Source organism: Loxodonta africana, chromosome 16 (genome assembly GCF_030014295.1).
Source record: "Loxodonta africana isolate mLoxAfr1 chromosome 16, mLoxAfr1.hap2, whole genome shotgun sequence".
Lineage (NCBI taxonomy): Eukaryota > Metazoa > Chordata > Mammalia > Proboscidea > Elephantidae > Loxodonta > Loxodonta africana.
Genome location: NC_087357.1, coordinates 45,502,394 through 45,566,885, shown reverse-complemented (window position 1 = coordinate 45,566,885; position 64,492 = coordinate 45,502,394). Strand labels below are relative to the sequence as shown.

General features: G+C 40.3%; 1 protein-coding gene and 1 non-coding gene across 3 annotated transcripts; both read left to right on the top strand.

Moving 5' to 3' along the window:
• Nucleotides 1-4,963: 4,963 nt before the first annotated feature.
• LOC100655724 (interferon-induced protein with tetratricopeptide repeats 1) lies at nucleotides 4,964-45,445 on the top strand. 2 transcript variants are annotated; one of them, XM_023546938.2, is made up of 2 exons: nucleotides 4,964-5,072; nucleotides 43,393-45,445. In XM_023546938.2, the coding sequence occupies exons 1-2, from the start codon at nucleotides 5,068-5,070 to the stop codon at nucleotides 44,810-44,812; spliced, it is 1,425 nt and encodes a 474-aa protein (XP_023402706.2). In that variant the 5' UTR covers nucleotides 4,964-5,067; the 3' UTR covers nucleotides 44,813-45,445. The 2 variants fall into 2 exon arrangements, with proteins under 2 accessions (XP_023402706.2, XP_010587426.3); XM_010589124.3 differs by lacking the exon at nucleotides 4,964-5,072 and adding an exon at nucleotides 37,474-37,597.
• On the top strand, nucleotides 28,579-28,705 carry LOC111750385 (small nucleolar RNA SNORA70). The gene has a single exon (XR_002785527.1). It is a non-coding gene; the product is annotated as a small nucleolar RNA SNORA70 (small nucleolar RNA).
• Nucleotides 45,446-64,492: the final 19,047 nt, after the last annotated feature.

Here is a 64,492-nt window from a genome sequence, read left to right as displayed (position 1 = left end):
AACAGAAGCAGACTGCCACATCTTTCTCCTGTGGAGCTGCATTTGGGAATGAAACTCTGACCTTTCAGTTAGCAGCCAAGCATTTAACCACTGTGCCACCAGGGCTCCTTCCCTGAAGATTACATCCTTGGAAACTGTGTGGGGCAGTTCTACTCTGTCCTATAGGAGTTGAAATTGGCTCAATGGCAACTGGATGTTAAAGTAAAAATAATCAAAGGAAAAATAAAATTTTATAACAGTTAGCTGGGGGGAGTCGGGAAAAGAAAGAAAGCACCGAAATATACTTTTTTGTATTTATTATTGGAACCATGTAAATGTGTTACCTAATTACAAAACCAAATGTACATTTTAAAAAGAAATCTACACAGAATATAAAATAGTGCAGCCAAAAGTAAAATGATGCAGTTCTGCAATTTCTCAAAAAGTTAAAAATTAGAATACCATACTACCCAGTAATTCCACTCCTAGGTTTGTACCAAAAAGAACTGAAAGCAGCAACTCAAACAGACATGTGTACACCACTGTTCACTGCAGCATTATTCACAATAGCCAAAAGGTGGAAACACCCAAGTGCTCGTCAGCAGATGAATGGATAAACAAATTTTGGTATATGCATACAGTGGAGTATTATTCATTCATAAAGAGAAATGAAGTTCTGATACATGTTATGAGATAGATGAGTCTTGGAAAAAAACAAAAAAGCAATCCCTACCAGGGGTGGGAAGTAGGGAGAGAGGGAGAGTCATGGCTTGGAGACAATGATTTTCTGTTAAGGTTGACAAACTTAGAAAAGGATAGTAGTAATGGTAATGGTTGCACAACAGGATGAACATAATTAATGTCACTGAATATAAAAAATGTTGAAATGGCAAATGTTTTGTTATGTATTTTTCTACTGCAATAAAAAAAAGCAATCCATATGTACATGCTGAAATGTTTAGGCATTAATTGCACTAATGTCTGCAACTTGCCTTGTTACGCAAAAAACAACAAATGTAATTTGATGAATGAAAGGACGAATAGATAAATGATAAAGCAAATATAGTAAAAATATACTATCTAGGTGGTGGACATATGAGTGCTTCTTATACGATTCTTACAACAGTTCTCTACATTTCAAATATTCATAATAAAATGTTGAGATGAAAAGTGCAAAAAGCAATTCCTAAAAAGTAAATCAAAATATGCATCGCACAGAGGAAAAACATATGGAGAAGATCTATTCCAAGTGATTTTAACATACTGTAATTTGACTCTGCGTACACATCCCTTAGTGGCTCTATCCCATGGCAAAAAAAAAAAACAAAAAACTGGGGGGGGGGGTGGGTTAAAACTGTACTTGGTAACTATTTGGTAGATTTTTGTTGTTATTTTTCATTAATGTTGTTATTCTCAGACAGTGGTTTGTGTATTGTGGAATAGAGCACATGAATAGTTATGTTGGTAAACAAAAAAAAACCAAACCCAGTGCCATCGAGTCAATTCCAACCCATAGCGACCCTATAGGACAGAGTAGAACTGCCCCACAGAGTTTCCAAGGAGCACCTGGCAGATTCGAACTGTGGACCTCTTGGTTAGCAGCCGTAGCACTTCACCACTACGCCACCAAGGTTTCCTAATTATGTTGGTACCACTGAGAAAAGAAATACTCAATTTGGGAGTGTCAAAGAGTAATAAAAACTCTGTTAAATTAAAGCAAGGTGATTTAGTGAAGATTCGACAGAAGTCTAGATTGGGAAAAGGTCTAATTTTACAGTGAATAAAGCTTTCAAAACGGTGAAGCTGCGGAGATCTTTTAAAGAGTGAGAACAAAGAACTCGAGGTGTACTATTTTGATTGAACATGACAAACTTGGATTACACAAGGCAGTCTTACTGGATATGGGAGATAGGAGGAGGGAAGTTTACAGCAACATTTCTCTCTTAGAAACAGCTTTCTTAAGTGAAATTTTTCTTGTCAGTAGTTGCCTAGGAGACCTAGATACAAGTCAGCATCAAGGCCTTCTTCCTGAGACAGTGTTTTAGGAATGGTCTTGAGAGCTCCTGGGAAACAGTTTGTTATTCTCTCAGCTTAACCACAGAGAAGGAGAAAACTTCCTTTTAGTTTACATTTAGTTACAGGCTTTAAAGAAGAAGTCAGGTGTTTGCATATATTAAAAGAAAGGCAAGATGGAGTTGGGCCCTGAACTCTAAAGCAGCCATTTTTATTTTAGTCGGGTACCTCAGTTTAGTTGCTCTTACACAGGAGAAAAGAGATAACAGATGTAAGATCTGTCAAAAACCTAAAGGTGCAGAGAAACACCAAAAACTAGTGTGACAGAATACATTTATTGTGAGCAGATATGACTGGTATCAGGCAGGGTCCACCTGAGCATACCTGGGAGGTGATCCGATCTGAAGAGGAGACAGAAAAAGGGGTTACATAGATCATTGCCACATTAATTTCTCAGGAGATAGTATCAGAACACATGTAGAGTTCCAGGGTGGGTGGTTGGAGAAACAGAGCCACTAAGGACATGCTATACCTTTCCCAGTCAGACCTTGGGGTTCCTGCTGCTGGAAACTGGCTGCACATTGATAATTCTCTAAAAAAGCACAATGTCTAAGGCAAAACTTTCTCCTCTAAGCTGTCTGCTAGGCTATTGTTTGACTTGAAGGAGACTTTAGGAAAACAGTTTCTTAGAGGCTCAAGGTTCAGAAGGACACAGACAGGCAGATGGCCTGAGTAGGTCATGCCCATCCCATGAATCCAGGTATCTGAATTCCAGGAAAATTAAAATGGTTTGTCAGATCAAAGAGGTTAAGTAAACATTCTACAGACCTGAATTTGTAGGATGAACTCATGACATATTTTATCTTTAACATACACACCAACATCAACTTGCTGGTTTTAACATTCTGCTAGAGTTAGATACGATGTTACCATTGAGGGAAGTTGAGTGAAGGGTACACCCTTCTATGGACACTATGTATTATTTTTTCAGGTTTTTTAAGTCCACAATTATTTGAAGTGAAAAAAAAAAAAAAACCTTTTTTACATTTTACATTTACATAAATTTGAAATTTAGAAACTGAAGTCTTATTTGTGTTGCAGTAAGGCAAACTGTCAATCACAGTGGATTGAGTAGATTCTTGCAGACCCACGAGCAGATGCACAAATCAGTGGCCCATTCACACCAATGGACTTCTGGTGTCTGAATCCTTTCTCCATGAACATGATTGGAAGAAGTTGAGAAATAATCTCAGAAAACAAGAGCACGATTTTTATATAGTGGTCAAAACATTTGGAAGTACATTCACTTTCTATGTCATTCTGTGAATTAGTAAAAGACTTGGGAGTTAATTCCCTGCTGGGTCAGTGGGGAAACAAGGAAAAAGGAAATGAAGATACTGAGTTTGGGCCTCACAGAAAGGAAAGTGCTTCCTGGAATGGAGTCCCAGATGACTCAGAGAACAGACACAATCGACACCAGGGACCAACTAGGTCAGTTTAGCCCAGGTGTATATTAAAATCAGCTGAGGATTTCTTTTTACTACAGAGCCTGGGGCCCTTTCCCAGAAAAGTATTTAATTGGTCTGGGATGAGGTTAGTTAGCATTATTTTGTTATACCTCCCTAGTTGTTTTAATGTGCAGTGAGGGTTGAGATCCACTAATCTATTCCAATTCACTTGTTTATCTGCTGAGGGAACCGTGACATCTAGAGTTGAAGTGGCTTATGACAGCTGATCAGTCACTCCAAGGGCTTGTCCTAGATTCTGGAAATGGACTCATAGGCTACTGCTGAAGCTTCATTTTCTAAATGTTGTTTTCTCCTAGTTTCCATTTTTCTTCCTATTTGTAACCACATTCCCCCCCGCCCCCACACACGTGGTTGGCTGTTTCCTCCTTAATGCTGCTCTATTCTGTATGGCTTGTGGGTTGTTTATGCCAAGGACACATTGGGCAAGGTTCTGAACACCTAATCAGCCTGAGCCAGAGCCCCACAGAACCAGAAAAAGATCCAGAAGCACTGCCAAATTCACAGCAACAACAAGATTCCCCATTTGTCTGCTTCTCTGCCTGCTGTCTAGTGCACTGGAAAATTGCAAATCCACTTGTTTCTTTCCACAAAAATTCCAAAGTCAGCTTTCTCCCCCGCCAAAAAGAAAGAGATTTCTAGCTGGTTTATTTCAGCTTTTGCTTATAGCCTGAACATTTATCTGAAAACACAGATAAACCTGTATTATTCATTGAAAAATTTTTATTTGTGTTGAATCTTCTGACTTGCTCATGTCTCTGTGGGAAAACACGGCTAACAATAGAATAACATATTTTGTATAAAGGACACCAGATGTTAGCACATGCATTTTCTCTGTTCCAGTGATTAAGAAAAAGGTTACCAGCCTCTTATTGTCAGTGCTCATTCTCTGGAAAAAGATGCAAAAGCACAGAATAATTAGCGAGACACAACCTCTCATAGAATAGGAGCAAACTTAGGTTAAGTCTCCAGCTTCGAAATTTACAGAATTTTATATCATCAAAGGAACAAGTCCTGTTTTCAGATGAGGAAACACAGGCCCAAATGCTGGTCAAAATTTTCCTCAGGTTTACACAGCCCATTCTCACAGGTCTCCCTGGTTCTAGATACACGTAGGAGATGCACTAAAAGGTATCTCCTAGCTCCCAAGTCTCTGCAAGGCCAGAAAGACCCCCTCAGAGGAATTAATACCTCCATAAAACTGCTTTTCACCAGCTTCCTCCCAAACAGTTTTGAAAAGCGTAGGATATATCTCAAAGTAGACAAAGAAAGACCCAAAACCCACTGCCGTCGAGTTGATTCCGACTCATAGCGATCCTATATCACTGTTTAAATTTCATTTCCGACTTTAACTTTCCACTCTCCGTAAACCTCTTATCTGTACGACACCACGCCTTCAGGTTACATCATTAGTTTCTATTTATCTCCTTTATATGTCCTTATACTGGGGCCTAAATTTGTCTGAAAACTCACAAGAGAGACCAGATCTCAGAGGAATTCAGCAGGCTGAATTAAACACTGCAGAACTGCTGCCTAATTCATAGCAACCATGGGGTAAGTGTTTCTCTGCTTCTCTCTCATCATCTCTAGAGTTTTTTGGAGAGAAAATGTTAATCAACACTGTCTCAACAGACTTGGTCTCAGCCAGTTCAAGTTTCCTAACTTCTATTTCAGCATTTGCTTTTGGATAGAATGTGTGTTAAAATGTTTTACTAATTCAAGGATTTTAATTTTTGTTAGCATCACCCTGAAGAAGCTTACCTCCTGCTATAGCCCCAAAAAGGGGATAGAAATAGGAAAAGAGTTTGGCAGAAAGTGAGAAAATTATCCTAATCTCCAAAATCCTTTTCCATCACACCTCAGTCTGTCTGACTGAGGGAGGGAGTGGGCAGTTGGTCTGGGCAGAGACATTGCTTTCCACTGGTTGCTCACCATGTTGAAAAAGTAGGACCCACTGGGCTCTGCAAGCTGCAGTCCTGGGGTCTCCCAGAAGTCTTGAAAGAAAATATTGTGGGGATGTGGTGGGAGGAGCTCTAGCCTAGAGAACAGGGCCTTCCTCTGTAGGCCTCTGGTGTCACTCTCCGCACTGCAGGCCTCCTATGTCCCTCCTTAGTCTATGTCCCTCCTCAGTCAGCTGGATTTAAGATTAGTTGCATCTGCACACACCTCTTCCCCCAGAGAAGCCGGGCTGTCTTCAGAGCCTGATATCCTCCTGTCCAGGGGGCTTGGCGGGATTCAGTGCTCGGGACATCAGCATCTTCCTTACTGAACAGCCTCCTGTGGGAATTTCTAGATTGTCCAAATTGAATCTTGATGCAAATAACCCCTTATATCAGCAGATAAGAATCCATTGATTAATAGTGACCTACACATTTCCCCTCAGTGCTCCAGTGGGAAAAATTCTGAAGGGGGCAAAAGTTCAGGCCTATGATGAACTCCCTCCTCTCTTTGGCCATAGACTGCTGAAGTGGATTGTCAAAGGTCATTAAAATAATAATAACAGTAATTATCACTTCCTGAGTGCCTATTAAGTGCCAGCCTATCTTCTAAAAGTATTATATAAATTACTATATTGAATCCTCGCAACAAATCTGTGAGTGAGTTATCTCAATTTTGCAATAAGGAATCTCAGATTTAGAAAGTTAACATCACACAGGTAATAAAAGTGGTAAAGCTGATACATGAGCTAATTTCAACGACAGTATATTTAATCTGTAAACCAATGTTTCTCAAAAGATACAAGTGGGTACACATGATGTTATTTCAGACGGCACATAATTAGCTTTTATGTTTGAATGCTTTTTTATTTATTTTAAAATGTATTAGAAAAATATACCTATAATTTGTAGAATTTCTATTCAGGCATTTACTCAAATTTTTTTATTGTCATAAAATACATATAAGATAAAGCTTACCATTTGAACTCATTTTAAGTGTATAATTCAGTGGCATTTGGTATATTCACAATGTTGTATAACCATCACCACTGTCTAGTTCCAGAACATTTTTCTTCACCCCAAAAGGAAACTCTGTACCCCTTAAGCAGTCACTCACAGTTCTCTCCTCCCTGGCAATTATTAACCTGTTTTTTGTCTCTCTGGATTTGCCTATTCTGGATATTTCTTGCAAAAGTAAATATACAATATGTGGCCTATCATGTCTGGCTTCTTCTTCTACTAACCTCTAATTCATGTCTGTAGCATGTATTAGTACTTTGTTTGCTTCTATGGCTGAATAATATTCCATTGCATGGATATACTTACCACATTTTGTTTACCAGTTCAACAGTTGATGGACATATGGGTTGTTTTCACCTTTTTTGCCATTGTGAATAGTCTTGCTATGAGCATTCATATATGTTTTTTTTTTTTTTAATACATGTTTTAATTCAGGTATATACCCAGGCATGGAACTGCTCGGTCATATGCAAATTCTAGATTTAACTTAATTGAGGAACTGCCAAACTGTTTTCCAGAGCAGCTGCGCCATTTTACATTCCTACCAGCTATGAGTCGGAATTGACTTGACGGCACTGGGTTTTGACCAGTAAAGTATGAGGGTTACTTGTTATACTTCTCAGCTCCAGGATTTCTATTTTAATCCTTTTTATAATTTTGTCTTTTTTAAGATACTCTCCATTTGGTGAGACATACAGAGATTCTCTCAGTGTCCCATGCACTTTATCACTCCCAGTTTGCTTCACAACTTTGATTGCTAAATTCTTAGTTTCCATCTTTAAGTACCAAATTTTGTTTTTCTTGTCCCTCATCTTTTCTCCCTGCCCCCCCCCCCCACTTTCTCCTCTCTCTGGCCTCCTCCCCTGACTGAGGTAGCTGTATTAGTTTTCTGTTGCCATGAGGAGTTACTGCACTACAAACTTAGAGGCTTAAAACAATACAAATGCTTCATCTTACAGTTATATACGTGAGATGTCTGACGCAAGTCTCACTGGGCTAAAATCAAAGTGTCAGCGTGGCTGCATTCCTTAGTGGAGGCTCTAGGGGAAAATTAGTTTCCTTTCTTAACTTGGTGGTTGGCCTTATTCACTTCCTTGCAGTTTTAGGGCTGAGGTTCCCATTTCTTTGCTGGCTGTCAGCTAAAGCTTCGAATCTCTTCTGCCTCTTGTTCCGTTATTTGATTTGCACAATCACAGCTTGGATAGTTCTCTGCTTTTAAAGGCACATATGATTAGATGGGGCCGACTTGAATAATCTCACCCCAAGGTTCATTACCTTAATCACTTCTCAAAATCTGTTTCACCACATGATGGAGTATGTACATGTTCTGGAGATTAGCATGAGGACATCTTCGAGGGGCTATTATTCTGCCTACCATGATAACCAATGCTAACAACCTGGCTTGTGTCCTTAGATCTATTTCTTCATGTTCAGATAATCATAAACAAATATATATATATACATGAAACCCTGGTGGCATAGTGATTAAGAACTATGGCTGCTAACCAAAAGGTCAGCAGTTCAAATCCACCAGGCACGGCACGGTGGGGGCAGTTGTACTCTGTCCTATAGGGTCGCTATGAGTTGGAATCGACTCAACGGTTTTTTTGGTTTATATATATATATATACACACACACACATATGTAAGGGTTTGCATCTTTATGTAATAAAAATGGGGTCGTGTTTGAATACTTCTCTGTAGCTAGACTTAATTGTATATTATGAAAGTCCCTCAAACTCAACTGGTTTTGACCTAACTCCCATAATCTAATGGCTGTGTAATATTCCACGGTATGGACGTACCATAATTTAACCATTCTCCACTGGTATTTCCAATGTGTTGGTATTATATAAAATGCTGCAATGAATATCCTTGAACATACATCCTTATGTACTCGTGTTTTTATCTGGAAGATAAGGTTCCTAGAGATGGAATTACTTTGTCCATGGAAATGTGTATTTTTTATTTTAATGACTATTACTATATTGCTCTTCAAAAAGGCCACAACGATTCATGATTGCAGTAACTGGTATCCTCATTCATTTAAACTTTTGGCAATCTGACTAGAATAAAGTTATAAATTGCTTGTATTTTAATCTGGATTTCCCTAATGGCTGGGAGGCTTAGAGCATCTTTTTTTCATGTCTATTGACTATTTAATGAGAGCTGGTGGCGCAGTGGTTAAGCTCTGAGCTGCTAATTGAAAGGTCGGCAGTTGGAATCCACCAGCTGCTCTAAGGGAGAATGGTATGGTATTCTGCTTCCATAAAGATTACCACCAATACCAGTTGTCACACCAGTTGCCGCTGAGCTGATTCTGATTCATAGTGACCCTACAGGACAGAATACAATTGGCCCATAGGGTTTCCAAGGCTGTAATCTTTATAGAAGCAGATTGCCACATCTTTCTACAGGTGAGCGGCTGGTGGATTTGAAATGCCGACCTTTCAGTTAGCAGCTGAGAGCTTAGCCACTGCACTACCAGGGCTCCTTTCTGTGAAGATTACAGCCTTAGAAACCCAATGGGGGCAATTCTAGCCTGTCCTATAGGGTCACTATGAGTCAAACTCAACTCAACAACAACCAGTTTTTTTCGGGTTTCATTTCTGGTGTTATCAGCTATTATATTTGCTCTTCCATAGATTAACTATTCATATAGATTTCTCTTGGTCTGTTGAGTTTTTATTGCCAATTTGCAGAAACACTTCATAATATCACAGAATGGAAAACATCATCATCTATATTATAAATATTTCCCACAGTCTTAGAATTTTTCTGTTTAACTTCCTTAGAGCATTTTTTCCATAAATAAGTTTTTAAAATTTTATGATTATACACCTATTTCTCCTAGATCATCTTCTAATATTTTCATTCTTTTATTTTGCATTTACCATTTACTTTGGGTCAAAGTAGAGGTAGTTATTCATTGAGATTGTTTTCATCCCTCTTACCCTCTCTTTTCCATACAAATGACTACTGTAATTGAGATGGTAGCAGGGAACTGCCATCCATGGGGCAGATTTTTACTCATTATAAAGGTAACTCTCTGGCTCTCTTGAACATGTAGAGTGTTGTCTTCTTTTTGAGTTTCATTCTCCAGTGCAGAATGCCTATTGGGGCAGGGCCTCCCTTTCCTGAGGGAAATGCACTATTCTTCAGTATCTCCCCAAAGATAAGCTAGATAAATTAAAGATGAATAGGCATATCGAATGCATTGCCACATTCCTCAATTCAGCTCTATCATCTGAAACCTGAGTTAAGCTTGGCTCTGCATCTGGAAATCAGTACCAGCAGTGAGAAATAGGAAGTGCTCTTCCCCTTAAGTAACAAAACAAAATTGCCTCACCTACAAACCAAGTTGAGAAACACGAAAAAAAGAAACCGCCATTTTCCCGCACTAACACACACACACACACACACACACACACATGCATCTTCAAGTAGCGCTGTTATTACCATTTCTCTTGACATCATTTTAGCAATAGGAGTGGGATGAATTATATTGATCCTTTTTTTTTTTTTTGGTAAAGGACTTCCACACCTAGAAAAATGGAAGAGACATATTTTTTCCTATTCCTTCTAATAAGTACACCTAAAACCCCATACATTAAATATAATATTCTGTACATTAAACATAAGAATATTATGAATGGTGGAGGAGAGAAGGCAAATCAGCTAGGAGCCTTGGAATTGATGGGGGTGACACGACAGTAAGCTTTGTGGCCTTTCTTTTTGCCTCATATATCTTAGACTGAGTGCTAGAAACGGAGCACCTGGAAACACCGCCAGGCAGAAACAGAAAAGTCCAGAAAAAGCCTGTTCTTTCTAGACAAAGGACAAGAAAAGGGGCAGTCTATCAAGACAGAAAACTTTAAATCAATAGCCACTCTAATCCAGCCAAACATCAAAGAAACAAAACCGTGGCCCCATCCCAAACCCCACCAGCAATGGTTGAGTGGGGAGCCTAGACTTCCACCCTTGCCAGTCTGTAAGGAGGCGTCCCAACTCCTCCCTCTTGCCACACAGGTTGGTGTCAGAGAAGACTACGTAGGGAGCCAGCACTTTCATCCCTGCCAATAGCATGAGGTTCCCCCTTACTGCCAGGTCAGTGGAGACCACCCAGGGCACTGGACATCAACCCCCACGTGGGGGTAATGAGGTATGCCTTCTCCTCTCCAACCAAGTGATATCAAAGAAGACTAGTGGAGAATAAGGACTGTCATCACTGTGCAGTGATAATGAGGCCACCCTGCCACCACCAGTCAGTGCAGATCACATGGGGAGGAATAAAAAGGCACCACTGCCCCTCCTAGCCAAGATGGTATCAGCCAAAGCCTATTGGGGACCCTGAACTCCAAACCTCCCTCCAACATTACTGAGGAGCAACTCCCCTCCCATGCGTTAATGATAGCCAAGTGTATAACCTGAACTTTCACTCCCACCTAGCAGTAAGGAGATCATCAGGCCTTTCTTCCATGACACCACTGGGTGGAAGCAAACAACCAAACCTTTTGCTTAGTAGCCCAGCACAAACCATTTGCACCACACTTAACATACAATCTACCAATTGCACTCCTGGCCATTTATCCCAGAGAATGGAAAATTTCTGTCCACACAAAAATGTGTACACAATTATTCATATTAGCTTTACTTATAACAGGCCAAAACTGGAAACAACCAAAATGTCCTGCAGTAAGTGAATGGTTAAACTGTGGTACCTCCACCTATACTGCTGGGTAGTACTTCGCAAAAAAAAGGAATGAACTGTTGATAAACTCAGTAACTTGGATGGATCTCAAGGACATTATGATCAGTGAAAAAATAATAATCTCAAAAGATCACATCTTCTATGATTCCGTTATATATATTCTCAAAATGACAAAAATTTTACAGATGAAAAATTTAATGGCTCATAAAATCCACTGGGGGAAGGGGAGGAATGGGTATGACTATAAAGAGATAGCACAAGGGAGATGTTTACGGTGATGGAGTAGTTCTGTATTTTGATTGAGGTGATGGTTCCATGGACCTACACAGGTGATAAAATGACACAGAAGAACGCATACACACCTATGTATTCTAATTAAGAATACATCTAAATGAAGACCATCTGATTAAGATGGTTTTAGTGGTTAAGAGTTTGGCTGCTAACCAAAAGGTCTGCAGTTTGAATCCACCAGCCATTCCCTGGAAACCCTATGGGGCAATAATACTCTATCCTATAGGGTTGCTATGATCAGAATCAAGTTGACGGCAATGGGTTTTTGTGGGTTTTAACATCTAATGAAGGCCATCTAGAAAAGATAATATTTCATCATATATTTTAAACTTTTTATTTTGAAATTATTATAGATTTATAGGACATTGCAAAGATAATACAGAGGTCCAAGTGTACCCTTAAATTTGCTTCTATTAATGGTCTTAATTTGTTGCGTAATCAGCAGGCTAAGGCCTTGAAGTTAATAAGGTCTCCAGGTTCTACTTTTCTAACTGGCCTCTGTCCCAATTATATTAATAATAAAATAGTAAACACTTACATAGCACATAATATGCTCTAGTGCTTTACACAGATAATTCTATTGGTCCTCATCAAACCCTGTGGGGTGAGTATTATTGTTATCCCCATTTCACAGATGTTTCTCTGAATTACAGAGATGTTACTTGGCTAGAAAGTGCAGGAGCCAGTCCATGAAATCAAGTGGACTGCATTCAAAGTCCATGCAGATCTTAGAAAGAGAGGACTCTAACAAATATTGAAGCAGGTGTGCTCCTTGTAAGGACTAGAATATGAAACATTTTATGTGACTTCTATTAGCTCTTCTTCACCTAACAAAGAAAACCTGCTTTTGTTTTCACTTTAAGAATGCTAATAAGAATCCTATCAAGGAGAGGCTGGAGCATTTGAGATACCACTTTACATGAGGGTTGCTAATTGTAGACACTTGAATGCCTGATTTAGAAAACAGGATCTTGGAGAAGATTGAGTTCCTAGATACCAAATACAATGTGGGAATTCACAACCTATTGGCCTATGTGAAATACCTGAAAGGCCACAATGAGGAAGCCCTGGAGAGCTTGAAAAAGGCTGAAGAATTAATCCAGCAAGAACATGCCAACAAATCTGATATGAGAAGTCTGGTTACCTGGGGCAACAATGCATGGGAAGCACATGGGAAGACTGGCAGAAACTCAGACTTACCTGGACAAGGAGAACACCAGCAAGAAATGTGTAAATCCTTCAAGAACCAGAGAAAAGCAGCACTGAATCAGCAAAAGGTAAGTACATGCGTCTAACCTACTGTGCAGATCAAAATACATCCCTTTGGTAAAAACCTCTCTCCCATTTACCTGCTCCCTCCAAGCTCTGCACCGGGTCCCAGGCAGGCTTCAGCCATTGCTGATTACTACCTCCCTTGGGCTGGAAGTAGGACCTGTCACTCATCCTGAGCCATTTTCCCCGCCTTGGAGAGGGAAAAAATTAACAAACAGGAAAAAATAACCTGTCAGCTCCCCTAAGCCAGGGACTCAGTGCAGGCACAGTTCCTTTGCCTAGGCACAGGCATAAGGGGTCCATGCACTTTGAATACCTTGCACCCCTGCGTAGACCTGTGTGGGCCCATTTCAACAGCGTAGGCCCTCGTTAGCATGGTACAACAGGGTATATATCCAAAGTCTAACTTCAACTATATCAGCTATATGGTGGAGTTAGGCTTCAGGTTCCTGACATTTGACACCACTCTGCCTACTAAGCAGGGTCTTCACCTACCCACATTAGGGAGGGGTGTGAGGACCAGTGGCTCCACCCAAGCCGCCTTGCTACCTTCGACAGGGTTCCAAGAATAAGTAAGGCTTCCCAGTCCTTATAGCCAACAGCACTGGATACCCATAGTTTGGCTACAAAACCCACCCACCTATGCATTCTAGGGAATAAGAACATGCTTTCCTCCCAGACACTCTGTCAGGCCCCTGCCTTGCTTAGCATGTGATCCCCTACTGCAGCCAGATACCTGTACCTACACCAATCACCCTGCACATCTAGGCCTGTAGGCAAGAGCCCACACCACACACTTGGGGACAAACTACCTGGACACCTGAGCAGAATCCATACAAGAAAAGTAAATGGACCCCTGGGGCTCACTTACCTAGTAACAGATCTAACCACTTGGTGGCAGGACATGAGAGCTTCAAAGGTGCCAATAATCAAACTAGCTCACACAAGCAGCCTATTTGGGCATATCAAAACAAAACAAGAAACCAGGACACAGTAAGCAAACATAAAATAAATACATACAACTTAATGATGGCTCAGAGACAACAGTCAATATCAAATCACATAAAGAGGGAGACCATGAGGCTTCAGCAAGATCCCAAAATGAAGAATCAAGAAATCTTCTAGAGGAAGAGAATTTCGTGGAATTACTGGAAGTAGAATACAAAAGATTAATGTACCGAACTCTTCGAGATCAGGAAAGAGAACTGGCAAAATGCAGAACAAGCCAAGGAACACATAGACAAAGCAACAGAGGAATTTGAAAAGACTATAGAAGAGCATAATGACAAATTTAACAGGCTGCAAGAATCCACAGAGAGACAGCAGACAGAAATCCAGAAGGTTAACAATAAAATTGCAGAATTAGACTCAATGGAAAGTCACAGGTGCAGAATTGAGGCAGTGGAAGTCAGAATTAGTGAGATTGAACATAAAGCACTTGACCCCAACTTATTTAAGGAAAAATCAGATAAAAAGAATTTAAAAAACTGAGGAAACCCTAAGAATTATGTGGGACTCTATCAAGAGGAATAGACTACGAGTGGCTGGAGTACCAGAACCGGGGGGATAACAGAAAATACAGAGGGAATTTTGAAGATTTCTTGGCAGAAATCTTCCCTGATATTATGAAAGATGAGAAGATATCTATCCCAGATGCTCATCGAAACCCACACAAGGTAGGCCCCAAAAGAAAGTCACCAAGATAAACGAAAAGTCATCTACAAAGGAAAGTCAGTAAGACTAAGCTCAGACTACTCAGCAGAAATCATGCAGGCAAGAAGGCAATGGGATGACATATATATAGTCTTGAAGGAAAAAAATTGCCAGTGAAGAATATATATCCAGCAAAACTGTCTCTCAAATATGATGGCAAAATTAGGGAATTTCCAGGTAAACAAAAGTTTAGGGAATTTGCAAAACCCAAACCAAAATTACAAAAAATACTAAAGGGAGTCCCCTGGTTAGAAAATCAATAACATCAGATAACAATCCAAGACTAGCACATAGGACAGAGCAAACAGATACCAACCCAGATATGGAAGTCACAAAAATAAATCAAAGCTAAAACACTGAAAATAGGGAAACAGAGATGTCAATATGTAAAAGATGAGAACATTAAAACAAAAACAGAGGGACTAAAAATGTAGTAAAAGGTCTCTCATATGGAGAGGAAGTCAAGGCAATATAAAGAAACAAAAGATTGGTTTAAACTTAGAAAAAGAGGGGCAGATAGTAAGGTAACCACAAAGGAAACTAACGATCCTACACATCAAATAAAAAACAAGAAAAACAAAGACTCGGCAAATACAAAATCTACAATGGAAAAGATGAACATAGATGCAAAAAGCCTTAACAAAATTCTAACCAAAAAAATTCAACAACATATCAAAAAAATAATTCACCTTGACCAAGTGAGATTCATACCAGGAATGCGGGATGCTTCAATATTAGAAAAAGAATCAATGTAATCCATCATATAAATAAAACAAAAGATAAGAACCACATGATCTTATCAACTGATGCAGAAAAGGCATTTGACAAAGTCCAACGCCCATTCATGATAAAAATTCTCAGCAAAACAGGAATAGGCAGAAAATTCCTCAACATAATAAAGGGCATTTATACAAAGCCAAAAGCCAACATCATCTTAAATGGAGAGAGTCTGAAATCATTCCCCTCGAGAAGGGGAACCAGACAAAGATGCCCTTTATCACCACTCTTATTCAACATTGTGCTGGAGGTCCTAGCCAGAGCAATTAGGCTAGAAAAAGAAATAAAGGGCATCCAAATTGGTCAGGAAGCAGTAAAAGTATCTCTATTTGCAGATGATATGATCTTATACATAGAGAATGCTAAAGAATCCACAAGAAAACTACTGGAACTAATAGTAGATTTCAGCAAAGTATCAAGATATAAGATAAACATACAAAAATCAGTTGGATTCCTCTACACCAACGAAGAGAGCTTCAAAGAGGAAATCACCAAATCAATAACACTTACAATAGCCCCCAAGAAGATAATACACTTAGGAATAAATCTAACCAGAGACATAAAAGACCTATACAAGGAAAACTACAAGACACTACTGCAAGTAATCAAGAGACTTACATAAATGGAAAAACATACCTTGCTCATGGATAGGAAGACTCAACATTGTGAAAATGCCAATGCTATCCAAAGGGATATACAGAATCAATGCAATCACGATCCAAATTCCAGTGGCATTTTTTAATGAGATAGAGAAACAAATCACCAACTTCATATGGAAAGGGAAGAGGCCCCACAGAAGTAAAGCATTACTGAAGAAGAAGAACAAAGTGGGAGGCCTCGCACTACCTGATTTCAGAACCTATTATACCACCATGGTAGTTAAAACAGCCTGGTACTGGTACAACAATAGATACATAGACCAATGGAACAGAATTGAGAATCCAGACATAAATTCATCCACCTATGAGCAGCTGATATTTGACAAAGGCCCAAAATTCATTAAATGGGGAAAAGATAGTATCTTCAATAAATGGTGCTGGCATAACTGGATATCCATCTGCAAAAAAATTAAAGAAGATCCATACCTCATACCATGCACAAAAACTAACTCAAAATGGATTGAAAACCTAAATACAAAATCTAAAACAATAAAGATCATGGAAGAAAAATAAGGACAACTCTAGGAGCCCTAATACATGGAATAAATAGAATATGAACCATAACTAACTATGCACAAACACCAGAAGAGAATCTAGATAACTGAGAGCTCCTAAAAATCCAACACTTACGTTCATCCAAAGACTTTACCAGAAGAGTAAAAAGACAATCTACAGACCAGGAAAAAATCTTTGGCTACAACAAACCTGATCAGAGTCTAATCTCTAAAATCTACCAGATACTACAAAACCTCAACAACAAAAAGACAAATTACCCAGTTAAAAAATGGGCAAAGGATATGAACGGGCACTTCACCAAAGAAGACATTCAGGTGGCTAACAGATATATGAGGAAATACTCATGATCAATAGCCATTAGAGAAATGCAAGTCAAAACTACAATGAGGGAGGGGGCCAAGATGGCTGACTAGGTAGACGCTACCTCGGATCCCTCTTGCAACAAAGACTTGGAAAAACAAGTGAATCGATCACATACATGACAATCTACGAACCCTGACCAACAAACACAGATTTAAAGAGTTGACTTGAGTGACAGAGATGGAGAACGAACAACTACGGGGAAGCAGAGACTGTTTTCGGAGCCTGTAGCCAGCGTCCCAGTCAGGTAACCTTGGCGCCGGGCTTAGGACTGGGCTTAGGACTGGGCGCAGGGCTGGGCGCAGGAGAGCTGAACACAACATCCTGTGACAGCGCAAACACAGGGCGCAGCCCTACCCCCCTGAACTGACCTCGGGAGGGGGCCCAGCTGGTCAGCGTGGGCAGTGCCGCCACACGGCTTGTGGGAGGAGAAGTCGCCAGGAGGTAGCAACTGGTTTTGGAGCCGGGAGTGCAGCGTCCCAGCCGGGGAACCTTGGCGCGGGGCTTTGGACTGGGCACAGGGGAGCTGAGAAGGACATCCTGTGAAAGTGCAAACATGGGGCACAGCCCTACCTCCCCGAACTGATCCCGGGAGGGGGCCCAGCCGGTCCGCGTGGGTGGCGTGGCAACGCGGCTGGCGGGAGAAGTCCCCGGGAGGCAGCGACTGGTTTTGGAGCCGGGAGTGCAGTGTCCCAGCCGGGGAACCTTGACGCTGGGCTTTGGACTGGCAGTGAAGGAACTGACCGCGGCTTCTGCGGGCCTGACCCTCAGGGGCAATCTCTACCCAGCCAGCACACATAGGCAACACACCCCTTGGGAATCTCAGATAAAATAGTCATCCCAAGCAAGATAAGTAACTTTGTCTATATTCCGGGGTGTACTCTCTCCTGTTTTTCTGAACCCTCCTCTCCCCTTCCCTGGCGGCTTCATTAACACTGGAATTTCCTGAGCCAGAGGGAGAACTGCTCCGAGGCTTTTCTTTTCCTTTTTTTTTTTTTTTTGGTCTTTTCCTAACCCATTCTTCTGGCCTGAGAGAAGCAACCACAAAAAACCCAGGGACCAAAAATCCTTCCCTAATTGGACTAAAAACACAGAACCAGCTCCAGCCAAGCACATGTGATCCATATCTCGGGCTTTCATCCCTACAGGGAACAGGGTGGCTAGTATAATGCAAAGGCATTTCTGATAGGGATCTGACTGCATTTTTTTTTAGCGGATTTATTGGAAAAACAAGTTTCCCAGGTCTGATATCTCTGCGTATTCAACAGAGCCCTCACTGACCCACAACAGGGAACTGAGGGCTAAAGCTCCCCCCAGACCACCCAGCCTCCTGCCTTAGGGGTCTAAGGAGGGTGACACCTACCAATCAGTAGAGGTACTTGCATTGGGGGCCTAAGGTACAGCTGCAGAGCCCTCCCACCAAGGTGCTTTAGGAATAGAGACACACCTACCTCACTGACACTTGGGGGAAGCCTGTCAGAATCCTGCCCCCCCTGGAGGGTGAACCCCAGCTGCTAATAGAATCTGGAGCACACAACTATCACCACTACTTCTCAAGGTGGATAGGTGTTAGGGGGCATCACACACTTGATGACCCAAAATCAGATTCTACTCAAGAATAGGGAATGGACTCAGGCATATATATCCGGTAACAGCCCAGACCAGCTGGTAATAGGTCATAAGTAAGTCAAGGGCTACAACAATCAAGACAGCACAATCTAGTAGCCCATCCATGTATATTGAAAGAAAACAAAACAAGATAAGACTCAGTGAGCAAATATAGAATAAATCACTACAATATCTTAGTGATGGCTCGGAGACAGCAGTCGATATCAAACCACATAAAGACACAGACCATGACAGCTTCTACAACCCCCCAAACAAAAGAATCAAAATCTTTCCCAAATGAAGATACAATCCTGGAATTATCAGATACAGAATATAAAAAACTAATTTACAGAATGCTTCAAGACATCAGGGATGACCTCAGAAATGAAATAAGGCAAGCTACAGAAAAAGCCAAGGAACACACTGACAAAGCAGTTAAAGAACTCAAAAAGATTATTCAAGAACATAGTGGAAAAATTAATAAGTTGCAAGAATCCATAGAGAGACAGCATTCAGAAATCCAAAAGATTAACAATGAAATTATAGAATTAGACAACGCAATAGGGAGTCAGAGGAGCATACTCGAGCAATTAGAATGCAGACTGGGAAATCTGGAGGACCAGGGAATTAACACCAACATAGCTGAAAAAAAAATCAGATAAAAGAATTAAAAAAAAAATGAAGAAACCCTAAGAATCATGTGGGACTCTATCAAGAAGGATAACTTGTGTGTGATTGGAGTCCCAGAACAGGGAGGGAGGACAGAAAACACAGAGAGAATAGTTGAAGATCTGCTGACACAACACTTCCCTGACATCATGAAAGACGAAAGGATATCTATCCAAGATGCTCATCGAACCCCATTTAAGAGTGATCCAAAAAGAAAAACACCAAGACATATTATCATCAAACTTGCCAAAACCAAAGATAAAGAGTAATTTTAAAAGCAGCCAGGGATAAAAGAAAGGTCTTCTACAAGGGAGAACCAATAAGAATAAGTCCAGACTACTCAGCAGAAACCATGCAGGCAAGAAGGGAATGGGATAACATATACAGAGCACTGAAGGAGAAAAACTGCCAGCCAAGGATCATATATCCAGCAAAAATCTCTCTGAAATATGAAGGCAAAATTAAGATATTTACAGATAAACACAAGCTTAGAGAATTTGCAAGAACCAAACCAAAGCTACAAGAAATACTAAAGGAAATTGTTTGGTCAGAAAACCAATAATATCAGATACCAGCACAACACAAGGTCACAGAACAGAACATCCTGATATCAACTCAAATAGGGAAATCACAAAAACAAATTAAGATTAATTAAAAAGAAAAATGCTCAAAACAGGGAATCATTGAAGTCAATATGCAAAAGATCACAGCAATCAAAAAGAGGGACTAAATACAGGTGGCATAGAACTGCCATATGGAGAGGGATACAAGGCGATATAGGACAATACAAGTTAGGTTTTTACTTAGAAAAATAGGGGTAAATATTAAGGTAACCACAAAGAGGTATAACAACTCCATAACTCAAAATAAAAACCAAGAAAAACATAACAACTCAGCAAACATAAAGTCAAATACTATGAAAATGAGAATCACACAATCTACAAAGAAAAAGTCTCAGCACAAAAAAGCAAGTGGAAAAATGAAATCGTCAACACACATAAAAAGGAATCAAAATGACAACAATAAACACTTATCTATAATTACGCTGAATGTAAATGGACTAAATGCACCAATAAAGAGACAGAGAGTCTCAGACTGCATAAAGAAACACGATCTGTCTATATGCTTCCTACAAGAGACACACCTTAGACTTAGAGACACAAACAAACTAAAACTCAAAGGATGGAAAAAAATATATCAAGCAAACAATAAGCAAAAAAGAAGAGGAGTAGCAATATTAATTTCTGACAAAATAGACTTTAAACTTAAATCCACCACAAAGGATAAAGAAGGACAGTACATAAAGATAAAAGGGACAATTGACCAGGAAGATATAACCATATTAAATATTTACGCACCCAATGACAGGGCTGCAAGATACATAAATCAAATTTTAACAGAACTGAAAAGTGAGATAGACACCTCCACAATTATAGTAGGAGACTTCAACACGCCACTTTCAGAGAAGGACAGGACATCCAGTAAGAAGCTCAATAGCGACACAGAAGACCTAAATACAACAATCACCAACTTGACCTCATGGACTTATACAGAACTCTCCACCTAACTGCTGCAAAGTATACCTTTTTTCTAGCGCACATGGAACATTCTCTAGAATAGACCACATATTAGGTCATAAAACAAACCTTTGCAGAATCCAAAACATTGAAATATTACAAAGCATCTTCTCAGACCACAAGGCCATAAAAGTGGAAATCAATAACAGAAAAATTAGGGAAAAGAAATCAAATACTTGGAAACTGAACAATATCCTCCTCAAAAAAGACTGGGTTATAGAAGACATCAAGGAGGGAATAAGGAAATTCATAGAATGCAACAAGAATGAAAATACTTCCTATCAAAACCTCTGGGACACAGCAAAAGCAGTGCTCAGAGGCCAATTTATATCGATAAATGCACACATACAAAAAGAAGAAAGAGCCAAAATCAGAGAACTGTCCCTACAACTTGAACAAATAGAAAGTGAGCAACAAAAGAATCCATCAGGCACCAGAAGAAAACAAATAATAAAAACTAGAGCTGAACTAAATGAATTAGAGAACAGAAAAACAATTGAAAGAATTAACAAAGCCAAAAGCTGGTTCTTGGAAAAAATTAACAAAATTGATAAACCATTGGCCAGACTGACTAAAGAAATACAGGAAAGGAAACAAATAACCTGAATAAGAAACGAGAAGGGCCACATCACAACAGACCCAACTGAAATTAACAGAATCATATCAGATTATTACAAAAAATTGTACTCTAACAAATTTGCAAACCTGGAAGAAATGGAGGAATTCCTGGAAAAACACTACCTACCTAAACTAACACAATCAGAAGTAGAACAACTAAATAGACCCATAACAAAACAAGAGATTGAAACGGTAATCAAAAAACTCCCAACAAAGAAAGCCCTGGCCCGGATGGCTTTACTGCAGAGTTCTACCAAACTTTCAGAGAAGAGTTAACACCACTACTACTAAAGGTATTTCAAAGCATAGAAAATCACGGAATACTGCCTAACTCATTCTATGAAGCCGCCATCTCCCTGATACCAAAACCAGGTAAAGACATCACAAATAAAGAAAATTACAGACCTATATCCCTCATGAACATAGATGCAAAAATCCTCAACAAAATTCTAGCCAATAGAATTCAACAACATATCAAAAAATTAATCCACCACGACCAAGTGGGATTTATACCAGGTATGCAAGGCTGGTATAATATTAGAAAAACCATTAATGTAATCCACCATATAAATAAAACAAGACAAAAACCACATGATCTTATCAATTGATGCAGAAAAGGCATTTGACAAAGTCCAACACCCATTTATGATAAAAACTCTCAACAAAATAGGAATTCAAGGAAAATTCCTCAACATAATAAAGAGCATCTATACAAAACCAACAGCCAACATCACTCTAAATGGAGACAGGCTGAAAGCATTTCCCTTGACAATGGGAACCAGACAAGGATGCCCTTTATCACCGCTCTTATTCAACATTGTGCTAGAAGTCCTAGCCAGAGCAATTAGGCTAGACAAAGAAATAAAGGGCATCCGGATTGGCAAGGAAGAAGTAAAATTATCTCTATGTGCAGATGACATGATCTTCTACACAGAAAACCCTAAGGAATCCTCCAGAAAACTACTGAAACTAATAGAAGAGTTTGGCAGAGTCTCAGGTTATAAGACAAACATACAAAAATCACTTGGATTCCTCTACATCAACAAAAAGAACATCGAAGAGGAAATAACCAAATCAATACCATTCACAGTAGCCACCAAGAAGATAAAATACTTAGGAATAAATCTTACCAAAGATGTAAAAGACCTACACAAAGAAAACTACAAAGCTCTACTACAAGAAATTAAAAAGGACATACTTAAGTGGAAAAACATATCTTGCTCATGGATAGGAAGATTTAACATAGTAAAAATGTGTATTCTACCAAAAGCCATCTATACATACAATGCACTTCCGATCGAAATTCCAATGTCATTTTTTAAGGTGATAGAGAAACAAATCACCAACTTCATATGGAAGGGAAAGAAGCCTCGGATAAGCAAAGCATTACTGAAAAAGGAGAAGAAAGTGGGAGGCCTCACTCTACCTGATTTCAGAAGCTATTATACAGCCACAGTAGTCAAAACAGCCTGGTACTGGTACAACAACAGACACATAGACCAACGGAACAGAATTGAGAACCTAGATATAAATCCATCCACATATGAGCAGCTGATATTTGACAAAGGCCCAGTGTCAGTTAATTGGGGAAAAGATAGTCTTTTTAACAAATGGTCCTGGCATAACTGGATATCCATTTGCAAAAAAATGAAACAGGACCCATACCTCACACCATGCACAAAAACTAACTCCAAGTGGATCAAAGACCTAAACATAAAGACTAAAACGATAAAGATCATGGAAGAAAAAATAGGGACAACCCTAGGAGCCCTAATACAAGGCATAAACAGAATACAAAACATTACCAAAAATGACAAAGAGAAAGCCGATAACTGGGAGCTCCTAAAAATCAAACACCTATGCTCATCTAAAGACTTCACCAAAAGAGTAAAAAGACCACCTACAGACTGGGAAAGAATTTTCACCTATGACATCTCCGACCAGCGCCTGATCTCTAAAATCTACATGATTCTGTCAAAACTCAACCACAAAAAGACAAACAACCCAGTCAAGAAGTGGGCAAAGGATATGAACACACACTTCACTAAAGAAGATGATCAGGTAGCTAACAGATACATGAGGAAATGCTGTCGATCATTAGCTATTAGAGAAATGCAAATTAAAACTACGATGAGATTCCATCTCACTCCAACAAGGCTGGCATTAATCCAAAAAACACAAAATAATAAATGTTGGAGAGGCTGCGGAGAGATTGGAACTCTTATACACTGCTGGTGAGAATGTAAAATGGTACAACCACTTTGGAAATCTATCTGGCGTTATCTTAAACAGTTAGAAATAGAACTACCATACAACCCAGAAATCCCACTCCTTGGAATATACCCTAGAGAAACAAGAGCCTTCACACAAACAGATATATGCACACCCATGTTTACTGCAGCTCTGTTTAGAATAGCAAAAAGCTGGAAGCAACCCAGGTGTCCATCAACAGATGAACGGGTAAATAAATTGTGGTATATTTACACAACGGAATACTACGCATCAATAAAGAACAGTGAGGAATCTGTGAAACATTTCATAACATGGAGGAACCTGGAAGGCATTATGCTGAGCGAAATGAGTCAGAGGCAAGAAGGACAAATATTGTATAAGACCAGTATTATAAGATCTTGAGATACAGTATAAACTGAGAAGAACACATACTTTTGTGGTTACGAGGCGGGGAGGGAGGGAGGGTGGGAGAGGGTTATTTACTGATTAGTTAGCAGATAAGAACTGCTTTAGGTAAAGGGAAGGACAATACTCAAAACATGAAGGTCAGCTCAACTGGACTGGACTGGACCAAAAGCAAAGAAGTTTCCGGGATAAACTGAATGCTTCAAAGGTCAGCGGAGCAAGGGCAGGGGTTTGGGGACCATGGTTTAAGGGGACTTCTAAGTCAATTGGCAAAATAATTCTATTATGAAAACATTCTGCATCCCACTTTGAAATGTGGCGTCTGGGGTCTTAAATGCTAACAAGTGGCCATCTAAGCTGCATCAATTGGTCTCAACCCACCTGGAGCAAAGGAGAATGAAGAACACCAAGGTCACACGATAACTAAGAGCCCAAGAGACAGAAAGGGCCACATGAACCAGAGACCTACATCATCCTGAGACCAGAAGAACTAGTTGGTGCCCGGCCACAACCGATGACTGCCCTGACAGGGAGCACAACAGAGAACCCTTGAGGGAGCAGGAGATTAGTGGGATGCAGACCCCAAATTCTCACAAAAGACCAAACTTAATGGTCTGACTGAGACTAGAGGAATCCCGGCAGTCATGGTCCCCAAACCTTCTGTTGGCCCAGGACAGGAACCATTCCCGAAGACAACTCATCAGACATGAAAGGGACTGGACAGTGGGTAGGAGAGAGATGCTGATGAAGAGTGAGCTATTTGTATCAGGTGGACACTTGAGACTGTGTTGGCATCTCCTGTCTGGAGGGGGAATGGGAGGATAGAGAGAGTTGGAAGCTGGCAATAATGTCATGAAAGGAGAGACTGGAAGGGCTGACTCATTAGGGGGAGAGCAAGTGGGAGTATGGAGTAAGGTGTATATAAACTTATATGTGACAGTTTGACTTGATTTGTAAATGTTCACTTGAAGCTCAATAAAAGTTAAAAACAATAAAAAAAAAAAAAACTACAATGAGATACCATCTAGCCCCAACAAGGATAACATTAATCCAAAAATAAATGTTAGAGAGGTTGTAAAGAGACTGGAACACTTATACACTGCCATTGGGGACGTAAAATGGTACAACCACTTTGGAAATTGATTTGGCACTACCTTAAAAAGCTTTTAACTACCATACGATCCAGCAATCCCACTCCTTGGAATACATCCTGGAGAAATAACAGCCCTCACGTGAATAGATATATGCATATCCATGTTCATTGCAGCACTGCTCACAGTAGCAAAAAGATGGAAGCAATCTAGGTGCCCATCAACGGACAAATGGATAAAGAAATTATGGTATATTCACTCAATGGAATAGTAAAAAAAACACAATGATAAAGAACAATGGTGAATCCACGAAACATCTCATAACATTGGTGAATCTGGAAGACATTATGCTGAGTGAAATTAATCGCAAAAGGCCAAATACTGTTATGAGATCACTATTATAAGAACTCAAGAAAAGGTCCAAACACAGAAGAAAACATTCCTTGATGGTTACGAGGGTGGGGAAGGAGGGAGAGGGGTATTCACTAGCTAGATAGTAGACAAGAATTATCTTAGGTGAAGGGAAGGACAACACACAATACAGGGTAATTCAGCACAAGCGGATTAAACCAAAAGCTAAGAAGTTTCCTGAATACAACCAAACACTTTGAAAGACAGAGTAGCAGGGGCAGGGGTATGGGGACCATGGTTTCAGGGCACATCTAGGTCAACTGGCATAATAAAGTTTATTAAGAAAATGTTCTGCATTCCACTTTGGTGAGTGGCGTCTGGGGTCTTAACAGCTAGCAAGCAGCCATCTAAGATGCATCAGTTGGTCCCAATCCACCTGCAGCAAAGGAGAATGAAGAATACCAAAGACATAATGAAAATATGAGCCCAAGAGACAGAAAGGGGCACATAAACCAGAGACTACATCAACCTGAGACCAGAGAAACTAGATGGTGCCCAGCTACCACCAATGACCTCTGTGACAGGTTACACAATACAGAGACCCTGATGGAGCAGGAGAAAAGTGGGGTGCAGAACTCAAATTCTAGTAAAAAGACCAGACTTAATGGTCTGACTGGAGGGACCCCAAAAGACATGGCCCCTGGACTCTCTGTTAGCCCAAAACTAAAAGCATTCCTGAAGCCAACTCTTTAGACAAAGATTAGACTGGACTATAAGACATAAAATGATACTCGTGAGGAGTGTGCTTCTTAGCTCAAGTAGATACGTGAGACTAAATGGGCAGCAGCTGTCTAGAGGCAAGATGAGAAGGCAGAAAGGGATGGGAGCTGGTTGGATGGACATGGGAAATCCAGGATGGAAAGGAGGAGTGTGCTGTCACATTCTGGGGACAGCAACTAGGGTCACATAACAATGTGTGTATAAATTTTTCTGCAAGAAACTAACTTGAACTGTAAAATTCCTCTTAAAACACAATAAAAAAGGAAAAGCATTAATCTTAAAAAAAAAGAATATATAACATGATGAAATGAAAAAGTTTGATATACCACATACTGTGATGCCTGTGTGAACCCCTATTTTCCACCACCACCCCCCATCCGTGTGTGCTCCTAACCTATGTCAGGAGCATCCATTCTTCCACAACATGTCCCTGCACTCATTGGCCAAGACTGAGTAATCCTGCTGTAGGCACCTATCATCTGCTGAACCAATAGGAATATGAAAAATTTTCCCTACAATTTTGCCTTCGGAATAAATAGCTTCCATCCTTCGTCTGAACCAAAGATACCAAACTAGTTGCAGTCAATTCAACTCCAACTCATGGCTGCCCCATGTGTTTCAGGGCACTCCATAGGGTTTTTGTGGGTGTGACCTTTCAGAAGCAGATCACCGGCCTTCCTTCCAAGAGTCCTCTGGGTAGGTTCAAACTGCCTCGGTTAGTAGCTGTGATGGTTAAGTTTGTGTGTCAATTTGGCTGGGTCATGATTCTCAGTGGTTTGATAGTCGTTTGATGGTGTGATCACTTCCATGATGAGATTTGATATTATGTGATCACCTCTATCATGGGATCTGCTGTGAGTAGTCAATCAGTTGAAAGGGAGTTTCCTTGGGTGTGTGGCCTGCATTGAATATAAGTGGATATTCTAGCAAGGCTTGTGGGCTTTTGCTCGTTCTGGATCCTGCAGCTGACTCCTGTTCATCTCACCTCCAGTTCTTGGGACTTGAGCTAGCAGCTCACCTGCAATCTTGCCGGCCAATCTTGGGTTCAAAAGCCCCTGTGGCTATGTGAATCAGGAGAAACCTCTATCCTTACTCACGGACTTGGGACATTCCTATCTCTACAACTGCAGGAGCCATTTCCTTGATATAAATCTCTCTCTCTATATATAATTATATACTTTTCTGGTTTTGCTTCTCTAGAGAACCCAGCCTAAGACAGTAACCTAGCACCTAACCATTTGCTCTGTAAAGAAAAATACAAATTGTAAATATGAAGTTTTAATTCTCCCTGATGAAATAAGGAAAGAGGGTTTCCTCCTCCCCTGCTCTTTCAGAATTCCCTTTAGATAACTTGTAATGGTAGAATCTTTCTTTGTCTTTCGGAAATGTAAGTCAAGGATGCTTACTCAAGGACCTGGGAGACATCTCTCTGGAAATATAATTGTCAAAGAAGATCACACCCCAACCTCCCAGTTTTCTGGAAGAAAATCACCATAACTTCAGATACACTGTCAATAAAATATTAGGAAATTAGTAATTTTATCTTAAACATGAATGGTATGAGTTGTATCTACTCAGCTCCATTATGGATAAGATTTCTTTCTGTCTTTGCCATCTCTTTAGAGGATTGGCTGTGATGCATCACATACTGGTTTAATGCTTATTCAATAATAAAACTTTTATTTTTGGATTTTTTTTTTTAAATCTTAGCCGTCCTAGTGGGAGTGAAATAGTACCTTATTGAGGTTTTTATTTGCATCTTTCTGATGGCTAATAACACTGAGCATCTTTTCATGTGCTTGGTATCCATTTGAATATCATCTTTGATGAAATATCTGTTAAGTCCGTTGCCCATTTTATAATTGGGTTATTTGTCTTTTGGTTATTAAGTAGTCCAAGTTTTATATATATTTTTGTTGTTAGGTTCTTGTCAGATGTATGTTTTCTGAAAATATTCTCCCAGTTGTTAGCTTGTCTTTTCACTTTTTTGGTAAAGTCTTTTGAAAAACAAAACCCATAGAGTTTTCACTGGGTGATTTCCAGAAGTAGATCTCCGGGCCTTTCCTCCTGGTCTGTCTTAGTCTGGAGGCCGCACTAAAACCTCTACAACATCATGGCAGCATGCAAGTCACCACTGACCAATGGGTGACAGCTGTACATGAGGTACATGCACTGCCCAGGAATTGTACTTGTGTCTCACACACGGAAGGTGGGGATTCCACCACTGCAATCAGACCACCTGGAAGCATCCACCAACTACTTTTGAGAGCTTCACTGTCCAAAGGCCACTTCACTTGTGCTCAGAGCATCTCTGTCACCTTCTTCCACTCTGTTGTTACCACCCTGCAGTCACCACCTTGCCCTACTCCTCCATCCTCTCCTGATGGACCCCAAAAGCTGGCCACTCTCATGGAGCAGAGTGCTTTAGGTTGATTACAGCAAACACATTTTTATACATTAAAAATATTTATTCTCTGCAGCCAATTAAGCTATGTCTTTCCCTGTGGGATCTGGTGTGCAATGGCTGCAAATAGCAGCCTCATAGGTAGTGTACGCAACCTGTGGCAAGTATGGGTTACCTAAAGGACCTTGGAGACAGCCCTTTCCTGCTCTTTCATGCCTCTGACCTTGCTATTCTCTGCTGTCCCTAATCTAGGCTCTAAACAGGTATGTGAGGTGCCTTTGGAAAACACCAGAGTGCAGTGGCCAGAGTCCACACTGGCCAAGTCATCATGCCCATCCGCACAAAGCTTCAAAACAAGGAGCATGTGATTGAGGCCCTACACAGGGCTAAGTTCAAGTTCCCTGGGCGACAGCAGAGCTACTTCTCCAAGAAGTGGAGCTTTACCAAGTTTAATGCTGATGAGTTTGCAGACATGTGGCTGAAAAGGGCCTCATCGCAGATGGCTGGGGAGTCAAATACTTTCCCAATCATGGCCCCCTGGACAAGTGGTGGGCCTTACATTCATGAGGGCCTTGGCAGCACTGCCCCACCTGACCAGTACCCACCAATAAATTGACCTTCCTCTTTCCATGTTGCCCACCAATAAATTGAACTTCTTGTCTAAAAAAATTTTTTATTCTGCTTTTAAGACATGTCAGGTAAAACATGGAAAAAAAAATTAATGATAGAGATAATAGAATTTAAAAAAGGAGTCAGAAAAAAAAAAGGATGTGTGTGGCACGTAGGGAAAAAGGAGGGAAGACACACACATGCATTCACAAGCACCTATAATCTATCTAGGAATAGGTCACAAATATGTCTCTCAGCTTTGTAGCAGTCAAAGCAGTGAAGAAGACGGCGTTTGTGACATTATTTATATTGCTAAAAGAAACATTCTAGTCCCTCAGAGGAGGTATACCTGTATCCAAACCTGCTGCTGTAGAGTCAATTCTGACTCATAGTGACCCTCTAGGACAGAGTAAAGCTACTCCATAGGGATTCCAAGGAACGGCTGGTGGATTCAAACTTCTGACCTTTTGGTTAGCATCTGAGATCTTAGCCCTGTATCACCAGGGTTCAGAGGAGGTAAAGCGCTTCTTAAAACTACAATTATTCAGGTTAACTGTCTAGTGAGACACGGCATATTATTAACCATATTTGTCCTAAGGCACCCAAGGCCCAAGGAGGTTAATTTAATTGATCAAAGATTCACAAATATTAAGTGGTAGAGCCCTAGAATCAAATTATGGACTTCTGTTTCCAGGTCCAGGGAATTTTTCATTCTTACACAGAACACACTGGCAAAAATACAACACAGGATGAAAAAGGTCCTAAAATGAAACAATTCTTGAATTAATAAGAGGAGGTCTTTTCAAATGCAGAAATAAATGTGCGGGCATTTGGAAAGATGAGAGGGCAACCAAGTGCACTCATACAGAGAGAGAGAGAGGAATTCCCTGGAGATTTGGGGTTTATTCTGTTACCTTCTCAACATCTCCCAGTTTTGAAGAGCCCTGAGATGCTAAACAGGAGCTCACAGTTCCCTCTCTTGGTTAAATTTTTCTCACAATTAGGAAACTCTCTTTACTCTTAAACACAGTGAGGATAAAGCTTTATTACATTGCAAATTATACTCTCCAGAGAGAACATAGACCTCCACTAGAAGCTTACTACTAGACCAAAATGGAATGTACGTGTGTGTGCACAACGCGATCGCATGCGTGCGAGTGTGGGGGTCATAAGAAATGTATCATTTAGATGTGCAATTATTGATTCTCCAAGAAATTTAAACACTAAATGGTTTTACCATATAATTGGTTTTACCGTTCTCTGTATGCGTCGGCTCTGCTGACTAAAAAAATCTAAAATCTTTCAAGAGGGCCAGGGGCTGAATCGACTGTAGTACAGCCACACAGTGGCATACTATGCAAACATAAAAGAAGAAAGGAATTTCTCTATATGGAGTGATCTCCAAGACATAGTATGTGAAAAAAGAAAGATGGAGAATATTTTATATATTATGCTACCGTTTATGTAAGAAACTGAAAGATGTATACAAACGCATATGCATTTGCCTCTGCTAACCAAAGGTGGTTTTCACTGGCTAATGCTTTTCAGAAGTAGGCTGCCGGGTTCTTCTTCCTAGTCTGTCTTAGTCTGGAAGCTCAGCTGAAACCTGTCTTCCATAGGTGAACCTGCTGGTATCTGAATACTGGTGGCATAGCTTCCAGCATCACAGCAACACGCAAGCCCCCACAGTACGACAAACGGAAGGCAGGCAGGTGGGCGGGCAGGCAGGCAGGCAGGCAGGCAGGCAGGAAGGACCAAGATAGATGTCAGAGGAGACTCTGAAACTTGCTGTCGAATGTCGAGCAGCTAAAGCAAAAGGAAGAATTGATGAAGTAAAAGAACTGAACAGAAGATTTCAAAGGGCATCTCGAGAAGACAAAGTAAAGTATTATAATGACATGTGCAAAGAGCTGGAGATGGAAAACCAAAAGGGAAGAACACACACAGCGTTTCTCAAGCTGAAAGAACTGAAGAAAAAATTCAAGCCTCGAGTTTCAATAGTGAAGGTTTCTATGGGGAAAATATTAAACGACACAGGAAGCTTCAAAACAAGATGGAAGGAATACATAGTTATTATATCAAAAAGAAGTAGTCGATGTTCAACCATTTCAAGAGGTGGCGTATGAACAGGAACCAATGGTGCTGAAGGAAGAAGTCCAAGCTGCTCTGAAGGCATTGGTAAAAAACAAGGCTCTAGGAATTGATGAAATATCAATTGAGATGTTTCAACAAACAGATGCAGCACTAGAGGTGCTCACTCGTCTATGCCAAGAAATATGGAAGACAGCTTCCCGGCCAACTGATTGGAAGAGATCTATATTTATGCCTATTCCCAAGAAAGGTGATTCAACCGAATGTGGAAATTATAGAACAATATCATTAATATCACATGCAAGCAAAATTTTGCTGAAGATCATTCAAAAACGAACAGCTGCAGCAGTATATCGACAGAGAACTGCCAGAAATTCAGGCCAGTTTCAGAAGATGACATGGAACCAGGGTATCATTGCTGATGTCAGATGGATGCTGGCTGAAAGCAGAGAATACCAGTAGGATGTTTACCTGCGTTTTATTGACTATGCAAAGACATTCAGTTGTGTGAATCATAACAAATTATGGATAACATTGTGAAGAATGGGAATTCCAGAACACTTAATTCTGCTCATGAGTAACCTTTACATAGATCAAGAGGCAGTTGTTTGGACAGAACAAGGGGATATTGATTGGTTTAAAGTCAGGAAAGGTGTGCATCAGGGTTGTATTCTTTCATACCTATTTAATTTGTATGCTGAGCAAATAATCCAAGAAGCTGGACTATATGAAGAAGAACAGGGCATCAGGATTGGAGGAAGACTCATTAACAATCTGTGTTATGCAGATGACACAATCTTGTTTGCTGAAAGTGAAGAGGACTTGAAGCATTTACTAATGAAAATCAAAGACCACAGCCTTCAGTATGCATTACACCTCAACATAAAGAAAACAAATCCTCACAACTGGACCAATGAGCAACACCATGATAAACGGAGAAAAGATTGAAGTTGTCAAGGATTTCATTTTACTTGGATCCACAATCAACAGCCATGGAAGCAGCAGTCAAGAAATCAAAAGATGCGTTGCATTGGGTAAATCTGCTGCAAATGACCTCTTCAAAGTGTTGAAGAGCAAAGATGTCACCTTGAAGACTAAGGTGTGCCTGACCCAAACCATGGTATTTGCAATTGCATCATATGCATGTGAAAGCTGGACAATGAATAAGGAAACCGAAGAAGAATTGATGCCTTTGAATTGCGGTGTTGGCGAAGAATATTGAATATACCATGGCCTGCCAAAAGAACGAACAAATCTGTCTTGGAAGAAGTGCGGCCAGAATGCTCCTTAGAGGCAAGGATGGCGAGACTGCGTCTTACATACTTTGGACATGTTGTCAGGAGGAATCAGTCCCTGGAGAAGGATATCATGCTTGGCAGAGTACAGGGTCAGAGGAAAAGAGGAAGACCCTCAATGAGATGGATTGACACAGTGGCTGCAACAATGAGCTCAAGCATAACAACGATTGTAAGGATGGTGCAGGGCCGGGCAGTGTTTCGTTTTGTTGTGCATAGGGTCACTATGAATCGGAACCGACTCGACGGCACCTAACAACAACAACAACCAAAGGTGGGTAGTTCAAACCTGCCAGCTACTCCATGGGAGAACAATTGTGGCCGTCTGCTTCCATGAAGGTTAGTCTGTTGCCATCAAGTCAATTCCAAGTCACTGTGGCCCTAGGACAGAGTAGAACTGTCCCATAGGGTTACCAAGGCTGTAATCTTAACAGAAGCAGACTGCCACATCTTTCTCCTGCAGAGCCCCTGTTGGATTTGAAACACTGACCTTTCAGTTAGCAATCAAGCATTTAACCACCATGCCACCAGGGCTCCTTCCCTGAAGATGAAGATTACATCCTTGGAAACCCTGTGGGGCCATTCTACGGTGTCCTATAGGGTCACTATGAGTTAAAATTGACTCAATGGCAATGGGATGTTAAAAGTAAAAATAATCAAAGGATAAATAAAATTTTATAAGAGTTAGCTATAGGTGAGGCAAGGAAAAAGTGCAGAAAAATATGCTAAACTTCTTTGTATTTGTTATTGAAAATATGTAAATATGTTACTAAATTATAAAACCAAAGGTACATTTTTAAAAAAGAAATCCACATAGAATGCAAAATGGTGGAGTCAAATGTAAAAAAGTAGTTTGGCAGTTCCAGAAAAAGTTAAAAGTTAGAATTACCATACTGCCCAGTAATTCCACTCCTAGGTATGTACCAAGAAGAACTGAAAGCAGCAACTCAAACAGACATACGTACACCACTGTTCACGGCAGCATTATTCACAATAGCCAAAAGGTGGAAACACCCAAGTGCTCATCAGCAGATGAATGGATAAACAAATTTTGGTATATGCATACAGTGGAGTAGTATTCACCCATAAAGAGAAATGAAGTTCCAATACATGTTATGATATGGATGAAACTTGAAGAAAAACAAAAAAGCAATCCATACCAGGGATGGGAAGTAGCAACAGAGGGAGAGTCATGGCTTGGAGACACTGACTTTCTGTTAAGGTTAATGGAAAAATTTGGAAAAGGACAGTGGTAATGGCTGCACAACAGGATGAATGTAATTAATGACGCTGAATGTAAAAAAAAGCTGAAATGGCAAATGTTTTGTTATATACATTTTTACCACAAAATAAATAAATAAAAGTGATCCATATACACATGCTGAAATGCCTAAGGATTAACTGCACTAATGTCCGCACCGTGCCTTGTTATGCAAAAACAACAAATATAAATTGATGGATGGAAGGATGAATAGATAAATGATAACGCAAATACCGTCAAAATATAGAATCTAGGTGGTAGGCATATGAGTGTTTCTTATGTAATTCTTATAACTTTTCTGTATGTTTGAAATATTCATAATAAAATGTTGAGATGAAAAGAACAAAAAGCGATTCCTAAAAAGTAAATCAAAATGAGACAAATCAAAATATGCGTGGCACAGAGGAAAAACCGTATAGAGAAGAACTATTCCAAATGATTTTAACACACTGTAATTTGAATCTACATCTTTAGTGGGATATATCCTAAGGCCAAAAAAACAGGAGGGAAAAAAAAAACCTTAAAACTCTGCTCGGTAACTTTTCTGTAGATTTTTTTGTTTGTTGATGTTATCTGAGACAGTGGTTTGTGTGTTGTGGAATAGATTACAGGAATAATGATATTGGTTATACTGAGAAAAGAAATGATCAATTTGGGAGTGTCAAAGAGTAATAAAAACTCTGTTAAATTAAAGCAAGGAGATTTATTGAAGGTTCAACAACAGTCTGGACTGGGGAAAAGGCCTGATTTTACAATATTTTCAAAATGGTGAAGCTGCGGAGATCTTTTAAAGAGTGAGAACAAAGAACTTGAAGTGTATTATTTTGATTGGACATTACAAACTTGGATTACACAAGGCAGGGTTACTGGATGTGGGAGCTAGGAGGACGGAAGTTTACAGGAACATTTCTCTCTTAGAGATAACTTTCTTAAGTGAAATTTTTCTTGTCAATAGTTGCCTAGGAGACCTAGATACAAGTCAGCATCAAGGCCTTCTTCCTGAGACAGTGTTTTAGGAATGGTCTTGAGAGCTCCTGGGAAACAGTTTGTTATTCTCTCGGCTTAACCACAGAGAAGGAGAAAACCTTGTTTTAGTTTACATTTAGTTACAGGCGTTAAAGGAGAAGTCAGGTGTTCGCATATGTTAAAAGAAAGGCAAGATGGAGTAGGGCCCCAAACTTTAAAGCAGCCATGTTTACTTTAGTCAAGTGCCTCAGTATAGTTGCTCTTACATACGAGAAAAGAGATACAGATGTAAGATCTGTCAAAAACCTAAAGGTGCAGAGAAACACCAAAAACTAGTGTGACAGAATACATTTACTGTGAGTAGATATGACTAGTATTGGGCAGGGTCCATCCGAACATACCTGGGAGGCGATCCGATCTGAAGAGGGGAGAGAAAAAGGGGTTACATAGATCATTGCCACATTAATTTCTCAGGAGATAGTATCAGAACACATGCAGAGTTCCAGGGTAGGTGGTTGGAGAAACAGAGCCACTAAGGACATGCCATACATTTCCCAGTCAGACCTGGGGGTTCCTGCTGCTGGAAACTGGCTGCACATTGATAATTCTCTAAAAAAGCACAATGTCTAAGGCAAAATATTCTCCTCTAAAATGCTTTCTAGCTATTATTTGACTTGAAGGTGCCTTTAGGAAAAGTTTCTTAGAGCCTCAAGGTTCAGAAGGACACCGATGGGCAGATGGCCTGAGTAGGTCATGCCAATCCTGTGAACCCAGGTATCTGAATTCCAGGAAAATTAAAATGGTTTGTCAGATCAAAGTGGTTAAGTAAACATCCTATAGACCTGAATCTGTAGGATGAACTCATGACATGTTTTACCTTTAACATGCACACCAACATCAACTTCTTGGTTTTAACATTCTGCTAGAGTTAGATACGATGTCACCATTGGGGAAAGTTGGGTGACGGGTACACCCTTCAATGGACTCTGCATTATTTTTGCAGCTTCCCGTGAGTCTACAATTACTTGAAATATAAGAAAAAAATTTACATTTACAAAACTTTGAAATTTAGAAACCGAAGTGTTATGTTATTTATGTTGTAGTAAGGCAAACTGTGAATCACGATGGACTGAGTAGACCCTTGGAGACCCATGAGAAGATGCAAAAATCAGTGGACCATTCACAACAAAGGATGGACTTCTAGTGTCTGAATCCTTTCTCCATGAACATGATTGGAAGTAGCTGAAAAATAATCTCAGAAAACAAGAGTACACTTTTTATATAGTGGTCAGAACATTTAGAAGTATATTCTCTTTCCATATCATTCTGTGGATTAGTAAAAGAGTCAGGAGTGAATTGCCTGCTGCATCGGTGGGGAAACAAGGAACAGGGAAATGAAGATACTGAGTTTGTGCCTCACAGAAAGGAAAGTACTTCCTGGGATTGAGTGCCAGATCACTCAACTGAAGAATTCCAAACACACAATAGACACCAGGGATCAACTAGGTCAGTTCAGCCTAGGTGTATATTAAAATCAGCTGAGGATTCCTTTTTACTATGGAGGCTGGGGCCCAGTCCTAGAGATGTATTTAATTAGTCTGGGGTGAGGCTAGTTAGCATTATTTTTTTTTTTAACCTCCCTAGTTGATTTTAATGTGCGGTCAGGGCTGAGATCCACTAATCTGTTCCAGTACACTTGTTTATCAACTGAGGAAACCGTTGACTCCTAGAGGTGAAGTGGCTTATCATAGCTAGTCAGTAGCTCCAAGACCTGGTCCTAGATTCTGGAAATGAAGTCACAGGCTACTGCTGAAGTTTCATTTTTCTAAAAGTTGTTTTCTCCCAGTTTCCATTTTTCTTCCTATTTGTAACCACACACCCACCTCCCCACCCCCCCACACCCCCACACACGTGGTTGGCTGTTTCCTCCTTAATGCTGCTCTATCCTGTATGGCTTGTGGGTTGTTTATGCCAAGGACACATTGGGCAAGATTCTGAATACCTAATCAGCCTGAGCCAGAGCCCCACAGAACCAGAAGCACTGCCAAATTCACAGCAACAAGATTCTCTCTCTCTGTTGGCTGTTTCCTCTCTCCTTAATGCTGCTCTATCCTGCGTTGCCAAATTCACAGCAACAAGATTCCCCATTCGTCTGCTCCTCTGCATGCTGTATGGGGCGTTAGAAAATTACGAACCCACTTTTTCTTTGCACGAAAATTCCAAAGTCACCTTGAAACTGCCCCAAAAGAGATATTTCTAACTGGTTTATTTCAGCTTTGCTCATAGCCTGAACATTATCTGGGAACGTAGATAAACCTGTATTATTCGTTCAAAAATTTTTATCTGTATAGAATCTCCTCACTTGCTCATGTCTCTGTGGAAAAGCATGGTTAACAACAGAATAACATGTTACGTTTGAAGGACACCAGATGTTAGCACATGCATTTTCTCTGTTCCAATTATTAAGAAAATATTAAGATGCACTAAAAGGTATCTCCTAGCTCCCAAGCCTCTGCAAAGCCAAGTAGACCCCTCTCAGAGGAATTAGTACATCCATAAAACTGCTTTTCACCGGCTTCCTCCCAATCACTTTTGAAACGCTTAGGATATATCCCAAAGCAGAATAAAGCCATCACTGGTTAGGTTTCATTTCCGGCTTTAGTCTCACTTTCTACTCCTGGTTTCCTTCTTATGTTTGCAACACACCCTCTTATGTTTCCTGTTTACCCCTGTTATATGTCCCTATATGTCCCTATACTGGGACTTATATTCGTCCGAAAATTCACGAGAGAGACCAGATCTCAGAGAAGTCCAGCAGATTGAACTAAACACTGCAGAACTGCTGCCTAATTCGTAGCAACCATGGAGTAAGTGTTTCTCTGCTTCTGTCATCATCTCTGGAGTTTTTTGGAGGAAAAAAAATGTTAATGCTATCTCAACAGACTTGGTCTCAGCCAGTTCAAGTTTCCTAACTTCTATTTCAGCATTTGCTTCTGGATAGAATATGTGTGTTTGTGTTAAAATGTTTTATTAATTCAAGGATTTTAATTTTTGTTAGCATCTCCCTGAAGAAGGTTACCTCCTGCTACAGCCTAAAGAAGGGGAGAGAACTAGGAAAAGAGTTTGGCAGAAAGTGAGAAAATACTCCCAACTTCCATAATCTTTTTTCAGTCACACCTCATGTCTGTCTGACTGAGGGAGGGAGTGGTCGGCCAGTCAGGGCAGAGACAGTGCTTTCTGCTGGTTCCTCGCCATGTTGAAAAAGTAGGACCCACTGGGCTCTGTAAGCTGCAGTCCTGGGGTTTCCCAGAAGTCTTACGGGAAAATATCGTGGGGATGTGGTGGGAAGGGCTCTAGCCTAGAGAACAGGGCCTTCCTCTGTAGGCCTCTGGTCTCACTCTCTGCACTGCAGGCCTCCTATGTCCCTCCTTAGTCTATGTCCCTCCTCAGTCAGCTGGATTTAAGATTAGTTGCATCTGCACACACCTCTTCCCCCAGAGAAGCCGGGCTGTCTTCAGAGCCTGATATCCTCCTGTCCAGGGAGCTTGGCGGGATTCAGTGCTCGGGACATCAGCATCTTCCTTACTGAACAGCCTCCTGTGGGAATTTCTAGATTGTCCAAATTGAATCTTGATGCAAATAACCGCTGATATCAGCAGATAAGAATCCATTGATTAGTAACGGCCTACAAATTTGTCCTCAGTGCTCCAGTGGGAAAAATTCTGAAGTGGGCAAAAGTTCAGGCCTATGATGAACTCCCTCCTCTCTTTGGCCATAAACTGATGAAGCAGGTTGTCAAAGATCATTAAAATAATAATAATAGCAATTATCACTTCCCAAATCCCTATTAGGTGCCAGCCTATCTTCTAAAAAATATTATATAGATTATTATATTTAATGCTTGCAACAAACCTATGAGGCAGATACTCATATTATCCTTATTTTGCAACAAGGAATCTTAGATTTAGAAAAGTTAACATCACACAGATAAAAAAGTGGTAGAATTTCAATGACAGTATATTTAATCTTCAAACTAATGTTTCTCAAAAGATAAAAGTGAGTGCACATGACACAATTTCAGATGGCACATTAATTAGCTTTTATGTCTGAATGCTTTTGTATTTATTTGAAGATGTATTAGAAAAATAGGCGTATAATTTGTAGACTTTCTATTCAGGGTTGTAATAAAATTTTTATTGTCATAAAATACACACAAGATAAAATTTACCATTTTAACAAATTTAAAGTGTATAATTCAGTGGCATTTAGTACATTTACAATGTTGTGTAATCATCAGCACTGTCTAGTTCCAGAACATTTTTTTTAAACGTATACAAACATATTTATTCACATGATGTTCAATCAAAGAGGACAAGTTAGTGAGGTTGCAAATGAAGAGACAGCCCAGAGATTTACCTGTGAGGCATGTTAGTCCAAAAGGGCCACACAGTGGACATGTGATTCCAACTGACCAACCAGTTGCTATCGTATCAGCAGATTCATAGAGACCCCACGGGTGTCAGAGTACAGCTGTGCTCTATGGGGTTTTCAACAACTGATTTTCAGAAGTAGATGCCAGGTCTGTCTTCTGAGGTGGCTCCAGGTAGACTGGAACCTCCAACTATTCAGTTTCAGCCAAGTTAATGTGTGTACCACAAATATCAGGGTTGGTTTTTTGTTTTTGTTTTTTTTAACCTAAGCACTATAGACATTTGGGCCACTGCTTGAAGGCTTAGGCCAGGGAATGGTAACCATGTCAAAGTAAAACTACAAAGGTACAGGAACATTCAACCGTGACAAGTTAACGCAATTGAAATTTGCGATTATCCCTTGCAGAAAGTTTCTGTTAGTTTATTGCATTTACTTTATTCTTAATTTATTTCTATCAGTTTGAGGGCATGATTTTGTTCAAACACATCAGCTGCTCCAAGGGAGAAAGATGTTTGGCAGTCAGCTTCAGTGACCACTAGTACCAGTTGCCGTCGAGCAGATTCCAACTCACAGTGACCCTATAGGACAAAGTAGAACTGCCACCATAGGGTTTCCAAGGCTGTAATCGTTACCGAAGCTGACTGCCACATCTTTCTCCTGCAGAGTGGCTGGTGGATTTGAACCACCAACTTTTCAGTTAGTTCCTGAGCTCTTAAGAACTGCACTACCAAGGCTCCTTCCCCTAAAGATTACAGCCTCAAAAACCCTATAGGGCAGTTCCACCCTGTCCGATAGGGTCGCTATAGTTGGAATCGACTCACCAGCAACAAGCTTTTTTCAGGTTTTATCAGCTATTTATATTTGCTCTTCCATAAATTACCTATTCATATGGATTTCTCCTGGTCTGTTGAGTTTTTATTACCAATTTGCATAAATACTTTATATATTGCAGAATGTGAACCTTCACCATCTATATTACAAATATTTCCTACAGTCTTACTATTTTTCTGTTTAACTTGCTTAGAGCACCTTTGCCATAAATAAAATTTAAAAATTTTTTAATAATCATATATCTATTGTCTCCCAGATCATCTTCTAATATTTTTATTGTTTTATTTTGCATTTAAGTTATTTATTTTGGGTCAAAGGTGGGATAATTATTCATTGAGATTGTGCTCCACCCTCTTACTCCCTCTTTCCCATAGAAATGACTACTGTAACTGAGATGGTAGCAGCAGACTGCCATCCATGGGCCACATTTTTACTCATTGAAAAGGTAACTCTGGCTCTCTTGGATATGCAGAGTGTTGTCTTCTTTTTGGGTTCCTTTCCCCGATGCCGAAGGCCTGTTGAGGCTCAGCCTTCCCTTCTCTGAGGGAAATCCACAATTCTTAAGTGTCTCCCCAAAGACAAGCTAGATAAACTCAAGATGAAACAGATCAAATGCACCCCCACATTCCCCAATCCAACTCTTTATCATTTGAAACCTGGGTTTAGCCTGACTCTGCATTCCAGAAGTCATTATCAGTATTGAGAAATAGGAAGTTCTCCTCCTCTTACATAATAAAAGATATTGCCTCACTTACAAACCAAGTTGCAAAGAGGAAAAGAAGAAACATCACCTTTTTCCCCACACTACCTAACACAGACACACAGCCATACTCAGACACACACACATGCACAGACACATACATGCATCTTCAAGCACAATTATTATTCTCGTTTCTCTTGATACCACTTTAGTGATAGGAGTGGAATGAGTTATACTAATATGTGGTAAAGAACTTCTATATCCAGAAAAATGGAGCAGACATACTATTCCCTATTCCTCCTAATAAAAAAAAAAAAATAATAAGTATAGCTAAATCCTTATACATTAAATATAAAACAAACATAAGAATACTCTGAATGGTGGAGGAGAGAAGGCAAACCAGCTACAAAACTTGGGACTCTTGCGATGACATGACCGTAAGCTTGTGGGCTTTCTTTTAGCCTCATATACCTTAGACTGAGTGCTGGAGAAGCCAGCAACGTGGAAATGCCATCAGGCAGAGACAGAAAAGTCTAAACTAAGCCCACCCTTTCCAGTCAGAGGACCAGAAAAGTGGCAGCCTATCAAGATGGAAAACTTTTAAACAACAGCTACTCTACTCCAGCCAAACAGGACAGAAACAAAACTGTGGCCCTATCCTGAACCCCACCAGCAATGGTTGAGTGGAGAGTCTAGACTTCCACCCTTGCTAGTATATAAGGAGGCATCCCATCTCCTCCCTACTGCCACATAGGTTGGTGTCAGAGAAAGCTATGTAGGGAGCCAGCACTTTAATCTCTGCCAAGTAGTATGAGGTTCCCCCTTACTGGAGACCACCCAGGGAGTTGCACATCAATATCCACCTGGTGGTAATGAAGTATGCCTTCTCCTCTCCACCCAAGTGATATCAGAGAAGCCTAGTGGACAATCAGGACTGTCATCACTGTCCAGTGATAATGAGGCCACCCTGCCACCTTCAATCAGTGGAGGTTGCATAGGCAGGGGTAATAAGGCACCACTGCCCCTCCTAGCCAAGATGGTATCAACCAAAGCCTACTGTGGAGCCTGAACTCCCAACCCCCCTCCAACATTAATAAAAAGCATCTCCCCCTCCCAACTGTCAATGATAGCTAAGTGGGTAACTTCAACTTCCACTCCCATTTGGCAGTAATGAAGTAATATCCAACCTCCCCCTGGTGGGTAAGGATGGAGAAAAACTGGACCACCCATACAGTGCTGGTGGGAATGTAAAATGGTGCAGCTATTTTGGAAAACATTTTTTTCAATTTCTTTAAAAAATAAATACACACTTAACATAAAAACAAAAAACAAACCTGTTGGCATTGAATCAGCTCTGACTCAAGGTAACCTCACGTGTTCTAGAGTAACACTGAGATCCATAGGGTTTTCTTGGCTATAATCATTAGGAAAGCAGATCACTAGACCTTCTTCTGTGGCACTGCTGGGTGGGGTCAAACAGCCAAACCTTTTGGTTAATAGTCCAGTGCCAACCATTTCCACCACACTTAACATATGATCTACCAATCGCACTCCTGGGCGTTTATGCCAGAAAAGCGAAAATTTCTTTCCACACAAAAACCTGTACACAATTATTCATATTAGCTTTACTTATAATAGGCCAAAACTGTAAATAACGAAAAATGTCCTACAGTAGGTGAATGGTTAAACTGTGGTATATCCATATAAACTACTGAATAGTACTCAACAATAAAAAAGAATGAACAGTTGATAAACTCAACAACTTGGATGGATCTCAAGGATATCATGATGAGTGAAAAAATAATAATCTCAAAAGATCACATCCTCTATGATCCCATTATTTATAGTCTCAAAATAACAAAAAATGTAGAGATGAACAAAGTGGTTCGGAAGTGGTTGTCAGAGGGTGTGTGAAGGGGAGAAATGGGTGTGACTAAAAAGGGGTACCAAGAGGGGGAGATATTTATGGTGATGGAGGAGCTCTGTATCTTGATTGAGGTGATGGTCCCATGGACTTATACATGTGATAAAACGACATACAGGAATACATACACATCTATATATTATCAATAATACATCTAAATGAAGACCATCTAATTAAGACAATATATAATTAAGACCATCTAAAACAGATAATATTTAATCACACTTTTTAAAACTTTTTTATTTTGAAAGAATTATAAATTTATAGAACATTGCAGAGATAATACAGAGGTCCAGTGTAACCTTCACTTTGCTTTTATCAATGGTCATAATGTGTTGCATAATCAACAGGCTAAGGCCCTGAGGTTAATAACGTTTCCCAGGTTCTGCATTTCTAACTGCTCTCTGTCCCAGTTACATTAATAACAAAACAGTAAACATTTACATAGTACATAATAGACTCTAAGTGCTTTACAAATATAGTCTTATTGACCCTCACCAAATCGAATGCAGTGAGTACTATTATTATCCTCATTTCACGGATGTGTCTCAATCACAGAGAGGTTGCTTGGCTAGAAAGTGTAGCAGCCAGTCCATGAAGTCAAGTGGACTGCACTCAAAGTTGATGCAGATCTTAGAAATAGAGGGACTCTAATGAATATTGAAGCAGGTGTGCTCCTTGTAAGGACTACAATATGAAGGATTTTATCTGACTTCTGTCTATTAGCTGTGCCTCACCTAACAAAAAAAAAAAAAAAACTGCTCTTGTTTTCACAGTAAGAATGCTGATGATGAGCACTGGATCAAGGAGAGGCTGAAGCAATTGAGATGCCACTTTACATGGGCGTTGCTAATTGCAGACACTGAAATGCCTGATTTAGAAAACAGGATCTTGGAGGAGATTGAGTTCCTAGACACCAAATACAATGTGGGCATTAACAACCTATTGGCCTATGTGAAACACCTGCAAGGCCACAATGAAGCCGCCCTGGAGAGCTTGAAAAAGGCTGAAGAATTAATCCAGCAAGAACATGCCAACCAATCTGATTTGAGAAGTCTGGTTACCTGGGGCAACTATGCCTGGGTGTATTACCACATGGGAAGACTGGCAGAAGCCCAGATTTACCTGGACAAGGTGGAGAATACTTGCAAGAGAGGTGTAAATCCCTCCCACTATAGGATGGAGTGTCCTGAGATGGACTGTGAGGAAGGATGGGCCTTGCTGAAGTGTGGAGGACAGAATTATGAACGGGCCAAGGCCTGCTTTGAAAAGGCTCTGGAAGTGGACCCTGAAAACCCTGAATTCAGCACTGGGTATGCAATTACTGTCTATCGCCTGGATGACTTCGCCATAGAAACACAGAGAAAGGGGTATTCTCTGCAGCCCCTAAGGCAGGCTGTCAAGCTAAATCCGGAAGATGTACATATTAAGGTCCTTCTTGCCCTGAAGCTTCAGGATGCAGGACAAGAAGCTGAAGGAGAAAAGTACATTGAAGAAGCACTGGCCAGCACATCCTCCCAGACCTATGTCTTTCGACATGTGGGCAGATTTTACCGAAGAAAAGGCTCTCTGGATAAAGCTCTCCAGTTCTTTAAGAAGGCCTTGCAGGCAACACCTGCCTCTGTCTTCCTGCATCACCAGATAGGGCTTTGCTACAGGGCACAAGTGATCCAAATAAAGACAGCTATAAGCAAGCAGCCTAGAAGGCAGGATAGAGAAAATATCAACAGAATTATAACATTAGCCATACCTCATTTGGAATTTGCTGTGGAACAAAAGCCCACATTTGCTATTGCTTATGTACACCTGGCGAGTATGTATATAGAAGCAGGAGACTACAGAAAAGCCGAAGACGCTTATCAAAAAGCATTATCCATCAAACCACTGGAAGAACTACACGAGCAAGAGATACATCATCACTATGGCCGATTTCAGGAATTTCAGAGGAAATCTGAAATCGATGCGATTACCCAGTATTTAAAAGCAATAAAAATAGAAAAGGCGTCATTTCCAAGGAATAAAAGTATCGAATCTTTGGAGAAACTGGCTTCAAAGAAACTTCAAAGAGATCCATCAGATGTGGAAAGCTTGAGCCTCCTTGGGTTCATCCACAAATTGAAAGGAGACATGAATGAAGCCCTGAAGTACTACGAGAGGGCCCTGAGGCTGACTGGTAATTTGAACCCCATGTTTTGAAAGAGAGGTCACCACTACTTGTTTGGAAACCCTGGTGGCATGGTGGTTAAGTGCTACAGCTGCTAACCAAAAGGTCGGCAGTTCTAACCCACCAGGTGCTCCTTGGATACCCTGTGGGGCAGTTCTACTCTGTCCTGTAGGGTCGCTAAGATTCAGAATTGACTCAACAGCAATGGTTTTGGTTTTTTTTTTTTGGATTACTCATTTAATGTGTTTGTAACTAAATATGACAAATATTCTTTCCTGTTGCTGCCTTCAAAGTACGTAAAACGTGGTGAAATGAAAAATAGTTTGATATACCACATCCTGTGCACATCCTGTGCTACCTGCCTTGTAGGGTAATGCTATTCAGCTATATGCATCCCCTCCCTAATGGAATCAGCTTTGCTCTTCCCCGAACAAGAAGGAAAACATCTGGGCCTGGACGTGAAGTCCCTGGGAACACTGACTACCCAAAGGATGTGGGAGAAAAACAATGAGCCTTGGTCCCAACTGGAGTGGTATATGAGCTTGGGTCCTTTGCTAGGTGGTTGCAGAAAATACTCCAGCTGGCTGCCACTGGAGAGCAGCTGCTTGCCTGTGTCACTAAGTCTCCCTGAATAAACGTTATGAATCTGGAAAGGGCTATGTGTCAGTTCTTCGGATTATCTGCCAGGACGCACAGTGAGGGTCTTTCCTTGCTGGGGCTGTCCCCGACAGCTGAGTCCCTACATTTCCCCTCTATCCATGTGAGCTCTTAAGGTATATCAGGAGCGTCCACTCTTCCACACCATGTCCCTGCACTCACTGGCCAAGACTATTAACCCTGTTTTAGGCACCCATCATCTGCTAGACAAATAGGGATAGGAAAAGTTTTCCCTGCAATTTTGCCTGTGGAACAAACAGCTTCCATCCTCAATCTAGATGATCTCCTGAACCAAAAATATCAAACTAGTTGCAGTCAACACCAACTCACAGCTGCCCCATAAGGTGTTTGGTTATACATAGCAGCCTCAGGAGCTACTCTTTTTTTTTTTTCTCTCATTTGCAAATATATTTATCACACAACCTTTGCCAATTCAACTTTTACAGGTATACAACTTATTGACAGCAATTACAATAATTGCCTGTGACATGACCTTAATCAGTGTGACTTTTCATCTGATTTTATCCCCCTTTTCCCCCTCCCTTCTACCCCAGTTACCAAAAATAAACTTCGGTGTCTATACATTTGCCTTGTCTTTTCATAAAAGTGAGGTCATAAAATATTTGTCCTTTTGTGATGGGCTTATTTTGTTCAGCATAATGTCTTCAAGCTCCACCCATACTGTAGCATGTACCAAGACTTCCCTTCCCCTACTAGCTGAGTAGTATCCCATTGTATGTATGTGCCACATTTTGTTTATTCATTTATCCATTGATGGGCACTTAGGCTGTTTCCACCTTTTGGCTATTGTGAATAGTGCTCCAATGAACACTGGTGTACAACTCCCTTTCTGAGTCTCTGCTTTAAAGTCTTTTGGGTATACACCTAGGAGTGGAATTGCTGGGTTATATGGTAGTTCTATTCTTAGTTTTATGAGGAACCACCGCAGTTTTCCACAATGGCTATACCATTATGCATTTGCACCAGCAATGGATAAGGGTTCCAATTTCCCTACATCCTCACCAACATTTGTTATTTTCTGTTTTTTAATTTTAGCCATCCTAGTGGGAGTGAAATGGTATGTCATTGTGGTTTTAATTTGCATCTCTCTGATGGCTAATGATGCTGAGCATCTTTTATGGGTTTGGTGGCCATTTGAATGTCCCCTTTGGTGAAATGTCTATTCAAGTCCTTCGTCTATTTTATGACTGAGGTATTTGTCCTTTTGCTGTGAAGGTGTTGAATGTTTATATAGATTTATTTATATAGTTTATTTATTTATATAGTTTTATTAGCTTCTTGTTGGATATATGGTTTCCGAAGATATTCTCCCAATCAGCAGCTTGTCTTTTCACTTTTTCAGTAAAGTCTTTTGATGAACAAAAGCCATAGGGTTTTCACTGGGTGATTTTCAGAAGAAGATCTCCAGGCTAAGATGGCTTAGTCTGGAAGCTACAGTAAAACTCGTTCAGTAGCTTGCGAGTCACCAGTGACAGAGAGTTGGTAGCTGCACGTGAGGCGCATGCACTGCCCAGGAACTGAATTTGGGCCTCCCACATGGAAGGTGGGGGATCTACCGCTGAACCACCACTGCCCGTATTACCTCAAATCAGACCACCTCAAAGGGTCCCCCAACTATTTCTGAGAGCTTCACTGTCCAAGGGCCACTTCACTTACGCTCAGAGCATCTATGTCACCTTCTTCCACTCTTCTTTCGCTACCCTGCAGTCACCACCCTGCTCTACTCTCCCTCCTCTCCTGATAGACCCCAAGAGCTGGCCGCTGTCATGGAGCAGGGTGCTTTAGGTTGGTTATGGCAAACACATCTTTATACATTAAAAAATACTTATTCTGCTTGTAATACATGTCAGGTAAAACATGGAAAAAGTTTTAACGATAGAGAAAATAAAATTTAAAATAGGAAGTCAGAAAAAAAAAAAAAAGGATGTGTGGGGTAGGTAGAAAACGAGACAAGACATATATCCATTCACAAGTACCTATAATCTGTCTAGGAACAGGTCCCAAACGCGTCTCTCAGCTTCTTGGCAGTCAAAGTAGTGAAGAAGACTTGGTTTATGACATTGTTCATATTGGTAAAAGAAACATTCAGCCCTTCTGAAGAGGTAAAGGTCTTATTAAAACTGTTATGTACAACGTATGTACAATCCAGTGTACAACGGAATGAAACACTGCATGGTCCTGCACCATCCTCACAGTCATTGCTATGTCTGAGTCCATTGTTACAGCCACTGTGTCAACCTACATCATTGAGGGTCTTTGTGGTGTGATTGATTACTTTTGTGTGGCCTTTCTAGCCATGGTCTTGTAATTTCAAACCAGGCAATTCAGAAGGACTATGTGATAGTGTAATTGTGGCCTACCAAGGGGATTGGTCAGTTTTGCCTTAAAAGAGAGCCAATTCCAGAGCAGAGAGGAGGGTCCTGCCACCACCAAGGAAGAACAGCCAGCAGTGGAGTGGACATCCTTTGGACCCAGGATCCCTACGCTGAGAAGCTCCTGGAAGTAGGAGACCAAGTGAGAGAGAGAGCTGTAAACCTGAAGGCAGTGAGAAGCAGTGGCAAGAGTGATCTGGCAGCAGAGACCCAGCAGCAGGAGATGGTGTGGTGGGCTTCCTGGCCCATGGAAAGAGAAAGCCGAGTGCCTTTGGGCAGAGGCCTAGGGCCAGGGAGAGGTGTGCCTGTAAGCATGGCTGGAAAGAGGCTGTCCTATTGAAAGAACTGTATCCTTCAGTGTTCCTGAGCCTGAAATGTAACCTGTTAACTTCCCTAATAAACCCCATAATCATGAGTATGGTCTGTAAGCTCTGTGTGGCCATTGCAATGAATTATCGAACCCAGCAGATAAGTAGAGAGTGCTGTGTGAGGGATGGCTGGTGTCACAGTTGATAAAGATGGTGGAGAGAGGAGGCACCTCTGGCCTCCGCTCATAGGAATCAGCCTTAGGCTACTGATCTTGAGTCTCCCTCCCACCTATGAAGTTAGAGAAGGTCACTCACTGCCCCCAAGCCATTTTTACAATCTTCCTCCTTTTCACAGACCCTCAACATTACCAATTACGATGTCCTTCTTCAAGGACTGGTCCTTCCTAATAACGTGTCCAAAGTACATGAGACAAAGTCTCACCAGCCTCGCTTCTAACGAACATTCTGCTGTACTTCTTCCAAGACGGATTTGTTCCTTCTTCTGGCAGTCCAACACCATAATTTAAAGGCATCAATTCTTCTTCTGTCTTCCTTATTCATTGTCCAGATATCACATGCATATGAAATGACTGAAAATACCATGGCTTGGGTCAGGCACACGTTAATCCTCAAAGTGATCTCTTTTTTTTTTTTTTTTAAGAAATATCTTTTTCTTTATTGTACTTTAGGTGAAGGTTTACAGAGCAAACTAGCTTCTCATTAAACAATTAGTACACATATTGTTTTATGATATTGGTTGCCAACCCCAACACTCTCCCCTTCTCAAACTTGGGTTTCCAATTATCAGCTTTCCTCTTCCCTCTTGCCTTCCTATTCTTGCCCCTGAGCTGCTGTGCCCATTTAGTCTCATTTTGCTTTAGAGTCCTGTCTAACCTTTGGCTGAAGAGCGAACCTCAAGAGTGACTTCATTACTGAGCAAAAAGGGTGTCTGAAGGCCATACTCTCCAGGTTTCTCCACTCTCTGTCAGACCAGTCAGTCTGGTCTTTTTTATTTTTTGTGAGTTAGAATTTTGTTCTACATGTTTCTCCAGCTCTGTCTGGGACCCTCTAGCATGATCCCTGTCAGAGCAGCCGGCGGTGGTAGCCAGGCACCATCTGGTGGTGCTGGACTAAGTCTGGTGGGGGTGGAGTACTTGTGGTCCATTAGTCCTTTGGGCTAATCTTTCCCTTTGCTTTTCTTCATTCTCCCTTGCTCTAGACGGGGTGAGACCAATGGAGTATCTTAGACAGCCCCTCACTAGCTTTTATGACCCCAGATGCTACTCACCAAAGTAGAATATAGAACATTTTCTTTTTAAACTATGTTATGCCAATTGAACCAGATGTTCCCCGAGACCATGGTCCCCACAGCCCTCAGCCCAGCAATTCAGTCCCTCAAAGAGTTTGTACGTGTCTGTGGAGCTTCCATGACCTTGCCCTGGACAAGCTGTGCTGGCTTCCCAGTATTGTGTACTGTTGTATCTGTCACCAAAGTTACCACTTGTTTATCTTCTATTTAGTGTTTTTCCATCCCCACCCCTCCCCTCCTTCATAATAATAAAAAATTCTTTTTGTGTGTAAACTTTTTCATGAGTTTTTACAGTAGTGGTCTCATACAATATTTGTCCTTTTGTGATTGACTTATTTCCCTCAGCATAATGCCCTCCAGATTCATCCATGTTGTGAGATGTTTCACAGATGCCTCACTGTTCTTTATCGTTACGTAGTATTCCACTGTGTTTATGCACCACAGTTTTTATCCATTCATCTGTTGATGGGCATCTAGGTTGCTTCCATCTTTTTGCTATTGTGAACAATGCTGCAATGAACATGGGTATACACATGTCTATTCATGTGATGGCTCTTATTTCTCTAGGATATATTCCTAGGAGCAGGATTGCTGGTACATGTAGTATTTCTATTTCTAGCTTTTTAAGAAAGTGCCATATCGTTTTCCAAAATGGTTGTATCATTTTGCATTCCCACGCAGTGCATGAGAGTTCCAATCTCCCTACATCCTATCCAACATTTGTTATTTTCTGTTTTTTTGATGTGTGCCAGTAATGCTGGGATGAGATGGTATCTCACTGTAGTTTTTATTTGCATTTCTCTTAATGGCTAGTGATTTCGAGCATTTTCTCATGTGTCTGTTAACCGCTTAAAAGTCTTCTTTGGTGAATTGTCTGTTTATATCCTTTGCCCATTTGTTAATTAGATTATTTGTCTTTTTTATTGTAGAGGTGTTGGATTTTCTGTAGATTTTAGAGATTAGACCTTTGTTGGATTTTCCACAGCCAAAACTTTTTTTCCCAGTCTGTAGGTTCTCTTTTCACTCTTTTGGTGAAGTTTTCGATGAGATTAAGTGCTTAATTTTTAGAAGATCCCAGTTATCTAGGTTATCTTCTATTGTTAGTTATGGTTTATAACCTGTTAATGCTGCGTATTAGGGCCTATTTTTTCTCAAATGATCTTTATAGTTTTTGGTTTCACATTTAGGTCTTCGATCCATTTTTGATTATTTTTGGTATATGGTGTGAAGTATGTGTCCTGTCTCATTTTTTGCAGATGGACAACCAGTTTTGCCAGCACCATTTGTTAAAAAGGCCAACCTTTCCCCACTTGATGGCCTTTGGGCCCTTGTCAAAGATCAGGTGATTGTAGGTGGATGGATTTACATCTGGGTTCTCAATTCTGTTCCATTGGTCAGTGTATCTGTCATTGTACCAGTATCAGGCTATTTTTTTTTTTCCTTTCATTGTACTTTAGATGAAGGTTTACAGAACAAACTAGTTTCACATTAAAAGGTTAGACACATTTGTTTTATGACATTGGTTAACAACCCCAAGACATGTCAACACTCTTGCTTCTCAACCTTGGGTTCCCTATTACCAGCTTTACTGTCCCCTCCTGCCTTCTAGTCTTTCCCCCAGGGCTGGCATGCCCCTTTACTCTCATTTTGTTTTATGGGCCTGTCCAATCTTTGGCTGAAGGGTGAACCTCAGGAATGACTTGATTACTGAGCTAAAAGGGTGTCCAGGGACCATACTCTCAGGGTTTCTCCAGTCTCTGTCAGGCCAGCAAGTCTGGTCTTTCTTTTTGAATTAGAATTTTGTTCTACATTTTTCTCCAGCTTTGTCCAGGACCCTCCATTGTGATCCCTGTCAGAGTAGTTAGTGGTGGTAGCCAGGCACCATCTAGTTTACTGAACTTAGTCTGGTGGAGGCTGTGGTAGACGTGGTCCATTAGTCCTCTGGACTAGTCTTTCCCTTGTGTCTTTAGTTTTCTTCATTCTTCCTTGGTCCGGAAAGGGTGAGACCAATGGAGTATCCTAGATGATTTTTCACAGGCTTTTAAGACCCCAGACGCCACTCACCAAAGTAGAATGTAGGGCATTTTCTTTATAAACTATATTATGCCAATTGAGCTACATGTTCCCTAAGACCACGATCCCCACAGCCCTCTGCCCAGCAATTCAGTCCCTCAGGGAGTTTGAATGTATCTACTGGGCTTCCATGACCTTGCCTTGTACAGGTTGTGCTGGCTTCCCCAGAACTGTGTACTATCCTGTCACCAAAGTTATCACTTATCTATTGTTTAGTGTTTTTCGATCATATCCCTCCCCTCCCTCATAACCATCAAAGATTGTTTCTTTTTGTGTGTAAACCTTTTCATAAGATTTTACAACAGTGGTCTCATACAATATTTGTCATTTTGTGATTGACTTATTTCACTCAGCATAATACCCTCCAGATTCATTCATGTTATGAGATGCTTCACAGATTTATCGTTGTTCTTTATCGTTGGGTAATACTCCATCGTGTGTATGTACCATTCATCTGTTGATGGGCATCTACATTGTTTTTTATCGTTGGGTAATACTCCATCGTGTGTATGTACCATTCATCTGTTGATGGGCATCTACGTTGTTTTCATCTTTTTGTTTGTTTGTTTATCCATTCATCTGTTGATGGGCATCTAGGTTGTTTCCATCTTTTTGCTATTGTGAACAATGCTGCAATGAACATGGGTGTCCATATGTCTATTTGTGTGACAACTCTTATTTCTATAGGATATATCGCTAGGAGTGGGATTGCTGGATCATAAGGTATTTCCATTTCTAGCTTTCTAAGGAAGTGCCATATCATTTTCCAAAATGGCTGGATCATTTTGCATTCCCTCCAGCAGTGCGTAAGAGTTCCGATCTCCCAACGTCCTATCCAACATTTGTTATTTCCTATTTTTTTGTGCCAGTAATGCTGGGGTGAGATGGTATCTCGTTGTGGTTTTGATTTGCATTTCTCTAATGGCTAGTGATGTCAGGCATTTCCTCATGTGTCTCCTGGCCCCTTGAATGTCTTCTTTGGTGAAGTGTCTGTTCATTTCCTTTGCCCATTTTTTAAATGGATTATTTTTCTTTTTGCTGTAGAAGTGTTGGATTTTTTGGTAGATTTTAGAGATTAGACCTTTATCTGATTTGCAATAGCCAAAAATTTTTTCCAAGTATTTGTAAATCATTTTGGGTAGAATTGTCATTTTCACAATGCTGAGTCTACCTATCCATGGGCATGGTATGTTTTTCTGGTTATGTAGATCTCTTTTGGTTTCCTGCAGTAGCATTTTGTAGTTTTCTTTGTATAGGTCTTTTACATCCCTGGTTAGATTTATCCCCAAGTATTTTATTTTTTTTAGGGGCTATTATAAACAGTACAGTCTTCATGATTTCCTTTTCATCATTCTCTTTACTGGTATATAGGAATCCAACTGATTTTTGTATATCTATCTTGTATCCTGCTACTCTGCTGAATCCTTATATTAGTTCCAGAAATTTTCTTGTGGAGTCTTTTGGGTTTTGTATGTATAGTATCACATCATCCACAAATAGAGACAGTTTAACTTCTCCATTACAAATTTGGATGCCCTTTATTTATGTTTCTTGCCTTATTGCTCTAGCTAGAACTTCTAGCACAATGTTAAACAGGAGTGGTGATAAAGGGCATCCTCGTCTTGTTCCTGTTCTCTAGGGGAATGTTTTCAGTCTCTTTCTGTTAAGAATGATTGATGTTGGCCATTGCTTTTTCATAGATGCCCTTTGTTATGATGAGAAATTTCCTTTCTATACCTATTTTATTGAGAGTTTTTATCAGGAATGGGTGTTGGACTTTGTTGAATGCCTTTTCTGTGTCAACTGAAATGATCATGTGATTCTTTTCTTTACTTTTATTTATGTGGTGGATTATGTTGATTGATTTTCTAATGTTGATCCATCCTTGCATACCTAGTATGAATCCAACTTGGTTGTGGTGTATTATTTTTTTGATGCTGAATCCTACTGGCTAAAGTTTATTGAGAATTTTTGCATCTATATTCATGAGAGATATTGGTCTGCAATTTTCCTTTTTTGTGGTGTCTTTGCCTGGTTTTGGTATCAGGGTTATGCTGGCTTCATAGAATGAATTTGGAAGCATCACTTCCTTTTCTCTGTTCTGAAATAGTTTGAGTAGTACTAGTGTAAGCTCTTCTCTGAATGTTTGGTAAAATTCTCCAGTGAAGCCACCCGGGCCAGAGCTTTATTAGGGGGGAAGAGGGTAGTTTTTTTTTTATTACCTTTCAATCTCTTCTCTTGTTATGGGTCTGTTCAGATTTTCAACATCATTTTGTGTTAGTTTGGGTAGGTAGTGTGTTTCTAGAAATCTGTCCATTTCCTGCAGGTTTTCAAATTTGTTGGAATATAGTTTTTCATAATACTCTGTTATGGTCCTTTTTATTTCAGTTAGGTGTCGTAACATCCCCCATTTCATTTCTTACTTGGGTTATTTGCATCCTATCCTGTTTTTCTTTCGTCAGTTTGGCCAGTGGTTTGTCGATTTTGTTGATCCTTTCAAAGAACCAACTTTTGGTTTTGTTGATTCTTTCTATTGTTTTTCTATTCTCTGTTTCATTTATTTCTGCTCTGATCTTTGTTATTTCTTTTCTTCTGGTGGCTGTGGGCTTTTTTTGCTGTTCTATTTGTTAAAGTTGTGTAGCTAATGTTCTGATTTTGTCCCTTTCTTCTTTTTTGATGTGTGCATCTATTGCTATAAATTGACCTCTGAGGACTGCCTCTGCTGTGTTCCAAAGGTTTTGTCATGATGTGTTTTCATTCTCATTTGATTCTAGGAATTTTTGGATTCCATCTCTGACTTCTTCTGTTACCGAGTGGTTTTAAAGCTGAGTGTTATTTAGTTTCCATTTAATTGATTTTTTTTTTTTCTTGCTGTTCCTGTTAATTTCTATCTTGATGGCTTTGTGGTCAGAGAAGGTACTTTGTATTACCTCAGTGTTTTGGATTTTGTTGAGGGCTGCTCTGTGGCATAAGATGTCATCTATTCTGGAGAATGTTCCATGTGCGTTGGGAAAGAATGTGTACTTTTCATCTGTTGGGTGGAGTATTCTATATATGTCTATGAGGTCAAGTTGGCTGATTGTGCCGTTTAACTCTTCTGTATCTTTGTTGAGCTTCTTTCTAGATGTCCTGTCCTTTACCGAGAGTGGTGTGTTGAAGTCTCCTACTATTATTATGGAACTGTCAATTTCTCTTTTCAATGCTGTTAGAGTTTGTTTTATGTATCATGCAGCTCTGTCATTAGGTGTGTAGATGTTTATTATGGTTATGTCTTCATGATGGATTGTCCCCTTAATCATTATATAGTGCCCTTCCATGTCTTTTATGGTGGATTTTGTTTTAAAGTCTATTTTATCTGAGATTAGTATTGCCACTCCTGATCTTTTTGGTAGCTGTTTGCTTAATTTTTTTTTTCTATCCTTTGATTTTTGATAAATTTATGGCTTTGTTTCTAAGGTGTGTCTCTTGTGGACAGCATATTCATGGATCCTGTTTTTTAAATCCATTCTGTCACTCTCTGTCTCTTTATGGGTGCATTTAGGCTATTTACATTCATCATAATTATTGATAGGTGTAAGTTGATTGCTGTCATTTTGTAGTGTTTTTTTTTTCTTGTTTTGTTTTGGTGGTGCAACTTTTTCTTTTTTCTTTTTACTCCCCTGTGCTGAATTACTTTTGTTTGTTTTTATTTCTTTTGCTTTTGTAGATTTCGTTTTTACTGAGACTTTATGTTTTTCTTCTTTATTTTCATGAGTAGGTTTGTTAACTTTCTTTGTGGTTACCTTGAAATTTACCCTTATCTTCCTAGATTTGAACCAGTCTATTTTTTTTATTACTACTTGGTATTGCCTTGCCTTCCTCTCCATTAGGAAGTTCTATACCTACGCTGTTCGTTCCCTCTTTTATTGTTCTAATGTTGTTGTTATTTACAGATTAACCTCTCTGATTCCCTGTTGTACTTCTTTCGGTGTTCGATAGTCCTCGAGAGTTCATTTCTTAGGTTGGTGTCTGGCTGGTACCATCTTGCATCCTAGATTCAGGCTGTGGTCTGATGTTGTTTGTTCTCAAACTGAAAGACTCCCTTTAACAATTCTTGTAAGTTTGGTTTGGTTTTTTTACATATTCCCTTAATTTCTGTTTATCTGGAAATGTCCTAATTTCACTATCGTATTTGAATGAGTTTTGCAGGATATATTATTCTTGGTTGGCATTTTTTTCTTTCAAGGTTTTGTATATGTCATCCCATTGCCTTCTTGCCTACATGGTTTCTGCCAAATAATTAGAGCTTAGTCTTATTGTTTCTCCTCTGTACGTGACTTTTTGTTTTTATCAAGCTGTTCTCAGGATTTTTTCTTTGTCATTGGTTTTAGTGAGTGCATTTATGATATGCGTTGGTGATTTTCTTTTGGGGTCTATCCTATATGGAGTTCGTTGAGCTTCTCGGATGGTCAGCTTTTCAACATTCATGATATTAGGGAAGTTTTCTATTAGCAATACTTCAATGATTCTCTCTGTGTTTTCCGTTTTCTCCCCCTATTCTGGAACTCCAATCACTTGCAAGTTTTTACTTTTGATTGCATCCCACATAATTCTCAGGGTTTCTTCATTCTTTTTTTCTGATTTTTCCTCAAACAGAGCTGTATCCAAATGTTTACCTTCAATTTTGCTGATCCTGTCTTCCATCATCTCAAAGCTGCTCCTCGGCCCTTCTATGACATTGTCCGTTTCTGAAATCTTGTTGTTTACCTTTTGTATTTCTAATTGTTGTTTTTGTATGATTTCTAGTTGTGAATTTATTTTGGCATTTTCTTCTTGTATTATTTTCCTGAATTCTTCCTTTTTTTTTTTTTTTTTTTGGCCTGTATCTTCCATGTATCTGTCTGCTTTTTTTCCTCATTTTTGTGTGCTTTTTGCTCAACTCTTGGATAGCTCTGAATATTAGAGATTTGAATTCACTGTCAGGTAGTTCTAGGGCCTTTTTTTCTACTGGAAAGTCATCTGGTGTTTTATTTTGGACGCCTACTGGAACCATCTTGTCCTGCTTTTTTTTATAAGTTTTGATATTGTCGGCTGTCTTCAGGACATTCAGTAGTTATTTTCTTCTTTTATTGATTGTAGATTTGTTTGTTTCATCCTGCTTTTTTATTTGGTTATGTCTGAACAGGTGGGCTGTGTGTTCTTTGTTGTTTACTTGTCTTTGGGGAGGTATTTTTCACCTCCTTGTCTAATGAGCAAGGGTAGTCACTCAGCTATGGTGCATCAGGCTAGGTCCAGCTGAAGGGGAGGGCTGGGATGGGTTGTTTGTGGCACGTACTAGGACTGACCGGGTGAGCTAGGAATCAGTGCAGGGCAGGTTCCAGTAGACCGTGCCTGTGCTCCTCAGGTGTGTGATGTTCAGTGCATGGTGCAGGTAGGCAGGAAGGAGGGGGGAGGTTCTGATGTGTGGAGATAAGATGTGTATGGGAAAGAAGAGAGAGAGGAGAAAGAAACAGGAGCCAAAAACAAAAAAGAGTGCTAAGGGAACTTGTCTTTGGAGTGGAGAGATGAGATGCCGAGAAATGGAGAAAAATAAAAAGAAAAAAAGAAATAAAAATAAGAAAAGCCCCTGGGGATCCCACTAGTGTGGATGCGAAGACCAGGCAAGTGGCTCTCAGGCCATGCAATACAGCCTGGCTAGAAGGGGGTCCTAAACCACAAAAAGAAAAAGAAAACAAACAAAACAGAACAGAACAAAACCCTGGTGGCGCAGAGGTTAAATGCTATGGCAGCTAACCAAAAGTTCAGCAGTTTGAACCCACCAGGCACTCCTTGGAAACTCTATGGGGCAGTTCTACTCTGTCCTATAGGGTTGCTGAGTTAGGATCGACTTGATGTCAGGCAGTGAGTTTAGTTTTTTTCTTCTCGGTTTCCAAGCAAAGAGGATTTTCCATTCTTACACAGAACTGACAAGGAAAAACAAAACGGGATGCAAACAGTCCTAATACAAAATAAATTCTTGAGTTAGTAAGAGGAAGTCCTTTCAAATCCAGAAATAAAAGTGTAGGCACTTGGAGAATAGAGAGCGTAACCAAGTGCACATAGAGAGAGTGAGAGAGAGAGAGAGAGAGAATTCCCTGGAGATTTGGGGTTTATTATGTTATCTTCTTAGCATCTTCCAGTTTTGAAGAGCCCTGAGAGCTGCTAAACAGAAGCTCAAAACTCTCTCTCTCCCTGAAATTTTTCACACAATTAGGAAACCCTCTTCTTCCTCTAAAGCACAGTGAGGATACACCTTTATTACAGTTCACAGTAATTTTTCCAGAGAGAACCTAGAGATCCACTAGAAATTCACTATTAGACCAAAACTAGATGTGTGCATACATGCGTGTGTGATGATTACAAGAAATGTATCATTTAGATGTGCTATTGATTCTCCATAAAATTTAAAAATTATATAGTTTTACCATATATGTGATTTTACTGCCCTCTGTATGAGTTGGCTCTATTGACTGAAAAAATCCAAAAGTCAATCAAGAGGGCAGTGGGTAAATAAACTGTGATGTGATGTTGTTGTTGTTGTTAGGTGCCGTTGAGTCAGTTCTGACTCATAGCGACCCTATGCACAACAGAATGAAACACTGCCTGGTCCTGCACCATCCTTACAATCGTTGTTATGCTTGAGCTCATTGTTGCAGCCACTGTGTCAATCCACCTCATTGAGGGTCTTCCTCTTTTCCGCTGACCCCGTACTCTGCCAAGCATGATGTCCTTCACCAGGGACTGATTCCTCCTGACAACATGTCCAAAGTATGTAAGAAGCAGTCTCGCCATCCTTGCCTCTAAGGAGCATTCTGGCCGCACTTCTTCCAAGACACGTTTGTTCACTCTTTTGGCAGTCCATGGTATATTCAATATTCTTCACCAACACCACAATTCAAAGGCGTCAACTCTTCTTCAGTCTTCCTTATTCATTGTCCAGCTTTCACAGGCATGTAATGTGATTGAAAATACCATGGCTTGGGTAAGGCGCACCTTAGTCTTCAGGGTGACATCTTTGCTCTTCAACACTTTGAAGAGGTCCTTTGCAGCAGATTTGCACAATGCAATGTGTCTTTTGATTTCTTGACTGCTGCTTCCATGGCTGTTGATTGTGGATCCAAGTAAAATGAAATCCTTGACAACTTCAATCTTTTCTCCATTTATCATGATGTTGCTCATTGGTCCAGATGTGAGAATTTTTGTTTTCTTTATGTTGAGGGGTAATTCCTACTGAAGGCTGTGGTCTTTGATCTTTATCAGTCAGTGCTTCAAGTCCTCTTCACTTTCAGCAAGCAAGGTTGTGTCATTTGCATAACGAGGGTTGTCAATGAGTCTTCCTCCCATCCTGATGCCCCGTTCTTCTTCACATAGTCCAGCTTCTTGTATTATTTGTTCAGCATACAGATTAAATAGGTATGGTGAAAGAATAAAACCCTGATGCACACCTTTCCTGACTTTAACCCAATCAGTATCCCCCTGTTCTGTCCAAACAACTGCCTCTTGAACTATGTAAAGGTTCCTCAAGAGCACAATTAAGTGTTCTGGAATTCCCATTCTTCGCAGTGTTATCCATAGTTTGTTATGATCCGCACAGTCGAATGCCTTTGCATAGTCAATAAAACACAGGTAAACATCCTTCTGGTATTCTCTGCTTTCAGACAGGATCCATCTGACATCACCAATGATATCCCTGGTTCCACGTCCTCTTCTGCAACCAGCCTGAATTTCTGGCAGTTCCCTGTCGATATACTGCTGTAGCCGTTTTTGAATGATCTTCAGCAAAATTTTGCTTGTGTATGATATTAGTGATATTGTTCTATAATTTCCACATTCAGTTGGATCACCTTTCTTGGGAATAGGCAGAAATATGGATCTCTTCCAGTCAGTTGGCCAGGAAGCTGTCTTCCATATTTCTTGGCATAAACAAGTGAGCACCTCCAGCGCTGCATCTGTTTGTTGAAACATCTCAGTTGATATTCCGTCAATTCCTGGAGCCTTGTTTTTTGCCAATGCATTCAGAGAAGCTTGGACTTCTTCCTTCAGTACCATCGGTTCCTGATCATATGCCACCTCTTGAAATGGCTGAATATCAGCTAATTCTTTTTGGTATAATGACTCTGTGTATTCCTTCCATCTTCTTTTGATGCTTCCTGGGTCGTTTAATATTTTCCCCATGGAAACCTTCACTATTGCAACTCGAGGCTTGAATTTTTTCTTCAGTTCTTTCAGCTTGAGAAACACTGTGCGTGTTCTTCCCTTTTGGTTTTCCATCTCCAGCTCTTTGCGCATGTCATTATAATACTTTACTTTGTCTTCTCGAGACGCCCTTTGAGATCTTCTGTTCAGTTCTTTTACTTCATCAATTCTTTCTTTTGCTTTAGCTGCTCGACATTCAAGAGCAAGTTTCAGAGTCTCCTCTGACATCCATCTTGGTCTTTTCTTTCTTTCCTGTCTTTTCAGTGACCTCTTGCTTTCTTCATGGATGATGTCCTTCCACAACTCATCTGGTCTTCGGTCACTAGTGTTCAATGCGTCAAATCTATTCTTCAGATGGTCTCTAAATTCAGGTGGGATATATTCAAGGTCATATTTTGGCTCTCATGGACTTGCTCTGATTTTCTTCAGTTTCAGCTTGAACTTGCATATGAGCAATTGATGGTCTGTTCCACAATCAGCCCCTGTCCTTGTTCTGACTGATGATATCGAGCTTTTCCATCGTTTCTTTCCACAGATGTAGTCAATTTGATTTCTGTGTGTTCCATCTGGTAAGGTCCATGTGTATAGTTGCCATTTATGTTGGTGAAAGAAGGTATTTGCAATGAAGAAGTCGTTGGTCTTGCAAAATTCTATCATTCGGTCTCCGGCATTGTTTCTATCACCAAGGCCATATTTTCCAACCACTGGTCCTTCTTCTTTGTTTCCAGCTTTCGCATTCCGATTGCCAGTAATTATCAATGCATCTTGATTGCATGTTCGATGAATTTTAGACTGTAGCAGCTGATAAAAATCTTCTGTTTCTTCATCTTTGGTGCTAGTGGTTGGTGTGTAAATTTGAATAATAGTCATATTAACTGGTCTTCCTTGTAGGCGTATGGATATTACCCTATCACTGACAGCGCTGTACTTCAGGATAGATCTTGAAACATTCTTTTTGACAATGAATGCAACACCATTCCTCTTCGAGTTGTCATTCCCAGCACAGTAGGCTATATGATTGTCCGATTTAAAATGGCCAATACCAGTCCATTTCAGCCCACTAATGCCTAGGATATTGATGTTTATGCATTCCATTTCATTTTTGACGATTTCCAATTTTCCTAGATTCATACTTCGTACATTCCAGGTCCCAATTATTAATGTGTGTTTGCAGCTTTTTCTTCTCATTTTGAGTCATTAACCAAAAGTTCCCCCACGCATCTGTCAAGTTTGTTGTACTGTGGGGATTTGTGAGTTGCTATAGCTATGCCACTGGTATTCAAATACAGCAGGGTTATCCATGGCAGACAGATTTCAGCTAAGCTTCCAGACTAAGACAGACTAGGAAGAAAGACCTGGTGCTCTACGTTGAGAAGAATTAGCCAGTGAAAACCTTATGAATAACAGTGGAACATTGTCTGATATAGTGGTGGAAAATGAGCCCCCCAGGTTGGAAGGCACTCAAAAGATGATGCAGGAAGAGCTGCCTACTCAAAGCAGAGTCAACCTTAATGATGTGAATGGAGTCAAGCTGATGCGGCATGACTCAAAATGAGAAGAAACAGCTGAAAACATCGATTAATAATCAGAACCTGGATTGTGCGACATATGAATCTAGGAAAATCAGAAACTGTCAAAAAAGAAATGGAACACATAAACATTGATATCCTAGGCATTAGTGAGCTGAAATGGACTGGTATTGGCCATTTTCAATCAAACAATCATATGGTCTACTATGCCAGGAATGACAAATTGAAGAGGAATGGCATTGCATTCATTGTGAAAAAGAACATTTCAAGATCTATCCTGAAGTACAACGGTGTCAGTGATAGGATAATATCCATAGGCCTACAAGGAAGACTAGATAATGCAACTATTATTCATATTTACACACCAACCACTAAGGCTAAATATAAAGATAATGAAGATTTTTACCAAATTCTGCAGTATGAAATTGATTGAACATGTAATCAGGGTGCATTGAAAATTACTGGTGATTGGAATGAGAAAGCTGGAAACAAAAAAGAAGGACTGGTAGTAGGAAAATATAGCCGTGGTGATAGAAATGATGCCAGAGATAGCATGATAGAATTTTTCAAGACCAACAACTTCTTCATTTCAAATACCTTTTTTCAACAACATAAAGGGCCACTATACACGTGGACCTCGCTGAATGGAATACACAGGAATGAAATTGACTGTATCTGTGGAAAAAGATGGTGGAAATGCTCAATGTCATCAGTCAGAACAAGGCCAGGGTCTGACTATGGAACAGCCCATCAATTGCTCATATGCAAGTTCAAGTTGAAGCTGAAGAAAATTAGAACAAGTCCACGACAGCCAAAGTATGACTTTGAGTATATCCTACCTGAATTTAGAAACCATCTCAAGAATACATTTTCCAAGTTGAACACTAATGACCAAAGACCAGACAAACTATAGAATAACATCCAGGACATCATACACAAAGAAAGCAAGAGCTCATTAAAAAGACAGGCAAGAAAGAAAAGACAAAAATGGATATCACAAAAGACTCTGAAACTTGCTCTTGAATGTCAAGTAGCTAAATCGAAAGAGAGAAATGATAAAGTAGAAGAGCTGAACAGAATATTTCAAAACTCAGCATGAGAAGACAAAGTAAAGTATTATAATGACATGTGCAAAGAACTGGAGTTAGAAAACCAAAACAGAAAAACACGCTTGGCATTTCTCAAGCTGAAAGAACTGAGGAAAAAATTCAAGCCTCAAATTGCAATAGTGAAGGATTCTATAGGCAAAATAGTGTACAGCACAGGAAGCATCAAAAGAAGATGGAGAGAACACAGAGTTACTGTACCTAAAAGAACTGGTCTATGTTCAACCATTTCAGGAGGCAGCATATAATCAGGAACTCGTGGTACTAAAGGAAGAGGTCCAAGCTGCACTGAAGGCCTTGGAGAAAAACAAGGCTGTAGGAATTCATGAAATACCAACTGAGATGTTTTGACAAGCAGATGCAGTGCTGGAAGTGTTCACTCATCTATGCCAAGAAATTTGGAAGACAGCAACCTGCCCAACTGACTGGAAGCGATCCATATTTATGCCTATTCCAAAGAAAGGTGATCTAACCAAATGTTGAAATTATATAAGAACATCACTAATATCACATGCAAGTAAAATTTTGCTGAAGGTAATTCAAAAAAACAGTTGCAGTAGTGCATTGATAGGGAACTGCCAAAAATTCAAGCCAGATTCAGTAGAGGATGTGGAACAAGGGATATCATTGCTGATGTCAGATGGATTTTGACTGAAAGCAGAGAATACCTGAAAGATGTTTACCTGTGTTATATTGACTCTGCAAAGGCATTCCACTGTGTGGATCGTAACAAATTATGAATAACATTGTGAAGAATGGGAATTCCAGAACACTTAATTGTGCTCATGAGGAACATGTACATAGATAAGAGGCAGTCATTCGAAAAGAACAAGGTGATCCTGCGTTGTTTGAAGGCAGGAAAGGTGTGCGTCAGGGCTGCATCCTTTCATCGTACTTATTCAATCTGTATGCTGAGCAAATAATCTGAGAAGCTGGACTATAAGAAGAAGAACAGGGCATCAGGATTGGAGGAAGACTCATTAACAACCTGTGTTATGCAGATGACATAACCTTGCTTGCTGAAAGTGAAGAGGACTTGAAGCACTTACTAATGAAGATCCAAGACCACAGCCTTCAGTATGGATTACATCTCAAGAAAAAGTAAACCAAAATACTCACAACCGGAGGCAGGGCCAAGACGGTGGAGTAGTCAGACGCTTCCAGTGGTTCCTCTCACAACAAAGACCCGAAAAAACAAGTGAATCGATTATATATATGACAATCTAGCAGCCCTGAACATCAAAGGCAAAGTTAAGAAATCAGATTGAGCAGCAGGGGGAGGGAGAGATGGTTCAGGGGTAGCAAGGAACTGCCGGACCTGATTCAGTGGGAACCGGTGCCCCTCAGCCCCAATCCCTGGGCGTGAGCATGGCGGGGCTAGTGGTAGCATTCAGGACACAGCTTTCTTACCCACAGACAACCAGTGGCACAGTGTCTACTCACGCCTCTGGAATCATCGAAAAACAGCGCTCTCTGCACAAGATAAGTGATTGCTTCTAATTTACCATGCGGATCTAACAGCTCCCCTTTCAAAAGAACTCTCTCCCATTTATCTGATCCCTCCTCCCTCTGCCTCAAGCCAGCTCCAGTGACAGTCAATTTCCCTGGGCCTGAGATAGGTTCTGCTGCACACCCTGAGCCATTCTCCTGGCCTTGGAGAAGGAACAAACTAACAAAAGGGGATAAAATAATCTGCCAGCTCCAGTAAACTGGGAACTTAGGGCAGAAGCAGCTCAGGCTGCAGCACAAGTGGTCACCAGACTTTGAATGCCTTTCACCCTTGCATGGACCCATGTGGCCACATTTCAGCAGCTAGACCCTTCCTGTTACATTGCAAGGGTGTATGTGTCTGAGGTCTGACTTTAACTATTTCATCTGTGTGGTGGAGAGGTGGGTTTTTGACTTTGACACCGCTTTGCATATTAAGCAGAGTCCTCATCTACCCACATCAGGGGCCTGAGGACTGGTGGCTTCACCCATATCACCTAGCTACCCACAACAGGGGTCTGAGGATAAGTGGTGCCTACCAGTCCATACAGTTAAAAGCATTGGGTGCCTATGGTACAGCTGCAGAGCCCACCCACCTGTGCGCTCTAGAGAACAGAGACATGCCTTCCTCACAG